General features: G+C 55.0%; 2 protein-coding genes across 2 annotated transcripts; one reads left to right on the top strand and one right to left on the bottom strand.

The window, feature by feature from the left end:
* Positions 1 to 34399: 34399 nt before the first annotated feature.
* On the bottom strand, positions 34400 to 38640 carry SOX8 (SRY-box transcription factor 8). Its single transcript, XM_063100578.1, has 3 exons — positions 38122 to 38640; positions 36606 to 36835; positions 34400 to 35860 (listed from the first exon to the last, which is right to left on the bottom strand). The coding sequence occupies exons 1-3, from the start codon at positions 38541 to 38543 to the stop codon at positions 35130 to 35132; spliced, it is 1383 nt and encodes a 460-aa protein (XP_062956648.1). The 5' UTR covers positions 38544 to 38640; the 3' UTR covers positions 34400 to 35129.
* A 9135-nt stretch (positions 38641 to 47775) lies between these two features.
* Positions 47776 to 67205, top strand: LOC134380969 (lipase maturation factor 1-like). Its single transcript, XM_063101069.1, has 3 exons — positions 47776 to 47947; positions 61836 to 62145; positions 67058 to 67205. Exons 1-3 carry the CDS (start codon positions 47776 to 47778, stop codon positions 67203 to 67205), a joined length of 630 nt encoding a protein of 209 aa, XP_062957139.1.
* Positions 67206 to 69893: the final 2688 nt, after the last annotated feature.

Below are 69893 nucleotides of genomic sequence, written 5' to 3'. Positions count from 1 at the left end.
ATCCAGGCAGCAGATTCAGCAAACCCAGACCCACCTTCCCTGAACTGTCCTGAGGGTGGGCCAGAGTCTTTGGCATTCAGAAATGGCCTGGCCAGAAATCTCCACCTTCCTGGGCTTCCTTGCTCATATGTAAAAAGTACAATAATGGTTAATATTATTATATTTAATAATTACTAACTTCATTATATTTAATACTTAATATAATACTAGCTGCTGAGAGGATAAAATTATTCACTATGAATGACAAAGTCCAAAAGCACCCATGTATGCTCAGGGACAGAGGCCACCATGCTCCTATCTTCACCATCATTATCACCACCATCACCATCACCACCACCATCATCATCCTCTTCATCATTGTCACTGTCATTTGGAACCCTGGCCCGTCCAGAACTCACAGCACCCAGGGAAAAAATAGCAAAGGGAACAACTGAAGCATTGATCTCTGAAATAAATTTGTGTCCATGTTCACTGTAAAGCATTTCAAAGATATAAATGAAAAAGAGAAATTGTAATCTCACCACCATATTTCGTGTGCCCCGGGTTAGCAGCCTGCTTGAGAGACAGGCCCATCACCATGGCAACAGCAGGACCGAAGCCAGGACTGACTCTTTCAGGAGTCCCCTAATGTCTGACTGAGGGCCTGGAGCAGCTCCAGGAACAGGACACCAGTCACAAATCCAAGCCACGTACACAATTTTAAATTTTCTAGTGACCACATTAGAAGAGGAAAAATGAAAGACGTGTGAAAGACATTGTGATATTTATTTAACCCAATTTAGTCAAAATATTACCATTGCAGCTTGTAAGTAATCAATATAAAAATTACTAATGAGATGGCTTAAATTTTTAAAAAGCAATTTACTTGGGATATAATCCACATACCACAGAACTCATCCATTTAACGTGTACACTTCATTCCTTTTTATGGCCACATATTATTCCACTGTGCGGATCGACCACGTTAGGTTCTTTTTCGAGGTTTGAGATTCTGTCGCAATTCAGACCAGCCACAGTTGAAGGACTCACAGCACCGTGTGGGAGTGGCTGGCGATGCTCGAGCCCCGTGTCCTCAAGCACCAGCATTTCAACAGCTGACCACCGGGGACCTGACCAAGACCGTGAGAGAGGAAAAGTAAACAGCTCTGACTTTCCAAAAAGAGAGGACGCCGTTCTCCAAAGACGTTTTCCAATTGGCTACTTTTGTTTGGTTTTCTAAACAGAATAAGCTGGAACGTTTGGGAGAAAGGTGGGAAGGAAGACTTTTCATGTTCTTTTGGGCAGTGCCAATAAACACAGACCCTATTAGCTGCCTTTGTAAAGGAGCCCAGGGCATAGAAACAGGCTGCATCCTGGCCACACTCAGTCCTGCCCCCAAACACGCTACACACCCCCCTGCTCCCCTCTGCCCTCATCTCCTGCTCCGAGGGCACCTATTGTGCCGGGCAGCGGCCATCTCCATGGCAATGACTGGGCAAAGGTGACCTTCTCAGGGGTATCAGGCGACCAGGCCTGGTAGTGGCTTTCAGCCAAGCTCCTGCCCCGATGGGATGGCATGGCTCCCTCTGCTGGGGCCCCACCAGGAAGTGAAGATGGAGCAGCCACTTCACAACCACGGCAGGATCTCCAGAACATGGAGGCCCTGAAGGATGACCGCTGCCCCCTCAATGATGTGCACTGCTGCCAGGGAAACTGAGGCACAGAGGGACAGGCCATTGTCCAGGGTGAGAGGGCAGGGCTGGTTCCTCACTCCTAATCCACAGACATACCTTCCCTACAGACGACCTCCATACCATTCTGGGATAAACGTGGGCAGAGAACATGACTGCGGGCTCCGGCCTGATAACACACACCAGGAATGTCAGCTAAGCCAGTTGAACCGACGGCTAAGGTGGAAATGCGGGGCTGGCTGCACAGGGCCGAGCGCTCCAAACCTGACTCATCTGCAGGGAAGACTGTTGAACCACAAAGCCTTTTTTTGCTAGAAGCTGAGGCGTCTTATGGGCTGTGACCGGGGCCTCCTTGCAGATGAATGACACTGGGGGGTGAGACAAAATCCCTTTTCCCGCCCAGCCCTGGTGCTGTTACCCCCTTTACAGATGGGGAAACTGAGGCTCAGGGGCCTGGTCACTGGTCCAGGGTCTCCCCAGAGTGTCAGGGTGGGGCTTGGACTCAAACTCAAAACTCAAGCCTTCTCTGCCTCCTAACGAATAAAGAAAGCACCTACCACACACAGGCCCTTCCTGCGCCAGGCACGCCCAGTGTCGTATGCCGCTCTCCACAAGGTCAGCAGCAGGTGCTGGTACTGCCCACTTCACAGATGCAGGGACTGAGGCACAGGAGGCCAAGGCCTAACCGCCACCCTGCCCTGCCTCCCTGTCTGGGGGATGGATTCGGCTCAGGGGACTCGCCTGCACTGTGTGGGGAAGGGTCCAACAGGGAGGACCCTGTGGAGGTCAGGAAACAGGCCTGGAGGAGCACAGGGGCGTGGGCTGCTCTCTGTCAATCCCCCACAGCACTGGGGGCTGGCGGTCCCTGCATCTGCTCAAGCTTGGCTCAGGACTCTTGCCCAGCTGGTGGCCTCCCCCCCACAGCTGAGTGAGGACAGGGGCCTCTGAGCTGCCCCTGGGACCCGGACTCCCCACATCTTGGGACTCCAGGGAGGTCCCCAGCTGCACTGCGTCTCCCCAGGAAGCAGGAACCAGCCCGTCTGGCCCTCAGGAGCCCGGGCCCTGGTCCCCAGGAGAAGCAGCTAGCCAGGGGGACTTAGCCTTGAGCTAACCCATCTCCAGCTCTGTGTCCCCACCGGCCTGGCAAAGAGCAGCAGTAAGGCTCCCGGCAAGGGGTGCAGAGAGGGCACCGTGAGTCACTGCAGGGAACTCTGTCTGGCATGTGGAGGGCCGGGCCATGTTTACTCTCTCTAAAAGTGGAAGGAAGGTTTTGCAGAGGTTCCTCGGCCGTGGGCCAAGTGGATCCTAAGGGTGTTTTCCAGGTAAATAAGGAAATGGAATTGGCTCCTTCATCCAGTACCCCCAGGGACCCTCACCTGCTGGCTCCCTGGAGGGAGAGCTAGATGGTGACTGGTGGACCAGTGGTCACACCATCCCCAGGACAGCCTCCCACAATCGGCTCCTCCAAAAAGAGAAACCAAGTTATGCTTCACCTGACGCTGAGCCGGGGACCCTGACAGGCCAGGCTCGGAGCTGGACACACCCTGGGGACGAGGCCCTCACTGTCCCGCTGCAGGTGCTCTAGGGAAGCCGAGGCTGGAGCTCTCGGGTGTGGGAGGGGTTGGATTCCATCAGGGTCCCATGCCTCAGGGTGTGAGACTCCCTGGGGGAAAGTGCAGAGACCCCAATTCCATTAGTGGGAGAGAGGACCAGCAATTAACAAGATTCTGATGACATCAAGGACCATGCTGGGAGGCCTGGATAAAGTGGCCCAGAAGGGTCAGGCCACCAACCAAGATAGAAGGGCTCCGTGGCGGGCCCACTTGCCCTTCTGCCACGCCAGATCCCAGCCAGGAACCCCCACATCCTTCCTATGCCAGAGGATGCACCAGAAGCGGAGGCTCACTCAGACACCTTGAAAACCCCAGCGAGGGTCACTCCGGGGTAGGGGCTGCAGTCCTTTGTTCCCAAGTCCCCAGTAGGCCTTGGGAACGGAAACCATGGGAGGAAATTTGGGGAACCCCAAAGGCCCTGGCTCAGACCTAAGAGCTGGGGGTCTGGACAGCATAGGCAGGTTTTCTTCCTGGTGTGAGGGACTCCAGGTAACCGTGGACAAGGCTGGGGTGGGGGCATCAGTAGGCCCAGGCCAGGCCTCCACATGACCCTGGGTGAGTCTCTTCCCCTCCCCAAAGCCGGTCCCCACCTCCACCTGACTGTAAACACAGTGCTAGCAGCTGTCCCTCACCAACATGGGGGCAGCGACTGCAGGACACCTCTACCCCTTCCCTCGACCCAGCTGCCTGCTGGGCAGGGGCTGCCGGCAATAATCCCTCTGCTCCTGATATGGTCTGGGACCAGGCTGCCCGCGCCCTCACCCCGGCTGGGCTGAGTCTGGCTCCACACAGCAAAGGGACAGATTGATGCTGCAAGGAGCTGATAAGGAACCCCTTCGCAGGAGACCTGAGGCCAGAGTTCAAGCTCATTAGCCCACGCAGGCACATGAAGCTGCCCTGCAGCTGAGAGAAGCCCGGCCCACCCCAGATTCCCCAGCCATGGGGGGGCAGAAGGGAGAGGGGGCAGCGCGTGAGCTCCTCACCAGCTCTGGGGTCGCTGGACATGTGGGAGGGAGTAGGGAAGAGGACAGGGTGCTGCCCCTCACTGCTTGACCTCTGCTTCCCACCCCTAGGTGACCCCATTTCTCTGCTACCCGTCTCCTGCCCTCCACCTCCACCTGTCACTTGTGAAACCCCTGCCCCAATAGCTGGTGCTCTCAGACCCCTTTGTAGTGGGCGGGCCCCTCAGCCTGCCTGGCTCCCCACATGCAACTCACACGTCTCACACACACCCACACATTAAACTTGCTCACATGCCTGCTTTGTGCATGGGGTGAGGGTGGAGCCGCAAATGCCCCAGAATCAGTCCCTGAGCAGAGTTTGCTATCCTGAGGCCCGAGGATGCCCAGAGGTGTGCAAATATCCTGATGGTATAAACTGGGGGGTGGGAAGAGCACGTTTTTCCAGCAGGAGAGTCTGTGGCTTTCAGAGGGTTCTGCCCCAGTTCTGGAGACCTGCGGCAGGGCAGCTCACAGACACTTGGGGTTCATGTACATGAAGAGGACAGAGTCCAACGCCCCCTGTTCCCTAGACTCAGGATGTGTCCGATATGTCCCCTGGGGAGAGGGCCACCTCCCTGCCACCTGCCAGGGCACCTGGAGTAGTGGCCACTGCCTGGCAGGTTTCCAGGAGGGATGTTTTGAGGACAGCTGCTCCACCAGCCCTTGGCCCTGTCTACACTGTGGGCCCCATGAAGCCTGGAAGGTGCAGCTTGCAGAGACGTGGTCTGCTCCACACACATGGACAACAGGTGACCCTTATGGTGTGTGACTTCTGCTGCTCAGGGCCCATCAGGGAGCCCTTAGTCGCATCTGGCCCAACCCCGCTCCTCCAGATGCCATCAAAAAAGCCACATGCGTCTCAGTGGCCCCACAAAGAATAATGGATGGCCAGACATCCCAAAAGCATTTTGAAAGAGAAAATCGATGGGTCGAGGCCTGTGCATGTTTAGCTGCAGCAAAGCACAACTGCAAACATGTGATCCCAGTGCAGCGCAGCCAGCGTCAACCTCAGCCCTCCCAGCCGCCTTCCCCTGTGGACTCAGACAAGTTTGCCATTTATGAGTATGAACGGGGATGGACCGTGGGCTGGGGTGACACCTAGGCAGGGCCGTGGCCACGTCTGATGTCCACTCTGTGTGCGTCCCTCACTCTGGGGCTCATCTGCCCTTCTGAGAGCGTTCCCTGCTCGCTGGTTTGTGGCTGACTTAATCTTGCACTAATTAGATTTCTGCGTTGGTGGTGAAAGGTCTCCTTGCGTGCCAGTGCTGGACCGCCTGGCCTGCTGCTTGTTTTGCATAGAATTTTAATTGTTTCCAAATTAATCCTCAAATCGAATGAGCTCAGCACAGATAAGCCGGTTGCAGGGAGGGCCGTGAGCAGCGTTCCCGTCCTCCCAGCTGGAGCTGACTGTTGGCTCCATGGAGTGGCTTGGGGAGGCTGTCCTCGGACATGACGCGATCGCCGAGAAATGTCCAGCGCCTTTTCCTGCTCTGCCGCCTCCGAGAGCCCAGCCAGGCTGCCCCACTCTCCGGGAGTTTTCCTTCTGTTTGCTCTTGGCTCAACTTTCTTCTTAATCCTATTTTCACCAGTTTCTATCCAATTTGAGGCAGCTTCTGTAAGTCAAAATTAATTACCCTGTGTGCATCCAGCCCTGTGGTCTCACCACTCACCATCCCTGGGCTTAGGGCTGAGCTCAGAAAGGAGGAGCTTGGAGGACAGGTAGGAAGAAGGAAAGACACCCCACAACATGGAGGGGGCTTTGGGGTCTCCACCAAACTGAAGGGGGCAGGATCCTCACCCAGTATCATGAAGGACCAACCTCCTCCACCAAGAAGTCTTCCCTGGTTGCCTCCGCCTCCCTGAGCTCCCCCAGCACCTACAGTCTGTGCCCAACACTGGGCACGCCCTTCCTGCCACACACGTACTTACGCATATCACACCCCACCCTGCTCAAGAAAGATTCTGGCACCTTGCAATATGTGTTCAATACAGTCAGGAAAAAATGAAGAGAAACCAAAAGCACAGGCAACAAAAGGAAAAATAGATCAATTGGACTTCAAGTTAAAACCTTTTGTGCTTCAAAGGACACCATTAAGAAACTGAATCGACAACCAAACCACAGAATGGGAGAAGAAAATTGCAAATCCTTATTCTGATAAGGGATTCATACCCCAAATATCTAAAGAATCCTTACTTACAACTCCACAGTAAAAGGACAGATCAACTAATTAAAAATAGGCAAAGGATTCAAGTAGACATTTCTCCAAAGAAGATGCAAGATGGCCAACAGGCACATGAAAAGAGGGTCAGCATCATTAGCCATCAGGAAAATGCAAATTGAAACCACAATGGGGTACCGACTTAGACCAGGTAGATTGGCTATCAAAAAAAACACACCAAAAACCAGAATGTAGATGTTGGTGAGGATGTGGAGAAACTGGAACCCTTGTACACTGCCAGTAGAAATGTAGAATGGTGTAGCCAATTTGGAAAACAATTTGGTAATTCCTCAAAAGGTTAAACAGAATTACCATATGATCAAGCAATTCCATTCTTAGATATATACCTGATATAACTGAAAACATATGTCCACACAAAACCCTGTGTATACGTGTTCACAGCATGATTCACAATAACCAAAAAAAGGTGGAAACAACCCAAATACCCACCAACAGATGAACAGGTAAACAAGATATGATCTATTCATACAATGGAATATCATCCAGCCATAAAAAAGGAACGAAATTCTGACATTTCCACAACGTGGATGAATCTTAAAAACATTATGTTCAATGAAATAAGCCTGACACAAAAGGTCGCATATTATATGATTTCACTTATTTGAAATGTCCAGAACAGGGGAGCTCATAGAGATACAATTTAGTTTAATGGTTGTCTAGGGTTGGGGGGCAGACATAGAAGGGGGATTAGGGAGTGATGGCTAAGGGTCCAGGGTTTCTTTGAAGAGGTGATAAAATGTTCTGAAATTGGTTGTGATGGTGGTTGCACAACTCCAGTGCACTTACCGAGTGTACTAAAAACCATGGAGCTGGACACTTCAACATGGGGAGTCTTATGCTATGTGAATTGTATCTAAGAAAAGAAAAAGGAAGGCGGGTCTGAAAAAAATTAATAAAGCACGAGCAAGGGAAGGAGAAATGCCAAAAGAAACCAGAAGTCCAGAGAGTGCCCAGGACCGCTAAGGAGGGCCAACAGGGTCAAGGCGGGCCACACTCTGCATGGGGCTTCCCGGTGGGCAAAAAGCAAAGACGGAAACACATGCATGATGATGGTGCTGCTGGTTCCCATCAGCTGAGAGCTTGCTCTGTGCTCCAGACACTTTTCGTGTGTCAACTCAGTTAATCCCCATAAGATCCCGGCAGGACAGGATGCTACTGATGGGGAAACTGAGGCAGGTCAAGGTCACCAGCTGGTCAATGGCAGAACCCAGACTGGAACCCCAGTGGTCAGGATTGGAACCTTTGCTCCCCACCCTGATGAAGCCTCCCCACCCCTGTCTGCCTGTCCCTGTCAAGGTCTTGTTCCGTGGGATGCAGGTGGTCACCACCAGCAGAATGGCCACACCTTGGGGTGGCAACTCAGGCTCCCCTGTAGCTTGCTCATGAGTGTCAGGGGGATGCCCCCGTGGGTGACACCTGCCATGCCAGGTGTCCCCTACAGATCAGGGGCGTGAGCAGGGCCAGCCTTGTGGAGGACATTCAGGGCTCATCACACAGGACACAGGCCAGGGAGGACATTCTGGCAACCACTATGACCAAAGTTTAAAAAATGTCTCAGACCACAAGGATTGTATGCACACAGGGCCCAGGAATGGGTCTGGGAGCTTGTCAGTGCCCTGGATGGGGAAGACCCTTGAACCCGCAGGCTGTGGCCCGGTCCTCCAGGACATCTGCACGAGGCAGCACACACCCGCGGCTCTGAGCTGATACCCACCACCCCCGCTGGACGCTAAAGAATGTTGTGGGGCTTGCAGTCTTGGCTGTGTATCTGTTCTTTGCCACCATTCCCTGGAGTGGAGGGAGGGGGGGGAGTGGGTGCCACATGACCGCAGTTCCCACGGCCAGCCCCATGTGGCTCCAAGAGGAACAGCCGACGAGGGGTGGTCCCTAGCAGAACTCCTGCTCCTGGGGCAGCTGTGCCCCAAATTTCTGGGCTTGAATGCAGTCCCCCTGCAGTCTGCTTCTTGTTTACTTTTTCTGGAACCTTCCACAATGGATTCTACCCCTCAAACACCCGCATCTCGCAGGGCCCATGGACACCGTGCCCACCTGCAGCCTGTCAGCAGGCCTCCTGGACAGACAGACGCTGGATGCCCAAGGGGAATGACATTGCCCCCAGCCAGCCCCCCTCTGCCAATTTTGAACATGAGGACAGTCAAGGACACGTCCAAGGAGGGTCCCCGAGGCCAGGTGGCAGGAGGGGTGCACCCTCCCTCCACAGACCTCTGGCTTTGTTGGGGTGACCAGAGCTTCCAGTGTGTTTCCAGTAGGGCCTGAGCCAGGGGGGCTGCCTGCGGTAATGGGGCTCTCAGGGAATGTGTGGAACCCCAATGGGCTGGGGTCACCCTCCTGTCCTGTCCCAGGCCCTGGAGGCCATGTCCTCCACTGACCCAGGCCTGAGTGGCCAGGCTGCCCAGCTGCCCTGAGGACTTCGCAGGGCAGGGGCGTGGGGGGCAGCATCTGGACACAAAGTGGGGCTGGCCCCGACACATACAGCCATCCCGATGCCACCTCCATCGATGGGACTGGCCGGTCACTCTGTCATCAAACTCGACTGTCCCAAAACTCCATGGCTGCTGTGCCCCGTGCTACGTGACAAGACACATCACCCAGCAGAGGGTGTGCCCTGCTGCCACAAACCCACCTGTACCAGCAGGGTCTTGGATCCTGCTGTCTGGCACCCCATACCTCCTTCTCTGTGAGCCTCTTCTGGAACTTTCCGTTGCCCTGAGCAATGTTGTCCTGAAGGCCAAGATCACATCGCTCCAATGGGCCAGGCCAGCTTGGACAGGACAAGACGATTCCCAGAGCCACCGCCTCTTCTTCAAGAAGAAAGTGTGACAAGGCAGGGCTCGACATGTCACCTGCCTGGGCCGTGGTGGTGCCGCAGACGCAGGCACGCTCTGTCCCAGGAGCCCATCCACCTGCTCATCCAGGGTGATTTCTGCCCTGGGGACCCCCTGCAGCCCCCACTCCCATTCAGCCTGCCTCTCTGGTCCTGGTGGCTGGACCACCCCACAGACTCCCTCGTTCTAGGCTAGGGTGGGCGTGGCCCTGTTTTCCCTCAGCAGAGTGGCCTTTTGTAATCAGGGAAGGCCACCTGTGGCAGGGGCCAGGCCAGCTGGACAGATGGACCTATAGTCAGCACTTGGTGTCGGTCCAGGAGGCCTCTTGCTCAGCATTGGGGACCAAGTCCTTCCCATGCCACAGATGGGGAGGCTGAGGCTCAGGGGGCCACAGTTGCCCACTCAGCAGCCCCGCCCAGAGCCCCGCCTGCCGGCAACACCCACTTCACAGGACCGAACTCAGAATGGGGACACAGGAACCCACCCGGGCTCAGGATGCCCTTGGGAGGAGGTGTCTTGGATCTAACTCCTTCCTGTGTCCCCTCCCTTGAGGCTGCTGACAAGAACCTCAGGGCGGCAGGGAGGGTGGGTCGCCATAGTTGCTGGGGCCGTGAATCAGGGCCTGCAGCAGCAGGCGTCAGGTAGAGGAATCCCAAGCCCCTCAGCCGTTCCCTCCCGAAGGCCACCATGCCCCCTCACAGGAAGCCCAGCCCAGGTGGGGTCTCCTGGGGCTCATCACCCTGTACACGGCTGGTCCAGAGATGCACTTGAGCTCTCCTGGATGGGCCTGGGCCACCCCACAGGCTGGGTGGGGCCCCCAAATCTCACCCATCCCTGGCCTTCCACATTACAGGCGAGGAAACTGAGGCTGGGGAGGGAGAGACACATCCAGGGCCTTGCAGCTCCACGGAGGTAGAGCTTGACCCAGATCCAGGGCCCGGCTCCTGGCACAGCTGCCTTGGAGCCCAGCACACATATGGCCTCACAAAGCACCTGTCAGGTGCAGGTACCCTTCCCAGGCCACTAGAGTGGGCAGAGGGACTCCCGTCAGAGTGGGACAGCCGTTCTAGGCTGGACTCTGCCCCTAGCCTCCAGCCCAGGTTCTCCTGCAACTCATGCCCCAGCACAGCCCAGGGCAGAGCTGGGCCGGCAGAAACTCAGAGCAACCAGGAGGAGCCACTCAGGTGGGCCGGACCTTGAGGGGGCCGAGGAGCATTCCAGGCAGGAAGACCCCAGCACCCTGCTGGTGACCAGCACCTCCTATGCAGGCAGATTAGTGGGAAAGGCAACACATGTGAACCAGGCACTATGGGCCTGCAACCCTCATACAGTGTGCATGCAACACAGGGTGCGTGTGTGTGTGCACATGTGTGCAGTGCAGCGTGTCCCTGCATGTACATGTGTGTGTGTACCTATGTGCATGTGTGTGTGCACGTGTGTGTGGTGCAGTGTGTCTCACACGTGCACACATGCCTTGTATGTGTGTACATGTGTGCACATGTGGGCGGATGTTCCTGCATTTGCACATGTGTGCCTGCATCTCACTTGTGGGAGTCACCTGTGGGTTTTCAGCCCCCTCTCCCCTGTCTGCCCCCCAGGTCCTCCCTGGCCCTCAGTGCCCCTGACAGCCTCTACCTCACCTGAGGCCCACACAGCTCCATGGGCTTCCTACAACCAGCAGCCCCTAACGCTGCCCCCGCCCACCCCCAGGTATCAGGGCCTGGCCCCTGCATCCCTGTGGCTCCAGCTGTCTACCCTTGAGGGTCCCCAGACCTGGGGTGGGGCTGAGGTAGACCCTCAGCTCTCACCAGTTCAGACGACTCCAACCTCTGTGATGGTGGGGAGGGCACGCAGACTAGGGGAACAGCAGGGCAAAGGCAGGGAGGTGGGACCCAGTGTGACACGTCCCCAGGACTGGGATGCCTCGGCCAGGTGCCATGGGGCAGAGCGCGGACCTTCGTCTGCAGGTGACGGGTTCTCAGCCCCTTCCCCGTGCTCTGCAGCTGCCCCAGCCACCTTCCCAGCTCGCCTGGATTCAGGAGCAGCTGTTTGGTATCAAATCACCTCGGGAAAGGCAGGCAGATGCCAGCCGGCAGTGCCGGGTAATCTGCGCCTTCCTGAGGAGACGGTGGCTGCCCAGTTCCTCGGCGCCCCAGGGTCTCCCCTTCCCCCAGACCCTGCCCCGCCATTTGCAGGGCTCCCCTGGGTGTTCCTGAACTGAGGGGACAGAACGCGGGCCCCCAGCACCCTGAAAGAAAAGCCCGTAAGCAACGCAAACCCACGATGGGAAGTCTCCTTTCAAAATAGACTTGAAGCTCTAGAGTTGATTTATTTTGAAGAAAAATACTGAGTCGGCCATGGCACAGGTGTCCCAGTGCCCAGTGAGGCAGGCACTGGCGAGTGCCTGCCCTCAAGAAGGCGCCTCGTCCACCGCAGCTCCGCGTGTTCCTGGCCTAGCCCCGCATGGCAGGCGCATGTTTGCATGAGAGGGAGCTGGGCAGAAGGTCTCTTCTGGCGCCTGCTACTCACCCAGCTCTGCGCTGCAGTGAGGGAGTTCAAGTGGAGAACAAGGTGCCGTCCCTGTTGCCAGGAGCTCGTGACAGCACCGGGAAAGTGGGCCAGTGAGACAGGAAGAGCCCTTCCACTGTGCAGCCCCAGCGGGGAGGAAGGGTGGTCTCTGGACACCTGGCAGGGCATGCCTCAATGCTGTGTCCTCCAGGTTCTCAAACCTCTGTGTCCCCTCTGAGCATCTTTGGGTCACCCAAGAGAGTTGGGGCAGCCCTGACCATGCAGGACAGAGAGTGATGAGGATGTGGTATGTAGACAGGAGGGGAACACCAGGTGATGACAGGGGAGAGGACACCAGGAGCCCCAGCAGCCACAGGACACGAATGCAGATCAGGGCCACGTGACCAAGCACCACCCACGGGGCGTAAAACAATGCAAATGTTTCTTGCACAGCCTGGAGACTGCAAGTCCAAAGTCAAGGCCTGGAAGGCTGCAATCCTCATGTGTGCTCCAGGGAACGGTCCTTCCTGCCTCTTCCAGCTCCTGGGGGCTCCTAGCATTCCTTGGCTTATGGCTGCATCTCTCCAGTCTCTGCCTCCATCTTCATGTAGCTTCTCTGTGTCTTCACATCGTCTCCCTCAGGTGGGACAGCCCTGTGGTGCCTGCTAGACGAGCCCAGCACCCAGTGCTCCAACCTGCTCATGGCCGGCATTCCTGGGACCATCATCTGGGAACTCAGCCCAGGATGCCCTCGGCTCCTGCGTGTCCCCACAGTGCCTAGACACCAGCCAAGCAGAAAGTCTGCTGCAAGACACACAGATCTTCTGGACGTATGCCTCGCCTTTCTGCGTGTGTCTTCTGGGGGTAGGGGTGAGGGTCCTGTTCTGCCACAGACATAGAAGCCCTACTTGCATGGGAACCTGATCAGGGCCTCCAGCCACACAGACACACAGCTGGCCGCCCCTGAGTGGGAACGACCTGGGCCTGGGCTCATCTAACCGGAAACACCAGCGGCCTGTGCAGCCCAAGCACATGTGTGAACGAGCTCCCCACGCCAGGCGTGTCCCCACCAGCCCCTCCTGCTGTTGACAGGCAGCACTATGTAATATGGGGTCACCACCATCTGGCCACCTGGCACCTCCATGTTTACAGGGATGTCCTGTGAGGTCTCTCGTGGCCACTGCTGCCCACGGCTGGTTTCTTTACAACCTCGCATTTGAGAAGCCGTGACACAAGGCTGTGAGGGAGGACTTGCTGTACCTGGCTGCCCGAGAGGCACCCCGTCTCGCCTGGAGGAGCGGGACTCGGGCCCAGCCTAGGTCTCCAACAGCTGCGCTCAAACCAGCTGTTGATCAGGGAACTGGAACCAGGCGGGGCCCAGGGGCGGTCCCAGCTCCCCACCTGTGCAGCCCCCAGTGTCCTCCTCTGCAGCAAGAGGGCAGCGCTTCCTGACGGGCCAGGAGACCGCCTGTTGGATGTTGTCCCTGCCTGTCCCTGAAGGCATCCCCCACAGGCTGGGTGCAGAACTGGTGACACTGGCCCCTCATCATTCCGCCATGGACACAGTGACCTGGGAGTGTTGGGCTTCCCACTCACAGCTGAGGACAGAGGCGCTGACAGTGGCACCCCCTTCCTCGATTAAGATCACAACTCAAAACTGCCTCTCATAACCCCCACCTCTCACTGCCTCCCAGACCCCCGATGGCCCTCTTGGCAGACATCCACCCAGCCCTTTCCCCTTTGACCTGGTCCCACTCCCTGGGTGTCCCCCTCCAACTGGCTCCCTCCCTCCAGTGTCTGAGGGCTCCCTCCAGTCCCCCCACCCCAAGTGGCCCCCACCCTGTGGACCTGGCTGTGCGCTCAGGAGTGGATGGGGGTGTGGGGGGCTCCCCCATCTCTCTTGGCCTCAACTTTCTGAACTACAAATGGGCACTGCAGTGGGCTTAACCTCAGAATGTGACCTTATTTGGAAATAGGGTCATTACTGATGTAATGAGTTACAGCAAGGTCATGTTGGATTAGGGAGAGCCCCAAATCCAATGACTGGTGTCCCTGTAAGAAGAGACACAAAGACACACACGCACACAAGGTAATGTGAAGACAGAGACTGGAGGCCGAGGCCAGAGCGCTAAGGCCACCGAGAGAAGCCCAGAGTCCCCAGAAGCCAGAAGACCCTCCCCCGTGGCCCTGGCAGGGAGTTCAGCCCACACACCTTGATGTTACTTCTGGCCTCCAGAACTGAGGGAATGTACTTCTGCTGCTCCAAGCACCCAGTCTGTGTGATCTGTCACAGCAGCCCTGGGACACTGCAGGCACCATCATGCTGAAGGACCTCACGTGGAGACCTTCAGAGACCACTGCCCCATAGACCCTGCCCAGCGTGGACACTGCTAGGTGGTTACTGGCCACCACCCTGATCTGTCACACCCGTGTGGTCCCTGTGGCTCGGCCCTTCAGGTCCAGCCCAAGGGGACACTCCATGAGCACCCTGGAAGCCTTCCTGGCTTCCCACTGGCCTGATGGAGAGGAAGGAGGCACAGTCTGCTGCCTCTCCCCAACTGCTGTCTGCACCTGGGCCAGAGAGCGTGTCCCTGGGCCGGGCTCCAGTTACCTGGGCCTGGCAGGGCTGCCTGCGGCTCTGGGTACATCCATCCTGTGGGGTGTCCACACCCTCTTCCCTGAGCTGGACACCCAAGAGAGCTATTCCAGGTGCCTGGTGAGATGTGACCTGTCTGGCCAGACTGGGGCCTGGCCACCGCCCACTGGAGCCTCCCTGCCCGCCTTGGTGACTCAAGCCCGCTGTGAGCAGAGGACAGCCCCCTGAGGATCCTGCTCTCCTGACCCCGGACGGCAAGGGGTACCCCTGCTTTGTGCTCGGTGCTCAGCGGAGAGCAGACCAGGAGCCCAGGGTGGAGACATGACTCTTCCAGCCCCCCTTGAGGCTCCCAGGTTCCCTAGTAAATACGTCTGTGCATGCCTGCTTCCCAAGAGGAGTAAGGTTCAGGAAGGCCTGGGAGGGTTAACTCAATGGGCTGGTCACTGGGACCTGTCCTTCTACGCCCCCAGGCGCAAAGGCACGTCCCTGTCTGGAAGAGGGAAACTGGAACTACGTCAACACTCTAACCATGCTTCACATCAGAGACTGATTCAAGGGTCCCCAGGAGCTTTGGGGAGCCCACTGCCTGAGGACTGGAATGTGCGACAACCTTGAATGATGGCTTTTGTGTGGACGGGGCAGCAGGAGTGACTGGTTCCCTCTGGAGCTGCCAGTGTTCCGTCCAGGCTACAGTGGCAGCACCAGTGCCGAGGCTGGACCAGGCAGGTCATGCCACAAGGGACAAGACCCAAGACCTGTCTCAGGCCCTATGTCCCTTCAGGCCAGCGAGTATTCACATCAGTGACTCCAGGAGTGGAGCCTGTGGCAGGCCCCGGTGCTAGGTGGGGGCTCTGCTCTCGACCCCACCTGCCCCTGACATGCCAAGCTTCACCCACCACATGTGCCACCTCCTCTCTATTCCCCACACTGTTTCCCAAAAACTCAACACAGCATCAAGAAAATAAAATTGTCACTGCCCGTCTCAAATTCAAATTCCCTTTCTACCTTCTGATTTACTGGTTACAGGAAAGTGAGTCTTACACATGGCTTTCTGTAACGGGCTGTTTTTTGGCAAGTTTATATAGATGACTTTGTTCATATAAAAGTCTAGAAGCAGCCTTCTGCGAGCTGGGGCCCTCCCTCCCCGTTTACACTTAGGGGAGGTATTTCTGCATGAAATACTTCCCCTGCTGGCAGGCCCTGCTCTGAAGCAGGAACGGAGGCAGTAAATCCTGAGGAGGAGTTTGTTTAACCTGTCACCCTAAGGCATAAGTGCGGTGCTGAGGGCCCTGGCGCACTCCAGTGTATTTTTATAGCACTTGGCAGGGCCGCTTACAGGCTGGGAGAAAATCCGCCAATCACAGGAGCTGCAGGGGTGGGCCGGCTCTCTCCTCTCCAGGCAGAGAAAATCCTGAACCCTCACGGGTCTACACAGCAAATCCATTCATTCATTCATTCCCTCCCTCACTCATTCATTCCCTCGTTGACCGCCCACTTCTCTCTCTGGCCAGGCTGGTTGCTGCTGGACAAGATTGTGAAAGATGCTGCCCCCAGCCCTGTTCCCAGCCCCTGCCCGCACCAACAAGGTGGGGCGGGGCTGAGCAGCGACCCTCGGAGCATGCCCAACTCTGTCACCCCCGGATATTTGGGAGTCAGCTGAAGGAAGAGGGTGGAACCAGAGAAATGTTACCACATTCAAGCCATCCGAGGCCAGAACAGGCCCCTCACCAGCAGTGAGCCTGCCATCACGGGAGGTGAGCAAGAAGCATGGGGAGGCTTTGGTTCAGGATGCCACAGAGAGCAGCTGGGCTGGAGGAACCTGGGGCCTGTCCAGGAGCACCTCATTCCCCCTCAGAGACAGCATGTTCTGGGGGCTGGGGCTGCAGCCATGGGGAGACACAGGTCAGAGACCCAGGCAGCGGGAACGTGGGATAGACGTGCCCACACTGGACACTCGGCCACCACACCACCCCAACATGTTCTCCAAGGCTCAGATTGTTCTCTGTTCCAACTCACAGCTTGGGCCTGGATAACGGTAGCCGGGAGAGATGGTCCCTCCACAGCCATCTGCCTCCAGGGGCTGCTGCAGGAGCAGAGTCTGGGGACCAGCAGGGGCTCACTGGGCAGGGGTGCATCTGAGCAGGGCAGACAGCCAGCAGGAGCCCCACAATCCCACACGGGTGGAGAGTGGGGGCAGGGACACTAGGCACCAAGAGTCCCCTGCCCAAGGGGTGCCCAGTGGTGGATGTAGGCCCAGGGAGCAGAGCCTGGGGTCATGGAGAGGGGCTGGTACCCTGTACATGCCCCCCATAGAGCCCCAGCCTCAACAAGGCAAGGGCGGGAAGGCCTGTTGGTTCTGACTGTTGACCAGAGCTACCCTCCCCTGCCTGGGGCCCAGTCTTAGAGGGCCCTTCCCACCGCCGAGCCCCACACCTCGCCTGTGAAATAGGGAAACCATAACTGCCCCTAATGGGACCACAAAGCTTGGGGACTGACCCACCCCAGATGGCCCTTACCTCCAGACCTCTGCCTGCCAGGGACCTCGACCCACACCTGGAAAGCAGACTTTTAGCAATTCAAAACTAATTGATATAATCTAAAAAAATGCTTCTGCACTAAGTTTTCACAAAGCAAAGGCTCAAAAGGTATTGAGTAGGTGGGCCCAGGATTTGCGGGAATTCTGTGGTAATTGTAATCTCTGTGCCCTGCAACATCCCCACTGGAAGCCCCGTCTCTACCCGCAGCCCTGTCTCTGTCGCAGCCTGAGTGTCTTCGATGAGCCCAGGCTGGGGGCCTCTCTGGTAACCGCCGTGGTGCCCTGGTTGCTCTGTCCGTCCAGGGGTCCCTGCTAGTGCCAACTTTCTCTGAATCAATATTGACCCAGCACTGGGGTGGGGGACCTGGAGTCCACAGAGGCCTGGTGGGGTGGCTCCCACATGCCTGCTACACTGCCAGGCCTCAGAAATGTCTGTAAAGTATTGGAATCCATCCTGGTCTCCTTGGAGCTCCCCTTTACATTTGGGAAAAAAAAACCTTTTTTTTTTTAAACCATGAAACATTCATTAATGGCTTCAGGAGGAATATGAAAATCTGAGTATTAGAAGCCACCAAGAAAGTGAAACTCATCGCTATGTTTGCCCCATGGAAGGTAGGCTCAGAGCCAAAAGTGGAACCCTCTGGGTGGCTTCTCCACTTGGGCTTCTGCTCACTGGGCATGAGCTCAAGACGTCAATGTCAAGATTTGACTTGGAGGAGGACCAGTTGGGAGATCTGCCACCTCTGCGTGTCCACGTCATACTTCATGCAACAGTGGGGTCCACAAAGGCAGAGGACAGTCCATATGGGCCATGTCCCCAGGGGCAGGGAGAGGGGACAGAAGCTTCCAGAAGCCTCTGGAACCCCAAGTGGCCACACACTGTCTTTAGTCACCTGCAGTCCACCTGCAGACTTTAGTGGCTTCTGTATGAGTTCGCTAGGATTTCTGTAACAAATACCGCAGACGCAGTGGCTTCACACAGATTTATTATCACTGTCTGGAGGCTGGAAGTCAAGATCCAGATGTCAGTGGGCTGGTCCCTCTGAAGCCACCCTCCTGGGCTTGCAGACGGCATCTTCTCCCTGTGTCCTCACATGGTTGTCCCCCTCTGCGTGTCTGTGTCCTGATCTCCCCTTCTTATAAGGACACCAATCCTGTTGGATTAGGTCCACCCCAGTGACCTCATTTTACCTTAATCCGCTCTGTCTCCAAATACAGTCACATTCTGGGATGGAGGGGTGAGGACTTCACCATGTGGATCTTAGGGGTCACAATTCAGCCATAGCAGCTCCCACCTCTGGCAATCACCCCAAGTCATGGTGAAAATAAGTCAGCTCTCGGGTATCGGGCCTTTGCAGTCAACAGCACCTCCACATCCATCCCCCTTCCAGCCCTGGGGCAGGGCAGGGGGCACAGCTCACAGATGAGTGGGGGCCCACAGGAGACACATGTGCCCTTCAGGGGTTGCCGGGCTTCCTGCCTGTGGAGGGATAGCAAGGTGGTGGGGACAACTAAAAACTGGATTTTTAACTTGTTCTCCACCCTCTGGAGGTTCTGGTGCAGCACATGGGCCAGGCCCCACGCCTCTCTGACCTCAGCTTTCCCATCTGTAAAGCAGACATAACCGAGTCCCCAGCTCAAGGCCACATGGGCTTTGGGGCCATGTCCAGGGCAGAATGAACTTCCTTCATAGGGAAGCTGTTATCTAAGACCAGTGATATCACAGGTCAGGAAACCACATCTAGGGAGAAAAAGCCAGCTGTTTAGGACGTAAAGCTCCCAGCCTGGGGCAACACCCAGACCAGGCCTGAGTGACCATCACCTCCAACATTTCTCTCACAGCTCCCTCACCTTCACAGACCACCCTGTGTGGGGGAAAAGGTCACCGTGTCCCCCTCCTTGGTGCCTAGCCATGCACACTTGTCAGAGGCACAGCTGGAGCCTGGCCACAGGGAAGCCCACCTGAGAGGCCTCACCCTCCCAGGCAGCACAGGCCTACCCCAGGGCTGACACCTTACTGGGGGACAGAGGGCACCCAGTTCCTTCTAGGGACCCCCTGCCCCTAGCAAGCAGGCTGCCCATTAATGAGGCCTGATAGCCTTTGCATAATGAAGAGAGACATTATGGGGGTGGACTTTCTGAGAGAGGTGTGCCTTGTCCAGCGTACAGGTGCTCCTCTCTGGATGGTGCTGGACGTGGGGATCTACACTTTTCCCAGGAAGGCAACCAGCAGCCACCCAGCCTCTCCTGGGGCCATGTCTGGGCTGCTAGCCCAGTAGGGTGGTATGAGGGCCCCTCCCCGACTCTGGACATGGCAGCACTTTCCACAAAGCCTGGAAAATTCGGCTTATGTGTGGCTGTGGGGGTGCAGTATGCCCTGAAGCCCCAGGACGGTGTGGATGTGTGCAGGAGCAGGCATGTGTGCAGAGCCCACACAGTGTCTCCCGCAGCTCGCAGGCCAGCATGAAGGGGCAGGGTTCTGGGTCCAGCTTCAGGTCCCCACTCTGAGCTGCAGCCCTTGGTCCCCCTGGGCAGGGCCACTCCATCATGGTCCCCAGGATACTCCCCAGGCCACGGTCCCCATGCCTGGGAGGCCACGGACCTCCCTGGGCCCCTGCAGCATCCTCTCCATCCTGCCACCTCTGTAATTTCCCATCTGGCTCTGGGGAAGGGCAGAGGCTTCCCACCCCACACCCTCTGCCTGGCCTGAGCTCCTGGGATCTCACCCAGCTCGGTCCAGCCCTGACAAGGGACTTTCGTTTCTCCAATCTCAAAGCTTCCCTAGCCTGGGAAGGCTGAGCCTGCATCCAGTGCTTGGCAGGCAAAGCGTCTGTGCCTTGGGCCCATGTCCCATCTTGGATGAAAACCTGCCATTGGATGACACTCAGCCAATCTGCCTCCCACCCTCCCTGCCCTTGGGATGTCACTTTGGTCTTTAAGCTTTCTGGGAAAGGTCAGACTTTTCTTTAAGTGTCCATGATGCAAACGGTCTGGATGAGTCACCTCCAAACTTGAGTCATCTTGGCCACTGTGAATGTTTTTATTTTTTTATTGAAGTGACACTCACATAAAATAAAATTAACCAATTTAAAGTGTACAATACAGTGGCTTTTAGTGCATTCACAGTATCATGTGACCTCCACCTCTAGCTAGTCCCAGAACTTTTTCATCACCCCAGGAGGAAACCCCGTCCCTGTTAGCTGTCACTCCCCACCTCCCCTCCCCCAGCTCCAGCAACCGTGAATCTGCTCTATGTCTCTGCAGATCTGCCTGTTCTGGACGTCTCATATGAACAGAATCGCACAATCTGTGGCCTTCTGTGTCTGTCTGCTTTCACTGAGCATGTTTCTGGGGGTCATGCATGTGGTAGTGTGTGTCAGGCTTCAGTCCTTTCTATGGCTGAGTCATGTTCCACTGCATGGATAGCCCGGGCCTTGTCTGTCCACCATCTATTGATGAACATGGGCTATTTCCAGTTTGGGGCCCCTGTAAACGTTCACATACTAGTGTTTGTCTGAGTGCCTGTTTCTGACTCTTATGGTTCCATACCCAGGAGCGGAAGGGCGTGGACCTGTGGCAACTCTGGGTTAACTTTCTGAGCCATCTGGGTCACCCCCATGAATCTGAGTTGGCCTCTCTCCCTCCACGGACACAGCAGAGCCTTGGGGACCCCAAGAGGGGGTGGGGTGGCACCGTGCAGCTGGTGGAGCCTCCTTCCTGGGTCCCCGCCCAGCCACCCCCCATCTCCAGATCTGAGCCACCTGTAAACTGTTCCCAGGTGACAGAGCCCCCAGGGAGACTAGGAGACTCTCAGTCACATCATTCACGACGAAGGGGCTTCTCAGGGCACACATGCCCGCTCAGGCCAAGCAGCAGGGCAGGGTCCAGGAGTGCAGTTTGGACTGAGCCTTCCCAGCAGCAGAAGTTTCCTTGGAGGCCCAGGGGTGCAGCCCACCCCCTGCCCACTCCCAGGGCCCTGAGAGGAAAAATGCTCCTAAAAAAATGAATGAGTGAATTCAGAAGCTCAAGTGTCAGAACAGTGTTGGGGCCTCAGGCTGCCAGGGTCCCATTACTGGCCAGGTCAGTCACTGACCCACAGTGGTCACCTGGGGTCAGCCAGGATGAGGGTCACTCAGGGGCAGGCAGCAAGGCCTGGGACTCCCGCGTCTGTCTCCTCGGGGGGCCGATGGGGGCATTAAGTTAGATGATATCGTGTGTAGTGTGTTGAAGAGTGGCCCCAAGAAAGACGTGTCCACGTCTAACCCCCTGGACCCTGTGACTGTGACCTTGTTTGGAAACAGTCTTTGCAGGTATAATTAAGTGAAAGATCTTGAGGTGGAATCATCCTGGGTTATCTGGGTGGGGCCTAAATCCAATGACAGATGTCCTTACAGGAGAAGGGAGGGGAGAGGAGACAGAGACACAGGGGAGGAGGTCACTGGAGTGATGTGGCTATCAGCCCAGGGACGCCTGGAGCCACCAGACACTGGAAGAGGCAGGAAGTGCGTGGAGAGAGCATGGCCCTGCACACGTGGATTTCAGACTTCTGGCCTCCAGAACTGTGAGAGAATAAATTTGTTTTTTAAACCACCCACTTTGTGGCACTTTGCTCTAGCAGCCACAGGACACAGGACACCGTGGGAGCCAGGTGCTTGACCCCAGACACCAGAGTGCTGAGCAGCCCCACTCTGGTGGACTGCCACAGGGGGTCCAGAGCCTGCCCCAACCCCACTGTCAATGCCAAGTTGGGAGCTGTCCTCGGGCCACCCAGCCCCAGGTCTGGGAGCCACACAGGAAAGAGAGGGGGTCCTCGGCATCCCAGGGGCTACTCTGTGGCTGCTGTGCCCTGAGGGAGCCAAGTGCAGAGCCACACTCCACAGAATTCAAGGGACAGCATCCCTGACTTCAAGGCCGGGGTGGGGCGTCCCAGCCTGGGAAGCTTAGCTAGGGTGACCGCCATCCTGGTTTGCCTGGGACCCTCCCGGTTTTAGCCCTGAAGGTCCCACGTGCTTGGGAAGCCTCCACCTAACTCCTACCTTCCCGGCTCTCGCAAGACAGCATGTGTGAGCCCTTGCACACCCAAGGCTTCGGCTCTCAGCCCACGTCTCCCGCCACCCCACACCCAGTGGGTTTTCCTGGAGACACAGCAGGGAACCCTGGGCACTAGGGCCAAAGACTTTATGGCCCACGATGGTTTGGATTTCCTTTATTTTAAACAGCCCCAGGTGGGGCGTGTCCAGGTCCTTGGGGGCCTTTCCCCGCCACCCCTTGTTCACAGAGGTCATTCCACGTACACCGTCCTTCCTTCCGGGCCAGGAGCAGCCCCCACTGTGCCAGAAGCCGACCGTGTCCCAGGTATGGAGGGCGGCACCTGTGAATCTCACCTGCTCCCCACAGAGCCCGGCCTGCGGGGGAGTAGTGGCAGGCCGGACAGACCGAGGGAGGGGTGGAGGCCGTGTCCCATCAGACCCCACCCAGCCCCACTGCTGTCCATAACGCCACTTCCAGCTGATTTTCCTGAGGCATTCTGGGGACAATCAAACCCTCCCAGGTAGAAACAGCATCTGTCCAAATGAGCTTTCTGAGTCTGAGTTAAAAACACTTTGGGAAGCTCCAACAGAGAAATGTGGTTTTGATTTTCCAGAGCAAGCCAACATCCCCGAATTTAACACACGTGGCCTGCGAGGTAATTCTCACCCAGCCACAGCGCCTTGCTGCGGGAGCCTAGTGGCCACTTGCTACCCACTGAGCCCCACTCCAGGGACGGGGGCTCCCTTCTGGAGGCCGGGGCACTGGGGGCCCCACTGCCTGGTCCCACAGCCAAGGCCACTTCTCCCTCCAGCTCCAGCCTCAGACAGAACCAGCCATCTGGGCTCAGATGGGCCACTTGCCAAGGTCACTAAGAAATTCAGGCAGGGTGAGGAATTCACCCCAAACTCGGGGGCCTCCTGGGGTTGGGGAGGTGCTGTTCTGAGCAAGCAACCCACCAGCACTTACCACCAGATTGGTGACTCAGCATTTGTGTGGAGGTGCGGGGTGCTGCTGCTATGCTGGTCAAGAGCCTCCTCCCCATTGGCCCTGAAATGGCTGGGGGTGGCCTCGGGGTTTCAGTTCTTAAAGGACCTCAGGGAGCAGCTGGGGGTAGGCCTGTGGTCTTACTCACCCATGGAGCTCCAGGGAGATCTTGGCCAGTAGCAGCCCAGGCTTCCCTTTCTGGACCCTCGTCATGGGGCAGGGGGATGTTAGGAGGTCCTGGACTCCCTCCCAGGTGGGACTGCCTGGCAAGGTAGTGAGCTTCCCAGTACAGGAAGGATCAGGGGTATTGGGTGTATAGACGGACGGGGGTGAGGCTGTCCCAGTAGCAGCTCATGAGTCTGGCCTGAGTTGCCAAGGTCCTCAATGACCTTGCAAGGCATACAGTGCGATGGTGGGGGTGACTGGGGCCCCCCACACTCTCACCCATCACATGTTGCCAATAATGACCCAGTTGAGGAGTAAATAATCAGATGGGTTCAGTTTGGGGCAATCCAAGAAGGCTTCTTGGAGGAGGCAGCATGTGAGTGGAGGGTGAGAGGGGCCGGCTGGGGAGGCACATTCGGGGCCAAGGACACCAGGGCCCAGGGCAGTGGACACCACTCTCCCTCCTCCCACCAGGGGAAATGTCACTGTGAGGCCGCAGCTCCTAAGAAGGTCTGGCTGGGGCTCTGACCCCCTCCTGCCCATGCTGGAAGCAAACAGGTCACCCCGTCCCATTCAAATCTGGCCTCATGGGCACTGAGGACACCTACGTTTCTTACTTTACTCCTACCATGGGCCCTGCAAGGCTGACGACGTTGCAAACGAGGAGTCTCACAAGAGGGAAACAGCCAGAGTCATGGATTTGAATCCTGATCTCAAATCACAATGAGGATGGGCCCCTGCCCTGGCCTACCTGCACAGCCCTCCACACCCCGCAAGGTGAGCACCTCCTGCCTCTCCATGACCACGGGCTCCTCATTCACTGTCTGCCTGGCCACCACTTGGTGCCCATTTCCCAGACCGAGTAAACCGAGTCTGAGCATCACCTGGCATGCCTAGCCCAAGCCAGACAGCAGGGGCCGTCAGAAGCTGGCTGCAGCTAGGTCCCTCTGTGCCTCTGACACCGAAACTGGCTCCTTCTCCCACAGCATCTGGGGAGCTTATGCTGTGGGGGACCACCGGGGGTTCAGGACTCAAAATACTGGAGGATTCAGCCAGGATGCTCGGGGCTTCATGCAAATGCACCCCTGCTCAGGCTGTTCTGCAAGCACAAGCTCGTGAACGAGGCAGGGAGCGGCCGTGCCCACGCTCCGGATCCACCGCACCCTCCACCACCCACGGGCCCTGCGGAATTAGCTTGCAAATGGGAGGAACAGGTGACGGGGAGTCCTCACCGAGGGGAGCCAGCCCCTCCGAAATCTCACACCCAGGGGTGTGTGGAGCTGGAGGTAGGGATGGGGGTGGGAGCCACGCGACCCCATCGAAAATTGAAATGTGATTTATCTCCTTTTCAAAGGAAACAGAGCTGGCTCCATCCCTGCTTTGCAAGAATATGACGTTTCTGCCAGATGGGAGCAGGACGCCCACCTCCCCCGTTCCAGCTCCTTCCTTCCTCCTGGTGACGGTGCCCCTAACTCCCCAGACGCCACGTGCATTCCCAGAGTGGTGAAACTCCCCCCTTAGCCGCAGCCTGGGGACGGGCCTGTGACATCCATTCACCCGGGGCGGGGACTGGTATTTAATGAAAGGAAATACTCCAGCCAGCCGCTTCCTGCTCGGGTTGCCCCGGCATCCCTGCAGCTCCTCCAGGCCTGGCGGCTCCAGCGCCTGGACACAGCAGGGGTGGTGGGGCCAGACTCAGCATCCAGAGGCCTCCAGGTGCACCCAGGAGGTCTCGAGGCTGCCTCTGTCACGGGGCGTGCTTTGCAGCACCTGAACCAAGCACCCAAACATGCCTGCACGCCCTCCCCTCAGGCCCAGAGGACAGAGAAGAGCAGAAGCCACTTGAGCCTCAAGATCATCCTCTTCACCACGACTCACCCACGAACGCTTCCTCTGCGGGTGTGTGGGTGCGTTCCCATCACCCAGCGGGCAGTCTTGGGGCCCAGGGGCCAGTGGGACACAGGAGGTGCGGGTCAGGTATGACCAGTGAGGGGAAACAGTCTGGGGGAGTCTGTGCCCAAAAGCCTCCTTCCGTCCAGCTGATGCAGCAAGCCCCTTCCTCTTCCCAGAGAGTGCCAGAGACCCCAAGCAGAGGGCAGAGGTGAGGGCTCCCAGGTGTGCTGCAGACAGCACTATGCAGCAGACACTGGCCCATCCTGTCCCTTCCCTCCTATGCCCAGGCCTCAGTCCCTCATCTATAAACAGGACAAGCCCAGGCGTCTTAGCAGAGAGGGCCCTGGTAGAGCCGAGCACCCTGGACGCTCTCTTTACCACACAGGTCATCACTATGACTCCCTTCTGTCATCATCACCCCCAGCCCAGACTTCAGGGCGCTCAGGGCGCTCTTGCAGAGTGGTGACAACCGGTCCTGATGGGACATGAGCCTCCTGGCCTGTGAGTTTCCTCCTTCTCACAGAATCGCCATGCCTGCAGGATGCGTCCTGTTATTTGGAAGGATCAGAAACTCGCTCTCTGGGAAGCCCCGGCGGCTGGGACTCACTCCTCCCGCCCTCCCCTCTCCCTCAGGTCTTTCACACGGCCAGGAAGTTAACAAAGCTGTCATCCCAGAAGCTCGCCTGGGTCGGTATATTTTCTTTCCATCTTCAAAGTAGAGAAGAACGTTCCAGAATGTGGAGGCTTGGGGACATGGAACCCTGAATTTGGAGAGAAGTTGGCCTGACTTTAGCTGGGGATAGGGTGGGGGGGGTTCACCCATAGCTCAGCAAGAGGAGTCACAGCCATCCTAGAGACCCCCCACATTCCGCACAGTGCATCAGCAAAACTCTGAATTGACTTTAGCAGAAATCCCCCTGAAATGTGCTTCTCACTGCTCTGTCTGAAAAACAAAACAAACCAAAAAAACCCCACACCTGTTTCTTTACATAAATGGCAACACCGGCATGCTCTCTGTGTGGGTCTCACTGTGTTGACTGGTTCCTTCTTATGGCTGAGTCAGATTCTTGTGTGTGAAGAAACCCTAATTTATTCACCCATTCTTGAAGGGTTCCAAAGGGAACATTAGGGTCTACAAAGAACCTTGTATTCTTTTGGTGAACACAAGTGTGTGTTCAGCTGGGTGAACATCTGGGAGCAGAATTTCCGGGTCCCAGGGCACCTGTGTGTCAACTTTGGGGAGGACACAAACCATGTTTGGAGGTGGTTGTGCAGTGCAAACTCCTCCCTGGGGATGAGGCCCCCCTTGTCCACATCCTACCAGCACTGGATGTTTTCCCTCTTCTCAGCTTGAGCCATCCTGGTGGAGGCTGTGCCTTTTAGAGAAGAGAGAGAACACACTTCTACCATTTCTTGATAACTCAAGGTCACCATCATCAACATTAAACACTGTACTAAATTAAACAGTTCAGCAATACAGGGTTGAGCAGGCGCCACTTTCCCTGCCATGAAGCATACTCAGGCCCCATTTCACAATGAGGACACCTGCACAGACCCCACTCCAGCCACCAGGTGACAGATGGCAGCTGCCTGGGGCTCCTGAGATCACTCCTATACTTCCTTCCCTGCCAGGGGGTCTCCTGTACAAGTTGTTCTCGCCATCTGAGCAATTTAAAAAGAGCACTTTTGGCCCTGAGCCTCCTGTACTGCTGCTGCTGCCCTGCTTGTTCCTGTTAGCCCTGGGCCTTCACTGGGCCCAGTGCTCCGAAAGATCTCAGAGACTCCACTCTGGCCTGCCTGGAGTGCGTGTGCCTGGCTGCACTGTCATTCATTTACCAATTCGCTCCTTGAGCATCTAATCTGTGTCAGGATTGTCTAGGTCATGGGTGAATGTCACGGACAGCCATGGCCCCAACATTGCTGAGCTCATAAGGCCACCCAGGGGCACACTGCTTGTGTGATGGTGGGGCTGCTCTCCACCCCCACTCCACCCACTTCACAAAGTGTGTATTTCTCCACAGATGGTTATGGGCAGTGTGAAATCTTCCATAACTGTTCACTAGGGGGTCACCCATCCAGGACACAGGAATTTCAGGGCTAGAACTGGAAACATCCAGGGAAACCAAGATGAGTTGGGCACCCTACTGCTCAGTGAAACCCAGGGCCTAGAGCTGTGAGAGAGCTGCCCTTGGATATGGGACCATGGCTCTGCCTGCCACAGGCATGGCTCAGACATACACCACATATCTCCTAAGTACTACCACTCACTCAGCTCCAGCAAGAGAAGAGCAGGCTGGAGCAGTCCAGGTAGACTTCCTATGGCTGAGTGAAGGAGTGAAGATAATGCTATCTATCTGGATCAACACAGGGTGAGGGATGAGCTCACAGACCCCTGCTCGGAGACAAGACTTGGTGAAAACATCTCAGGGAGCTGCCACTTACTCAGGAAGCTTCCCCTGACCACAGAGCAGGATGGATCCCTGCACTGGTTCTTATGGTCCCCTGCACTTGTCCTGTGTGACCTTCCCTGCTGGACTGAGGGAAGGCAGAGACAGGTCTATCTCCTTCTCCTTTAAAGCCCAGCACCTGGTACATCATGGTCACTGAATGAATGGATAGATGAATTGATAAATGGTTGGATGGATGGATGGGTGGGTGGATAGATGAGTGGGTGGGTAGACAGGTGAGTGGGTGGGTGGATGTGTGAGGGGGAGTGGGTGGGTGGGTGGATGAATGGTCATATAGGTGTGTGGGCAGGTGGATGATGGGTGGGTGGATAGATGGAAGTATAGGTGGGTGGGAAGGTGGGTGGGTGGATGGATGGATGTACAGGTGGGTGGGCAGGTGGGTGGGTGGGTGGGCAGGTGGGTGGGTGGGTGGGTGGTGCAGGTGAGTCCTGTGTCTATGGCTCAAAGACAACTGTAGGCAATGAGCACTGAGTGGTCATTCCTAATGAAGTCCTGCACAGAGCACCTGGCCCACATACATCTTCCGTGCTCCTGAGCACCACTCCTGGGAGGTGGGCATCATTCTCTCCATTTTACAGAGGGGCTACTGAGACCAGAGAGGCTGTATACACTGGGGGGATCTCTGGAGGAGCCAGGTGTCTCACTCCTGTCTCTGTCCAAGCCCCCAGACACCAGGCACTGTGCTTGAGGGTGAACTTTGACCCCATCTTGACACCCCGTTCCTATTAGGGCAAAGATAGAAGACTCGGGAGCCAGAGCCAGCCAGGCCCTCTGCCCACCCACGTGCATCCCTCCTCTAGCAAACAAGTTCCCTGTATGACCTGAGTGACACCAAGAATCTTTGGAGGTGATGCGGAGGGTGTCCAGGCCTGCCTTAGTCTCATGCACGTGTCTGAGTTGCCCCACACAGGCACCATCAGATGACGAATCACAACAGCAGTGACAATGCTTCCAAGTGGCGTCTGGATGCCCGGCCACATCCACGGGACACTCGTCACCCGGAAACAGGTCTGGCCTCTGCTGTGTGTGGAGCCGACCCAGGACATCCCTCCCAGCTCCGCTCCACCAGAGTCACCCAGCACCTGCCCCGCCCGCATGCAGGAGCTGTCCTCTGGGCAGAGCAGCCCTTCCCGTGAAGGTCTTGCTGGCCGGGGACCATCGTCCAGCAGCACAGTATACCACCCTGCGGCCAGCAGGGCTCAAGTCCTTGCACAGGGACACAACCCAGGCAAGCTACACTTCCATCACCTGCACATCGGGCTGCTGGCACCTCCCTCTGAGATCTTCAGTGGATTTAAAGCGAGGAGCTGTCACAGCCCCCAAGGAATGCCACCATGTCAGGTGCTGGGCCTCGCAGAGCCCACAACGGTGGTGTCCCATGAATGTCCCCTGCCCCTTCACATCCAATGCGGGAAGGGTGTTGACTGGCTGGCTGACACTCTGCACGGTCCAGTCGGTCTGGGGTTTCATCCCCTCCCTTCCAGCTCTGAAGCAGAGGTCCCTTCCAACAGGACACCAGGGAGCTCCAGGGCAGGTTCCAAATCCAGCCCTTGGGGCCACTGGGTCACAGAGACAGGACAGACTGAGCCCCCGCCTACCAGAGGCCATAGGCAGCAGGACCCAACGATGGGATCCTAATGCACCAGCCTCTCTGCACTTACCCTCTCTGGGGAGGACCCAGCAGCCCTGGCCTGGGCTTCCCTCTCTGGACGCTTCGTGGGCACGTGAGGGGCACAGGCCTGTGAGGAGCTCAGTGCTTCAGAGCGGGAGTGCCAGGTCTGTGGGTAGCACTTTTTTCCTGGTGACATCTAAATAACCGTGGCAGCCACAGCACAGGCTGGGTGCAGCCTGGCTCCAGAAGTTTCTTTCTGCGTCCATCAAGTCCCCCTCATCTCCTCACCTCTCCCCGCCTTCTCCTCCCCCAACCCCTACCTTCTGCTTCTTGCGGTGTGGGGAGAACCTCACTACAGCCCCGCTGCCTGTATCTGCCCCACAGCTGGGAAGTAACGTCCGGGGGCAGAACAAACACCTCAAGTCCCCTCCATGTCTAAACATTTACCACCAGGTCTGGACACTGAAAAAAACATGCGGGTGTTGCCCCACGGATTCTCGCTCCCTGCTCTGCCCAAGCAATAGTGCCCGCGGAGGCCTGCTGGCCGTGCATACAAAGCACCCGGCTGGCCATTATCATTCCGGAGCCGGAATCCGCCCCGGCTTGCCTCTCACCATCATTCAGCAGCCGTAATGACTTGTCAGTCCCTTGCCCTGCCATTTTCTGTCTAATTAATTCTTTTATTGTGCACCGGATAAAGAAAGACAAAGACTCCCCAGCAATACTTATTCATTAAAATGCAGCGCCTTCATCCACGATCCTGGCCCCTCACCAGCCAGGCTGCTCCGCCCCACTGTGGGCACGGCCGCCCGCACCCCTTAACCCTTTGTGGGGTCCCTGGGGCCAGGTGCCCAGCCCTTGCCACGGACTTGGGGGATCAGTACTTGTGGGACTGCCAGGCTGTGCTGGAAGAATCCAGCTTCTGGGGAGGGGTCCCCTAAGCACCTCACGCTTTCCCACAGTGGATCTCAGTGAATCCCGAAGGTCCCCCAGCCAGGCTGGCCCACCCAGGACCCGGTGTTCCTGGAACAAATTGGCTTGAGATTTGACCAGCAGGATGGCAGGAAGGTGCCAGCCACATGGATCAGCGTGCTGGGCACAGCCACACCAGGCCTGTCTCAGTTACTCCTCAGGGCACCTCAGTGATTACAGGGGAAACTGAGGCACAGGGAGGTCAACTGCCAAGTAGCAGAGCTTCTAACTACTGGCCATTCCTACCTTCACATGGGGAAGCTGCTCAATGCTCAGGGTGCCCCCGGAGGAGGCTGCAGGTGGGGGCCAGCAGAAGTGCCCACTGAATCTCAGTCTCAGGGATGGGAGGGTGGGGAGGAGGCCAGGCCCCCCACCAGCCAGGCCCCAGCCTTCGGGTGCACATCCTTTGCATGCTCCACTTTTACCTAATTTCCTTACTGGCACACCTGCCTTATTTTGCAGATGAGCAAAAAGAATTATCATGGGCAGGTCCAGATCCCACTAAGTCCCTGCAACACCCTATCTTACAAGTGGGGAAACCGAGGCTCCCAGAGGAGGCCACATGCCCCAAAGCCAATAAGAAGCAGCAGAAGACACGGCCTCTCTAGAGGCAGGACACCCAGTCATGGGGCATGGGGTGGGCAGGACCCAGCGCTCGAGCCCACAATAGCCCCACACCAGCCCCAGGACAGTCCTCGTGTGACAGGCAGACCCAAAGTCACAAGCACATCCCCCACTTCTCTCTCCCTGGGGCTCCTGCAGCCTCCAAGAGCCCTAGAACCCCCACAGCCCCACCGTGGAGACACGTCATTTGCAGACCTGCTCCTGGAGGACACAGGGGACCCCAGCAGTGGGAAGGTCAGCCCTGAATGAGATGGGAAAGCAAGAGGAGCTAGGAGATGCCACCTCCAACACAAAAGTGGGGAGATGAGAGGGTGGCCGCTCCCCCACGCCCCTCCCCGGTGACTCTTGGGAATGTCAGGTCTCCCTCAGGATGGGGCTAGCATAGCCAGGCTGCAGGGAGCAGAGCCAGGGGACTTCTGGTCTCAACAGGGGGAAGCAGATATCTTTGGGGGCAGGGCTGGAGCAGAGAGCGATCTAAGCTGGGCTCTGGCTTCTGTCACCTGCTGGATATGTCCACTCATCCTACAGGAAGGCCCCAGAGAGCCGACATTGGGGCACAGCGTTCAGCTGTGAGCCTCCTTCCCTAGGAAATAATTCTTTGCCTGAGTGGCTGGCACTCTGAGACTGGGTCCTGGCTAGCGCAAGCTTGCCATGAAGCCTGGCAGAATGTGCCCCAGCCGGCCGTCCACCCAGGGTGTGCAGGGACCACCCAGAAGCGTGTCCCCCAAGCCCGATATCATAGACAGCAGCCCCAGCAAATCTGATGCAGCCAGAGACAGTAAACAGGGGTGACCTGTCCTGGCAGGGCAGGTGGCCCTGTGTGTCTGGAGAGACACTGGGGAGGGAATATTGGGGCCCAGACACCAGGCCAGGACCCCAACTTATGACAGCCCCATCTTGGGTTTAACGCTGCTGCAGGCCAAGCAGGCCCCAAATCTGACTCCCTGGGAGAGGCCTGGTGAGTGGGCCATGGGCCTTTCCCGGGTGGCTGCTGGGAGGACACAGGCCCTCTTGGGAGCTGAGACCCAAACAAAACCCTCTCCTGAAGGTGACACTGCGGGAGAGCGGAGGGGCTTCTCCAGCCTATCAGAAGCCAGGGTGGGCACTGGCCCCATTCCCCCTTCTGTCCAAACAGGGCATTCTGCTCAGCCGACCGCGTCAGAGGCGGCGCTCTCTGCTCTGGGTGAGGATCTTCTCCTACTGACCTGTCCTGGGAAGGGCTGATGGACGTTCTCACTGAGAATCGGGCTCAGGAGAGGCACAGGCTGGGGCCAGGTGGGGCCGAGGCTGGCCTTGGAAATAATGTCGTCAGCAGGGGCTCTCGACGATGCATCCCCTCCTGCAAAACCCACACCCCGGGAGGAGCAGGGCAGCCATCCACCCTGGCTGCCTCCTCACTGAGGCACTAGGGGACCCGGCCTTTGAAGATCCCCAGGACCACTGGCCTTGGGCAGGAGGAGGGAAGCCACCAGCCCGGGCAGGCCAGGAGCCCAGGAGATGGGAGTGGCAGGGACAAAGTGCAGGGGCTCCTGCAACAAGGGGAGGGGGTGTCCTTGTGCCCTCAGCCCAGACATGGGTGTGGACTCACCACAGCAATGGTGGTCATCCTTTTTTACAAAACTCAGACACAGGAAAACCCACAGAGGCACACCGGGGACCAGGGCTATGGGGGTGTTTTGTCCCCAGGACAGGGCTGTGTGACAGAAGGGCCTGGGCCCCCAGGAGTAAACACTCAGGAGCCCTGCCAAGTCCAAACAAAACTGGCAGGACTGTCCAGCCTTTGGGAACCTGGCAAGCCCCAAAGTGATCCCGCTGCAGCCAGGAGTCTCGGTTCTTTGTCACCTAGTGGCACATGGGGATTTCCTTGGTTTGGGGTGTCACTGCCTGAGCCTTGAGGGCCATACGGACCTGGACAGCCCTTGGCTGGACACGGGACGGGCTGGGCGGGCTCCACACAGACAGCAGGCTTGAAGGCCGTACACGTCTGTGAACTTGGCTTTCGGCAGCCCCCTCTCCAGGATCATCCTCACCCAGGGGCCTTGACACACCTCAGGTCTCAAGCACCCTTGTAAATCCAGGCAGCTCTTTCCAAAGGCTGTTCTTGGTGGGCCCTGGACTTGGGCTGCTCAGAGCAGGGCATGGGATGTGGGTGGCTGGGCAGGCGAGGGGACGGGGCGGGTGCCCCCTACCCAGACCCCCCATTAACACTACAGATGCAGCTGCGTCGTGTCAGGGTTCTCATAAGAAGCATAATCCTCTTCCCACCCCCAGATCAAAATGCCTGGAGAAGCTGGGTCTGTGCAGCCAGAAGTGGCCGGTCCCCAGCCCTGGCAAGGGGACCAGGCTGTCCCCTGCCTGCCATCACTCCCCACAACCATTTTCTCCCTAGAAACTTTCCTCCAACCAGACAATTCTGCCCAGTTCCCGCAGGGCGGCTTTCATCCTGCTCCCAGTCTGGCTGCGTGCCAGGCCCTGAAAAATGCCGTCAGCCTCCTGGCGCTGCACAGCCACCCAGAAACCAGTCCTGGGACTCTCCTGGGAGCAAAAACACAGCCCCCAGTTTGGCCCATCTGGACCTGTTTTGCCGATAGAGGAGGCTCCCCAAGAAGGAAGATCCGTTGCCCACTTCCCAGAGGCTTCAGATATGGGATCAGCTACGGCCTGTTTAAATTCAGACTCAGCGCCTGCGGGGGACGGTGATCCAGCCGCCTCCCGGGGACGAGGAGCTGCCCTTGCCCCCGGGGGGATCCAGGTGGGCTCCCAGGCCACAGCCTCACGTCCAGCACAGGGCGGCTGGGACTAACCCGCAGCTGAGGGAAACAGGGACAGAGCTCTAACCTCGCCTTTGCCAGTCCCCCTGGCCCCGCTCACAGAAAGCAACACACGAAACCCACCACGTAGATAAAATGCACTTTTTAATTTTACCAAATCAATCTGTACAAAAGTTAGCGTTGCTTGGTCAGAATGTAGCAAGACACAGAAGGCATGTCAACAGGTCTTTCCAAACTCGACAGAAAAACGGTTGCAGAAAGCAGGCCTGCGGCAGCTCCCCACCCCCACCCCAGAAGAGACACGCAAAAAAAAGGGTTCTTTTGTTAGAAAAAGGTAGGAAAAATAGAAAAAGTAAAAAGAAGCCACTTCTCAGATGTATTTAAATTTACAAAGTTTTAAAGGCACAAGTTTCCATGAAGTAGGCGGTTAACATATGCTCAGCATAGAGCGGAAGCAGAACAGGTAAATCAGATATTATGCGTCTAAAACTAAGAATCTACAGATGTTTAGTGGAGAAGGTTTAGTTTCACAGCTTGGTAGGTGGCGCCTGGTACCTAAGAGCCAAGATTATCATGTTTCTGTGGCTACCACTTCCCAGAAAAGTCCCGTCTTCTACCACTTGGCACAGTTGTGGGCAAGGACAAAATTCCTGCCTTCCGGACCCCAACCTCATACCAGGTGCCTAGGGCATCCCAACCTGATCAGAGACAGCACAAGGCAAAACCCTCTCCTCCCTCCCATTTCTGGCTGCCCGGCGTGAGGTGTGAGTGGCCAAGGCCTCCGGGGAACTGCGGAGCTCAGGGGCCCTCTGAGGCCACTACCCAAAAGCCGAGTGGCGCCATGCCGGGCAACCTCCCCTCCTACCCCCTCCAGCAGCTTTTCATTCCCCAGCTTTTACTTTCTCTTAAATTCTACTCTCTGCACAAATTACTTCATTAGTTAATGATAAAATAATACAGAACATAAATACATCTTTAACAGCTTTCAAAACACGTTTAAGCTTCAAAAATAAAAATTACCAAAAAAATAAAAGAGAAGTGTTAATCACAGCCAAACCTTTCTCGGAAGAATCTCACTACAAGGAACACCTCGGATCTAACAGATGCGCGGGTGGGCATGGACGCATGCCCGTCTGCAGACATGCGGTCGTCGCAGGCTCATCCTCCGTCAGCACTGGGGGTTCTAAAAGCAATGCTGGCCAGGACCACAGAATGCCCGGGCCTGGAGACCTCACGCCTATACCCCCCGTCTGTCCTTTGTGCTGTGGCTGTCATTTCTCATTTGCTGAGATGCAGAATCAAGGTCCTCACAGAAGAGGGACCAAACAGTCATCCTTCATTTCAAAATCACTAATCGCCTCAAAGAGAGAGAGGAGGAAAAGGGAGTTCTGTCTGCTGGCAAAAGTCTGCAGGCCTGGAGGCAGAGGGACGTGGTGACAAAGCCTGGATTCACACAGACTTCAGCAGGCACTTGACAGAGCGCGGCCGGGCGGGCACCCCCTCGCCGGCACACACCTTCCAGGAGACCCGACGCCTGGTCTTTGTTGAGAAAAGGTTGTCCTCTGCCATGTGAGTCCCTTCCCTGTGGGCACAGCGCCCTCAGGGCCGGGTCAGGGTGGTGTACACAGGCTGGTCCCAGTTACTGGGGGGGCTGTGGGCGGGTGGCAGGGACAGGCTGTTGATCAGGGGTGAGGCGTAGGGCCGGCGGGATGAGTGGAAGTAGGGGTACTGGTACAGGCTGGACGGGTAGCTGGGATACGGGCTGTAGTAGTTAGAGGCCTGCAGGTCGGTATAGTCGCACTGAGAGCTGGCAAAGGAGCTGGCAGCCCCAGCAGGGCCAGCTGGGGTGACGCTGGCCTGGGCGCTGTAGGAGCCATAATCGGAGCGGCCAGGCGAGCCGTGTGGCTGGTCGCCATAGTGGCTGGGGCTCAGCTGCTCCGTTTTGATGTGTGGCCGCGGGGGACCCGCCTCGGTGGGCGAAGCTGAGGCTGAAGGAGCAGCCTTGTGGGCCCACACGGGGGACGCCCCATTGTGTGAGTAGGAGGTGCCCCCATAGGAGACGGTGGCAGCCTGGCCAGGCTCTGCAGGCATGGCCGAGTGGCCGTTGAGGGGCAGGTACTGGTCGAACTCGTGGACATCGAAGGTGTCCATGTTACTGATGACCTCGCTGCTGAGCTCCGAGATGTCCACGTTGCTGAAGTCGATGTTCTGGCGGCCGCTGTCCACCAGGCGGCGCCCTTCCAGCTTCAGCTCAGGCTTGCCCCCACCGCCAGCGTGGTGCAGGTCCGTCTTGGGGGTGGTGGGCGGGGTGGGCGGCCCGTGGGTCTGCCCTGAGGACGAGAGCACATTTCAGGGATGAATGCCCCTTCTGTGGGGGCAGAGGGGTGCTGGCAGGGAGGAACGGGAGGTAACTGCCACAGGTAGGAATCAACAGCTTTTTGTTCCTTTACATTTCCCAGAAATTCCAGCAGAGTCAAGCCCCACCTCACTCCTTGGCTGAGGAAACTCTGTGAAGCGCTGTTCTCCGGGAAGACCCGAGGCCCCTCCCTGAAGGCCAAGGCTGGGGGAAAAAGGCGGCAGGCCTGGCTCAACCAGAGCTAGCATTTGGCCCTGTGCACCCGACCACAGGGAATCCACACAAAACCCTTCTTCCCCAGCACAGCCAAGCAAACCAGGCTCATGGCTTATGCCAATTTGACCAAGCCCGCTTGGCCAGATTGGCCAGACTCCACCCCGGTCAGTCTGATCCTTAAGCTGGGGCTGCAGACCACCGTGCCAGCAGCATCTCATTGGAAACTGGCAGGTGTGTGTGGGTGAGTTCTGCTGAAAACACCCCCCACTGGACACAGGACCAAGCAGAGTTATTGAATTCTCAGTGCTTGGAGGTGCCTAAGCAGGGCCCACTTGTGTATCAGAATTGGCTGCAACTGGAGGTTTGGGGGCTTTCTCAGGGTACCCTGGGAATGAGCCCTGCTCTCCGCTGCCACTATCACTCATCTTAGCCATGGCCTGAATGCCCACTGCTGCCTTCTCCCACCAGGGACTCTCAGCTGCTACGGGGGCCCTGGAGCCCACCTGTGTGATCGCCGTGATGGTGTGTGTCACTGAGGCCCACGTCAGCTTTGTACATGGCACTGCTGGGGTGGTGGCCCAGCTCAGCGCCTGAGTCAGAGTCGCTCTGGCCCGTCTTCACACTCTTCCTTCGGCGCGGCTGATACTTGTAGTCCGGGTGGTCCTTCTTGTGCTGGACGCGGAGCCTCTCCGCCTCCTCCACGAAGGGGCGTTTCTCGCTCTCACTCAGCAAACTGCAGAGCACAGACAGAGGCAGGGATGGCCACGGCGCCTGGTGCTGCCCAAGGTCCAGCGAGCACCCAAGTGTATGCCACCCTGGGAGCCGGCATCAGATGTTCGAGGTGCTGGGAGAGGCCAGGACACCCCCAACCAGGGAAACCTGCTGTGCCTTCCCTGAGCCCCCTGGGCACCAGGCAGGTGCTTCCCGTCTGTGAGAACAGGAAGGCTGCAGCCTCGCTGCCAAAGGCCGAGGCAACAAGATCCAAACTCTCCGTCTTCCTCCTTTTACTTCTCCCCTTTCTAAGTCTGCCTGTCCTCCCTTCGGGGCTTCCTAAGGGAGGCAGGAGGCGGGCCGGGCCAAATGAGAATTACACTGCGGACAAAAGCGAGGCTTCCCGGGAACCATGCCGGACTCCAGCGGGCAGCTGGCTTGCTGTCCCTCTACTCCCAGACTTCCACAAACACTGGCAAAACCCAGCCGTTTGTCCTCACTGAGCCTCAGAACACACACGCCCCTCAGACTCCTCCAAAAGCTCCCCTCTAACTGCCTGTGGGGCAGGGCTCGGGGTGCGGGGCCTTCCAGTCCACAACGCCCAGTGGCTGTGCCCCAGATCCAGACAGGAGGCAGGAACGACACATACACAAGCTCCAAGTTCACCAGGTGAGGAGCAGGGAACGGGGAACCAGAGCCCCAAACCTAAAGCCGTCCATTATAAACCCAAGTGGAGGACGTTTGGAGGGATTGGGCTGTCCTGAGCTACAAGTTCTTCATTGCTGCTGTCCTACTTTCTGCAAAAATGACCGGCTTTGCCAAGCCGAAGCGTGCACAGAGAGTGACTGCAGGACACCCTCTTCTCCCGCACTGCTTCCGTGCTGCGGGGCAGAAGCAGCCGAGGAGAGGCTGAGGGAAGATGCCAGAGGGCAGACCTACACCCTTCCATCTGCCTTTCCGACTCTCTACCCAAGGGCAGTCAGCAGAGTTGGAGGAAGGACGAGGCACTTCCAGAGAGCAACATGCCGCCTGCTCCTGCGCCCTGCAGGCCTCCACCCAGCGCTGGGGTACCCCGCTGTGCCAGCCACCGTCCTCGGCAGGGTGTCCCCGCATGGGGGACTGTGCTCCAGGGTGCACACTCCATGGCACTGGTCCCGGCTAGCCAGAGGGTGTTTTTCCACTCCGACAACAGCCCTGGGAACCGTCCTGGGAGCAGAGCCCGAGGCCGGCGCGCGGCCACCACCTCCTGCAGCCCTGCGTCCCCGGCCAGGGCCCCCGCGGCCCGCCCTCCCCCGACAGCGCACTCACCGCCACAGCTTGCCCAGAGTCTTGCTGAGCTCGGCGTTATGCAGGTGGGGGTACTGGTCGGCCAGCTTGCGGCGCGCCGCCTGCGCCCACACCATGAAGGCGTTCATGGGCCGTTTCACGTGTGGCTTGGCCTTGAGCGCGCCGCCGCCGCCGCCGCGCACCGGCATGGGCACCAGGCTCCAGTCGTAGCCCTTCAGCACCTGCGACACGGCGTCGCGGATGCAGGCCGGGAAGCGCTCGTCCGCCGCCTCGGCCGCGTCGCCCCGGCCACCACCCCCCGCGCCCGCCGCGCGGCCCAGGCCCTCGGAGCCGGCGGGGGACGGCGGTGCGTCCGAGTCCGAGTCCTCCACGTGCGACATGGAGCTGGCGGTGCCGGACGGACTGCAGGGCGGCTGGGCACGGGCCTCGCTCATGTCCAGCATCGGGGCCGCGCGCGGAGGGGCGCGCACCGAGGACGCACACCGGGGCTGCGCTGCGGCCGCCGCGGGACCAGAGCCCGCCGCGCGATGGCCCGAACTACGCGCCCACCGCCACCGCCGCCCTCGCTCCGGTCCTCCCACTGCCGCAGCCGCCGAAGCTCCTTCCCGACTCCAGGACACGCGACAAGTTTCTTTAAGCGGCGGCGGAAAGACCCCGCCCCCCGCGCGGCTCCGCATTGGTCGGCGTGCGCCTCGTCCCCCAGGGCGGTGCTTGGCCGCCCCCGCCCTTAAAGAAAGCCCCGCGGTCTCCGCGGTCCCCGCCAGCCCCGCCAGCCCCGCCCAGCCTCGCCCAGCCTCGCACCGCGTGGGGCCCTCGGCCCCGCGTCCGAGGACCCGAGCTCTGGCCGAGGGCACCGCTTGCCACCCCACGCCGCAGCCTCTCCATCCTGGAGGACCGGGAAGGAAAGAGGGGACAGGGAGGGCGGGCACGGTGCTCTTCGCCAGCGCGTCGAGGTTCCTGTGCGCCCGCCCCCGGTCCCGGAGCCCCGCAAAGAAGCGAGTCCTCAAGGACCCCCCCCCCCCGTCCCCAACACACACACGCGCAGCCAGTCTTGAGCCCCGACGTCTCGCCCGCAGCCCGGAGGTGCCGGGCGGACTACTGCCGGTCCGTGGCCCCAGGGAAGGTCGGCTCGGCGGCGGCGCGCGGAAGCCCGGGCTCCACGCCCACAGGGCCGGCGCGACGCGCGACAGCAGCCAGCTCGTCCCGAGTCCGCGGGCGCGGCGAGGAACTGGGTGATCCCAGGTCGCCCGCCCCGTCCGGTGCGAGCTTGGACAGAGCTGGCGGGGGCGCGGTCCCGGGGGCGGGGCCTGGGCTGACCCCAGCTGCTGAGTCCCTGGGGCCGCCCGGCGGATGGCGTGGCCGGACGCGGGGGCCCAGGGCCTTCCGGGCGTGACCTGGGTGGTTGGGAGGTTGGGGCGCAGAGGCCCTCTGGCGGGGCGGCCCTGGGTGGTCCAGCGGGGGCGGGGGCCGCTCTGGGACTCTGCACCTTGGGCGCCTGGAGAGGAGGAGGGAAGGGGCGGCGGGGTCGAAAATGGGACATTTCTCCCGAGGCTAGCGCCGAGCCACGGCTCCGAGACCCCGCCCGACACCGCCCCCAGAGTTGGCCTCGGGCCCAGCAGTCCCCGAGAGCGGCTCGGATTCTTTCGCCAAATGCGCGACAGAACCTCCACCCCGAGCTTCGCCATGTCTCCCTCAGGAGGCGGACGCGGAACATGCGCATCTCCCAGCTTGTGGCCCGCGAGATCCGGGTGGCCCTAAGCAAGGGCGCCAGGTCCCCTAACTGGGCACGTTCACCCAAGTCATTGGCGCCTGGGGCAGTGGCCGCCGCAGCCCCAGAGTGACGCCATCTCTCCAACTCGCAGCAAAAGGGGGCTGGTCTGTTACCAGAAAAGTCCAAAGGGAAAGCCAGCGAGTTCCGAAGGAGGGTGTCGCCCGCGCACCTTACCATCCCTGGGGGCCACAAGGCAGGACGCGCCTCCTGCCCCGATGCAGCAGGCCAGGAGATGGTGTCCTCAGCGACAACCACCCGCCCCTCACCCTGGCCTTGGAGCCGGGTCCCGCCCGAGTAGCCTGGTCGGGGGAGGAGGTCTTTTCCCCGTTGGCTCCGAGCTGCCCCTGGACGCTGCCTTGCGTTTGGAACCGCCAGCGCCGTGGGGTGCCACAGCCTTTGGGGGACGCCCTGGGCCTTGGGGCTGGAGAGGGGGAACCTGGAGCCTGGGCTGACTCCACCTGCAGGGGCGACAGGAAGGCACTCTGGTCTTTGCACTGGGCTGACTCTCGTGGCCAAGGTCAGAGGAAATCACTTTTGGGAGCTTCACCCTTTCAAGGGAACTGTGTGCCCAGAGACTCCATCTGACCGCAGGTGGAGAGCTGGGTGCCTGAGTGACCTGCCTTCTCCTCCCCTCCTCCCACCACCCTCCTTTTGCTCTGTCCCTTGCCAAGGAAGACCCCGCCCCACCAGTCTGCCCTGGCTCTCCTTCCCCTTGGAGGTCCAGCTCTCCACTGAGGGTCCCGACTCCACCCCCGGTGAGTCTGCAAAGCATCACCCACAGGTGAGGATGCTGAAGGAGGGACTAGGTGGGGGCTGCTGCTTGGGGTGCCCACAGAACCTGAGCTACAGTGACCAGTCAGGGGACTGGCTGGGAGGCACTGGTGGGCAGCCCCCACATACATATGCAGACCACCACGGAATGAGAGGGGAGGGCTGCCAGGGTTGTCCCAGGCCAACCGAGAGTGTGTGTATGCACTTTCCTGGAGGGCCCAGCCCCTGCTGAGCCAGCTCAGGCCTGAAGCCCCCTTGCCAGACAACTTCTGGTCCACCTTGAAGTCCTCAGGAAAATGCCAGTGTGCCATCCAGCCCTCGTCTCCCATTAGTGTGACCTCGGCTCGTGTCCTCAGCCCTAGGCAGGCCCCGAGTGGACCCTGAGATGTGGCTCACAGCGAGGGAGATGTGTAGGGCTGGTTCATGTGTTCCCAAGTATTAAAAAAGCACCTGCTTTATGCCAGGGACTTTTCTAGGCAATTCAGTACAGCGCCACGCTGTCCCTGCCCTGAAGATGCTGGTGTTGAGGAGAGGAGCGCAGACAGCACATAAGTGAACCAGCACACATTCTGGGAGGGCTCAGGTACTCCCCCTAGGGGAGGGAAGGAGCATTAGGAAGGGTGGTCCAGGAAGGCTTCTTTATAAAGTGGTGACAATTAAGCTGAGACCTGAAGCTTCCAACCTCCTGAAGAGAGAGGAAAGGGCAACCCTGGGGGGAGCAGCATGTGCAAATGTCCTGAGGCAGCAAGGAGCACAGGGTTTTTGAGAACAGAGAGAGGCCGCAGTGACAAAACTTGAGGAGCAGCTCTTCAGCCACCACTCAGTCCACCTCAGGGTCTGCAAGTCCTTGTACAGGTGTTGACCTGCTCCACCCTTCTCTTAGCTCTTCCTTCCTGCTCCCAACCTTGTCTGCAGGTGCTGGCTTCACCCCAGTCCATATGACCTTCCCTGATCTAGTGGCCTTTGCAGTTTCAGGGAGAAGAACTGATTGGCTGAACTTGGACCAGGTACCAATCCCTGGACCATTGGCCCCAGGGCATGGGAAAACTGATATAAACAAGGTTTCTAGACCCACAGTCTCTAGGCGCAAGGGGGACAGGGGCACCTGTGTGCCTGTGAGATGGGGTCAGTTCAGGCCTGGAGGGCTCTTCCAGGCACACAGATGCCCCACGTCCTCACTCCTCGGCTTCTAGGGATGGCGACTCAGGAAGCCCATGTGTGTGCACTATGTGCTGGGGCTGGAGGAGCTGAGTAGGAAGGAGGGGCTACTGAGAGCTAAATGCCATCATGAGGACCAGGCTGTCCCTCCCTGCACCATCCCCTGACCATCTCCCTGTTGGCCAGCCTGCCTGGCCCTCATCCCAAAGTTGGGGAAGGCCATGTTTGCATTTCGTACAATCTCTAAGAGAACAGCATTGAGGCAGGGCCAAGTGGGCCCATGAGGCCCTGGGCTGGTGTGTCCCTGTGTGTCCACAGCCCTGGCCTGGGCCTCCCTCGTCTGCTGTGGTCAGAGAGGCAGTTGGCACTGCATCCCAGGGTGACCTCCGAGATTAATTGGTGCTTTTAATTACTGGCTGGTCTGGCATAAACAAAACGTCAGGAGCAGAGATGGCAGAACTGCTCTGAGCAGAGATGGATCTGCGGAGAGGGAGGCAGGGGCTCCCAGGCAGCTCTAGACACCTCCTTCAGGAGTCCAGCCTCCTGGTGACAGATGCTCAGGACTCTGGGCTAAGCTTTTGCCACCGCCCCTCCTTAATTTAGCTGTCTCAGGGATGCCGACAGGGCCAGCTGGGGCAGAAGTTCTGGTTTGGGTCAAAGCTGGCCCCTTGGTCATGCTGATGTCCCCTTGGGAGCTGGCTGTATCTGTTCTCCACCAGTCCACATACACAGATGACAGTGGAACACCACCCACACTCCTCCCTCTCACCCCTGCAGGAGCAGCATTTTCTGGCCATCGTGGGTGGGAGCTGTCCTCTCTGCAGCTCACACCTGCACCAGCTCAGCACCGCGGCCCCGTGTCCTCAGGACGCCCTCTGGCCCCAGGAGGGGATGAACATGCTCCCACCTGTCCCTCCCACCTTCACCTCTTGCTCTCCTTGGTATCCTGATAAATAAATGCACACTGCCTGGAAGTGACCAAAAACAGTGCTAGGGGTCCCCCTGCTGTGGCTGTTCTTGCTTTTGAAAGGATTCTGGAGAGAGGGCAGTGCTTAACCCAAGGAGTGGGACCCAAGGTTCATTTCCTCCCCAGTGACAGGTGCATGTGCGGATCACAAATATGGGAAACAACTGTGGCTTCTTCCACTCGGTGTCCACCAGCCCATGCTGGTGGCAAGTCCCTGAGCATCCAGCTGTGGCTGTGAGTGGCAGATCCCTTAGCATCTCTCCTTTCATTCGGGGGCTTACGGTGGAGCTGACCCCAACGGCACCCCTTAGTTCCTGGCACGTCTCATTTAACAGTGGACGGAGGGTGCTTCTGCAGCCAAAACATGCAGGGTCCCAGGGGTCTCCACAAGCAGCCTCCCCTGGGTAGAGGGGAGCACCCAGGAGATCCTAGCCAGGCACCCACAGCATCTTCGACGGAGGGAAGCCGAGTCTGTGGGTGGTGTTCGACACTCAGGGTCAGCCGTACCTTCCTCTGGACTTTTCCATTCCATAGGCCAATAAGTCCCATCCTTGTTCATGCAGGGTAGTGCTGGATTTCTGCTTGCACCAGAGGGTTCTAATACCAGACACTGGAGCCCCAGCCCTAGCCCATTTCCTGGCCCTCACTCCCCTGGAACCTTGTATCATTCCAGGTCCCAGTTCCCCTGCAGCACAGCCCCCCAGGACTTCCGCCCTTCACCATCACCCAGCCCCATGTGCCAGGCTCCTCTTCTGGGCACTGAGCTCGTGGAGAAGTGAAAAAAGGGCCTGGGAGAAGCTTTCTCAGCCCGTGTGCAGGAGGGGACCAGGACCGTGACAGGGACTCTCAGTTCAGAAAATCAGCCTTCTGAGCCCGAATAGGTTGCTGAAAGACCTGTGTTGTTCTTCCAAGCTTGACTTATTTAATGAGGCTTCTTGCCCAAGATGTCTAAGTTTGAAACTCTCAAAGCAGAGCCCTTGAGTCTTGTTTCAAGTATAACCGGGAAGGTAAAAGGTGCCTTCAAATAAACATGTCATAAAGAAAAATCCCCTTTCAGCAAGAGGGGGCTGCTCAGCCCTGACCTCCTCTGCCACAAAGCTCAGCTCAAGAGCCATTAGTGCCAATGGCAAATTAAAACATGTCCTGTGAAAAGATCTCTGCTGTCTCCCAAGTATTTATTTTTCTGAACATGGCAAAATGGGGTTTAATTAAATTGTCCTCAGGCGGGTGTGTGGGACAGGTGGCAGGAAACAAGGTGGCTCAGCAGCACAAGGCAGGTGATGCTGTTATGAAGGGGCTGCTCTCTGGATAGCCAGGGTGGAGGTCTCAGCAAAATTTTGCTTCTGAAGGCTGGAGGGAAGGGACAGAAGTCACAGGAACTCCTGCGACTGCCCTTATCTGCTCAGGGCCCAGCATGGTCTAGCCCTGCTCACAATCAGGATGGCCCATGGTCCCAGGGCTATTTGTTACACAGCACTGCTGTGGGGTTCATAACCCATACACTGACCCACACAGCTGTGTGGACAGAGTGCAGCTGCAGGCCTCCTGCTTGGGACCTCTGGGTTAGGCTGATTCTGAGACTTCCTCCAGGTCGGAAGATGATTTCAAGATTAAAAGAAAATGACACATTCTTTTTCTTCCATAGGGCTCCACACTCAGAGAATGAGAGTACGTCAGGCTGCTTTAATTTCCACTCTGCCTAGAAGCACGGCCTGCCAGTTTGCAGGCCACATGGGGCCACGGCTCCTTCTGGGGTGCAGGGCTGGGCGCTCATGGCCTAGAGCCGAGGGTGCAGGAGGAGGAGACAGAGATCCAGCAGAACAGCCGCCTGTGAGTCACGGTCCCAGAACAACCAGCAAATGGCAACACCTGCTCACTCACCCCCACCGCACCTGCCAGCTTCACTGGGGGGTTTTGGCTCCTGAGCAGTCAGGGCGGGATTGGCCTAAACTGACCAACCACCCCTCTGGCAGAAGGCGACAGATGTTGGCAGCAATGGGGCCAACCCCCCTTCCATAAACAGATTTCAAGACATGAAAAATTGGGGTAAATGAAGGGTGCACGATTAGATTTGGGCCCAAGCTGGGTTCTTGTGGGTGCCAGAGACAGCTGCGCCTGCATATCAGGGACAATGGCCCTGATGCGGCGGGGGCTGCCTGGCTGGGGTGCCCTGGGGACAGCTGGATGAGGTGCTGACAGGGGGCTCATTCCTCTGTGAAGCTGCTCCGCAGCTGCTGGGAGAGCCGCCAGCCCGCCGGCCTGTGTGTGCCATGGTCTGGGGGCTGCGCTGGAGGGGGCTGTGGACAGCAGGGGATAGGGTCCCACCTAGGGTGGGCTTGTGTGTGGGTCTTCATGGACACCAGCCCCAGTCTTGAGCTGGCGGGTCCTCCCAGGGGAGCCCCTCAGTCTTTCTCTGCTCTCCTGCAGCCCCGGGGTGGCCCTGGGGTGGGGAAGCCGCATCTCAGCTCCCTCCTGGGTCAGCTTGACTTTTTCTCAGTTTTTTGCTTGAAAGTGTAAGCTCAGGAGCCTCGTCCTGCTTTGTGTTGGTGAAAGACATGCCCAAATCTAAATGTTATTTTTAAACTGCAAGATACTCCTTAATATAGACAGAGGTTTGGTGTGAGTGACATCACTTATTCCGACAGGTAAAAGCAACGCCTTCCAGGTGATTCTGAAACATCGGTGCAGGTTGTCCTTGGTTGTTTTGTTTCCAATTTATTCTTTTTAAAAATTGAGGTGAAATTTGCACAGCACAAAATTAACCATTTTAAAGTGAACCATACAGTGGCATACACTATTCACAATGTTGTGCAGCCATTGCCTCTGTCAAGTTCCAGAATGTTCTCACCACCCCAGAAGGAAACCCTGTATCCATGAAGTACTCACCCCATCTCCCTCTCCCCCAACCCTGGCAACCATGGATCTTTCGGTCTCCTTGGATTTGCCTGCTCTGGACATTTCATATAAATGCAATCACACAGCATGTGACCCTTTGTGTCTGTCTTGTCTTGCTTAGCTAGATGTTTTTGATGTTCATCCATGTTGTAGCATATAGTGAAGCTAGCATATGTTAGAACTTCATTCCTTTCGATGGCCCCGTGCACTTTGATTAAATTCAGGCTGAAATGAGCAAGAACTAAGCCACCCGCCAGCCTCTCCTCGGCGCAAGCCCTGCCCTGCATGACTTGTTCTCCAGCCAGTTTTAGACCAATGGATGAGACCTCTGTGGTCAGCGTAGCAGGAGGGCAGACCCCACAGGAAACGCGAGCTCAGACGGAATGCGAGATCCCAGCAGACCCTTCCGCTGGCCTGGCCCACCCTGGGCAAACCCAGAGAGGGAGCCTGGAGCTCAAGCCCAGAGCCTGGAAAGCTGGATGCTGGAACAAGGGGCCCTTTTCTGCTCTGCACAATGCCCCATTGTGCCCTTCCCAGGGGAGAACAATGCAGCCCCAGCGAGGGGAAGCTGGGAACAAAGGGGCCCTTTGTGAGCACTGTCCCCACCTGAAAAGCAGCACCCAGGGTCACACCTGGTGGCAGAGCTGTCCTTCCCTGCCTTCCATCCCCGAGCAGCTCTAGCATCCAATCAGGGACCCAGGGAAGTTTTGCAGGCTTGGGCTGAGGCTGCTGTGTTCTCCCGGTTCTCCCCAAAGAGCGGTGGCGGCCCATCCCAAGCCTGGCACCAGGACAACGAGAAGGAGAGGTGCCGGTCCTGCGTTCCTGTGGAGGCACCAGGATACAGGGCACCAGCCAGGGCTGGCGGTTCCTCCTTTTGCACCACCCATTGCAACGTGTTTCCAGGTCCCACTTCACGGCTGGGTTTTTCATGAAGTGGGGGGGGGGGGTGTTCATAAAGAACAGAAAACTCTGAAAAAAACCACACTGTAAGATACACATATATGCTATCACTCCAACCATGGGGGGAAAGCTAGAGGCTGGGAGGGGCTCCAGCAGTTGCTGGTCTGGCCTAGATATGGGGGTTCCCATGTCCACAGCCAGATCCTGCCCTCATGAAACTCACACTACAGGTGGTGAAGTTATAATTGAACAGGTGATTAAATACACAATAAAGCAAATCACTTGACCATGCAGATATCAATAATTTGTATGTCAAATCACCCAGAACAAAACTGATGGGCTGAGGAAAAGGTAAAAATGAAAGCAAAACCAGGACAAACATTTACACTCAAAACAGCAGGATATTTAATATGCAAAGAGCTCTGACAAATGAACAAGGAAAACCCCACATCTCAATGATGTCCTTACAAGTGCCCCATAGTGGCAGCGATGACCCCTAGGGCTATAACACCTACCCTGTACTGCATGCCCCTTTCCTCTAAGGGACACCTGCCATTCCACCCTCTTCCAGTGCCACTTCTGAGTAGAGTCGGAGCCCCCTAACGCCAGAATGGAGAGTTGCCAGTGTCCTCGGCGATCTGCTCGGGTCACTGGTCAGTAAGTCCCCCTTGCTTCTCTCCCCCAGCTGACAGGAGCTCTGCCTGTCTGATGGGGGCTGCAGGCTTGGGGGTGGGGTGCAAGCTGGAGGCTCTGCGCTCTTCAAGCCCAGTCCCGCCTCCTCAGTCCCCCTCCAACTGTGACTGTTGCCCCAGCAGCGCGCTCGGCGGCCCCACACAACGCAGAAGCAGGCGGTGGGGGCGCGCCAACCGCAGGCTTTCCAAGGATCCCCTCCCGCGCCATCCGCCCCAGGAGCGAGGTCGAGAAGGCAGGCCCTGCGTTGGAGGTACCGGGCCTCTGCAACACGCACCGAGGGGTGGACGAAGGACTGGACGCGTAAGCCCGGGCCGGCGGCACGCCTCCTCCCAGGACCCAGCCTCCTGCCTTCGGTGGGCAGCGCCGGTAGACCTGCAGGGCGCGTTCCCCGCACGTGGGCGGCCGGCCGGAGAGGGCGGGGCCTCTGGGGGGGGGTCAGGGAGGGCGGGGCGTGGCCTCGGGGCGAGGGCAGGGCTGCCGCGCGCGGCCCTCTCCGCGCATGCGCCATAGAGGCTCGGCAATGGCTGCGCCAGAGGAGTCGCTGAGGAAGCGGAAAACCGGGGACTTGGACCCCGGGCCCGGGTCGCTGCCCGCGCCGGAGCGCGATCCCGTGGGCTGCCCGGCCCGCCTCTGCGTGGGCACCTTCTGGCTGACCAGGATCGTGCTCCTGAAGGCCCTAGCTTTTATTTACTGTGAGTGTGCGACGGGCCAGGGGCTCCTGCCTGTCACTGCCGCCGCAAGACCCCCCGCCCCGCCACTGCGCGCGCCCGCGACTCCGCCCCTCCCCCCTCCGCGCGCGCCCTGGACCCCGTCCCGCCCCTCTGTGTGCGTGCCCTGGGCCCGCCACGCCCCTCCGTGCGCACACCCTGGACCCTGTCCTGCCACTCCGTGCGCCCCCGAGTTCCTGTTCCTCCCCAGGGCCCGCTTCGTGCCGGTACATATCCCAGGCGCTCCCCCGACCCTCCTTCCGCGCGCGCCCTTCTCCCTGACGTGGGTTCGGGTGAGATCAGGTGGCAGGTAGGGAGGTGGGGGGGAGGGGAGGACGAGGGCAGGTGACTTCGCACACGGCCCCCCTTTACCTCTGTCACCAGAGCCGGAGCATCCCCCACCCCAGTCCTCGCCTGCCGGCCATTGGCTCAGCCTGCCTCGGGCTCCCCAAAGTTGCCACCGTCGCGCCCCAGCCCGGAGCAGCTCTGGGCGATGAGGTGGGGGCAGCCCCAGGGTCCCTGTCTCAGGACCTTGGGGGGTCCGGCTAGGGTCAGCTACAAAATCACCCAGTTCATTATTAGCAGGTGGGGGCGGTTTGCATCCTTGCTGCTGCCCTCCCGGCACAGGGGCGCCCAACCGTGAAAGGCAGGAAAGGTTCCCACTCCGTCCCAGGCTTTCCAGTTCCACTGCTGCATCCCCGGCCCACGTGTGGCCCCTTCTGAAATCTGGGAGACACGGAACCTCCTTCACGTCCCCGAAGGCTGAGCTGGGGTGACTGGCTGGTGGCTGGCCAGAGTTTCTTATCCAGTGTTCTCAAGGGAGGAGGCACAGAAGTGGCTTCTCATGCCGTGGGGGCGAGGGACAGCTTTGAGGACTTCCTCAGCAGGTGAAACAGCCCTTCAGCCCCCAGCTATGCAGGACCTGCCTGCTGACCCGTCCTCAGAAAAGTCACTTCATGCTCAAAACCTCGGGACATCCAGCCTGGGAAGAAGGGGATGCAGCTGCCGCCAACCCCCTCCTGCCCTACTCCCTAAAACCCAGCAGTCTGGCTTGGAAGGGAGCAGTCCTGTGAGCACGTGGGCATTCGTGAAGTTCACATTTCATGTGCCCAACCTGATGGTAGTAACGAAGACCGACTCCCAGATTCTCAAATGAGCCTGGGTGTGACGAGAGAGTACCAGGCTGAGATGGCACTTGCCCGGGGCGGGGAGGGGGTGACGGTCACCTTTCTAGAGGGCTGCGGAGAGGCCGGACCCCGGCTCCACCCAGGCGGGTTGCACACTGTGGTCACGGGACATCCCAGCTTAGGTCTTCACCCCCTTCCCTTGGGAATGGAGGGGAAGAGCAGAGCTGAGACAGCTCTGGGACAGCGTCCACCCCACAAACACGTTAGAAGTTTGATGGCGCTCCTGTGCAAGAGCGAGGCTCGGTTTTAAGGTTTTATGTGATAACTGAGCCACCTCCTAGTGCAAAGCAGCGACGCAGTCATTACTGTAAGGTCACTGTGGGATTGCCAATATAGGCTTCAGCTCAGACTCTTTCTCTCTTTTTAAAGCTATTATATATATTAAAAGAAATAGTTCTTTCCAGTGTTGCTTTATCCTCCACAGTATTTAGTCACTCCAGAAGTTTGTGCTGTCACTTAGCAAGAGATGAAGTCAAGATAAAGTGAATCTGTGAGTCTTTAATAGACCTTTAAAAGGGGAGCCTAAGATACGGTGGGAAAAACCCAGCAGCTTTGCTTGCCGAGAGCAGGGCTTGATGAAACCAGGGCTCAAAGGGCTCTTTCAGAAGAGCGGAGGAGGCAGCCTTTGATCTCTGCGGGGATCCTCTGCTCAATTCAGAAGGAAGTGATTGAAGCCACTGGGTCAAGCAGATATTTTGAGCCTGGTGCAGAACATAGAACGATTTGCTTTGACATAAGCATTTCCCCGGGCTTGTAAGTATATTTGGGGTTGAATCAGTGTTTCCAGGAACTAATTTCCCATCTTCCAGAGCTGTGGTTTTCTGGCTGAAAAGACCTGGGACAAGTGGGCAGTCATCCTGCATGTATCTCCTTCTGGAAGGTCCTGGATCTTACTGGGACTATGACCTACACCTTGTCCCTTAGAATCCCAGGGTTTTTCCAAGGTGCCATAGGGGCTCTCCAGATATTTCACTTAATGTTGAATTTTACAATTCAAGACTTGTCATTAAACACACAGCCAAATGTATTCTGTAGAAACTCCCCTTGATAAAAGACATTGAACTTAGGCATGCTTAACCTTACGCATATTGTGTCAAGGGGTGTATAATAAAGATGTAGAGAGGAAAACATGTTGCATCAGAAATGCAGAACGGTCTGGGCTGTCAGTGAAGCCTGGAAGCCAGACCCAGAGGGGCTGGCCACTGCAGCAGGCTTCTGCACTCAGCCTGATGTGTCTGCCCTGGGGCCGGTTCCTTCCGCGGCAGGCCTGGACGTTTCTGTGCAATGCGTCCAAGGTGTATAGGTGCTGGGGGTGAGCTCGCTGTATGCAAGTCAGGGCATGCACGATCCAGGGTTCCTGGGGCATCTGTAGTAGCAGTGCGGTGGGAGCTGACACATGCTCTTCTGCCGGCAAGCAGTGTTTTAACGGGCTCTGCCAAACAATTGGCATAAAGGTTCTCCTGTCATCCAGACGTGTAGACTCCATTTCCGAGAATGTTTAGTGTGTTAAACAAATGTTGAAGTAACACCTGCCCCGTGCATGGGTGCTTCACGAGTACATGTTCACCTCCTGGTAGCAAGGTCCTCACTCCTGGCAGAGAGCAAGGACACAGGTTAAGCCACTGGCCAGGCGTGCAGGGAGCAGTGATGGGCCCCCAGAGTCCGGGCCCCTGGCTCCTGTGCTGTGTTTTATTCACCCCCATGATGCGCTCAATTATCCTGAATACTAGGTTCACGCCTGGGTGCCGCATTCAGGCCCTGAGGCGCACCTGGAGGGACTGAGGCTGCCGGAGGTGGTGGACACCAAACACTGGTGTCCACCCGGCACGGGATGCTGCTCACAGGAATGGCTGAATTCTGGATGAGTAAGAGTTCATGTGACAGGAACTCCTGGCCTGAGCTGTAGCATCTGGGTGCTGTGTTCGTGGAGGGGGCAGGGGGTGCCATGTTCAGTCAGGCCTGTTGCTGTCCCTGTGTATGACAAGGAAGCAACCTGAGTGTAAGGACCATGCTCAGGGTCACCATGGGATGGAGCAGTGGAGCAGCCTGGCAGGGAAGTTCTTGCTGCCCATGACACGGCCCTCTCCCAATGGCCGTTGTGTTGATAGGCATGACCTCATGTTCCCTAAGGAATAATGAGGGCAACAGGAACCCTGGAGAGCTGCAGCAGGCAGCCAGGGGCCAGACATGCTGCCACCCATCTTGTTCTAGAAATTAAACCTGAAGTGCTGAACCCCTCCTTCAGTGGCTCTAAGTGGTTAAAGCTGGATTGAGGACATGGCAGCAATGTTCTAACCTTGCAGCGAGGGGCATGTCGGTTAAATGACTGGTCTGAAGCCTCTTCTGCCAGGCCAGACCCTCGGTTGATGGAAATGCCCCTCCCACAGGGCCAGGAAGGGCCATGGGTCCAGCAGCTGCGGGGCGGCTGGGGCAGACCTCGTGGAGTCTCTGGCATGTGTGTTGAAGCCACTGGTCACTAAAGCTGGGTTTGCCAATGAGGCAGAAGAGAAGCGATAGCCTTGTAGGTGCTGTTAAAGAAGTCCTACAGAGTAAGACTTGTCCAGCCTCTGTTCATGCCAGCTTTTCCTGGACTGGACTCCAGTTGGCTTATTATGGATGAGAATTTGATAGAGTATGTGGGCACTGTGTTTAAACCATGTAGAACTGAGAAATGATCTAAAATAATGTAATGGCAGCTGGTCGGAATTTGGTTGATCACTACTGCTTCACTGGACAGAACCTTCCGGAAGCTTGTGATAGGTGGAAGTACTGAGGCTGAGAGTTGGTCCACTCACCTGAGCTGTGTGACCTCGGCCAAGCCGCTCATGGCGATCATCTCATCGCTGACCCTCATCAGTGGGGTTGTCCCAGGGCTGAGCCAGATTCCCTATGCTTCACCATGGCCACTGAGTACACTTGAAGTAGGAAAAGGACATTTCCTTTGGAGAGCACTCTTGAGACATTTTCCAGTTAGAAAGATGTTTGTATACAAAATTGCTAACAGTTGGTCACATGAAGACAAGCTAGGTGGTGTTGGCATCTGCAGGTGGACCTTGCCAACTGACGTTGTCTGCGGCTGCTGCATCTGAACTCGCTCACATCCTCTTGTCGGGCTGAGCCCTGAATGGGCCCGATGGAATAGCTGAGTGTGTGCTTAGTGACACAGGCTGGGGGCTTCAGGGAATGCCTTCCTGGCTTCCTCTGGAGGTTGACATCTGCCTGTGCTGCTTGGAGAAAGAAGATTCAGCCCAAGGGGAGGAGCCAAGATAGGAGGAAGCTGAGCAAATATGGCTGAGGACCAGGCCCCCGTGACACCAGCCAGAGTGCATGTAGAGATGACGTGGAGTGTGGGCTGCTTGTGCAGAGAGAGCAGTCCCACCGATGGGCCACTTGGTATGAGTCCAGGTTACTTCTGCTGGGGGCAGCTGGCCACCGAGCGTCTGCTCCAGCTGCAGCCACTACCCCTGGGGCTGCTTCCTGAGCCTGGCTGTTGCTGCTGGGTCCCCTCCAGTGGGGCATCCCCCTCCCTGACTGTGGTCCTGAGACCTGCTGGCCTCTGCTCTACCTGGCTCGAATGCCCTTTTTCTCTGTCTTGCCTTTAGACTTAGCTCTTGGCTGTTCTTGTGGACTCCTAACCTGGCCACGGGGCTATGTAATCAGCACTGCCCCCAGCTGCTGTCTGCCTCTGCACAGTCAACACCATCCCCGTCTGCCTGTCCACCTCGTTCTGGCTATACCTCTATCCTCACTCAGTATGGCGTCCCAACTTGTTGCATATGGTCGGTCACTATTAGTGCTTTGCATCCAACTGTGTCCCCCTTCCCTCCCCCTCCCCACCCCTAGCCCATGGGCGTGGCCCACTCAGGACACAGACAGCCCACCCAAAAGGCCCCTGGTTCCCTCCTGGGTTGAATTCGTAATCTCTCCGATCTCATGGTTTCCTGTGTGCTGGTTTGTTCTCTCTTTTTGCTGGAGTGTATCCCTAACAGCTTTTCAAGAAAGGATGTGGAGAAGGTGAACTTTTTCTGTGCTTCCATGCCTGCCTGTGGGATACCGATCTGCCTGGGTCCACGCCTCTCTGTCAAAACAGTTTGCCCTCTGAACTCTGCAGAACTGATGGTGTCTCTGAGCAGTTGGCCGCACGTCCTTTTGTCAGTGGCCTAACTGCTCTCCCCAGAAGCTCTCTGAGTTCTCAGTTGCCCTGCCATTCTGCCATCCAGCCCTGATCTCAGTCCCATGACGCATCTGTGTGAGAGTCCCGTTCTCACTGTTCCTCAGGGTCCTCCATGAGCTTGCTCACTCTTGAAACTCAGGTCTTTAGTTCTGGGTCAGGTTCTTCTGGTCCCACAAAATCTGCACCAGACCCCCAGCTGGGTCCTGCAACCAGGCCGGCTGGGGACCACTCATGTTACCAGCCCCTTAATGAAAATCCTCCTGGACCTAGGAGTTGCGCTCGCAATGGAACCCACTGCTTGGTTGTGATCCTCTGAGCAATGGAGACCACACGGTAGGGACCGGCCAGGGCTCCAAAAGTAACTCCTGACACTGGCGAGAGAATTAGGGGCTGCTTAACGCTTATTGCTCCAGCTCCAGATTGTTGCCTGGAAGTCCTGGGATAAGATTTCTTTTAAAAATCTGACTTTTAAAGGGTCTCACAGGTAGTTTTGGCCCAAACTCTGCAGCTCCTGGTTTTGCTGCCTCAGAATATGCTGCACTGGCGATATGCTCGCCTTGTCTGTCCTGCTCACTGCTCGGTGCCTGTCCTTGCTGTTATGGTTTGAGGTGAACTTAAGGCACTTGGGGAGCACTAGCTCATCCATGAGGGTAAGTCAAGCCTCACCTGGGCTCCTGTTGCTCGGCCTTCCTTCTCGGACAACACCTGAGGGCAGTACTGGAGCACCAAGTAGCACTGCTGCACTGTGTTTGCCAAACTCTAAGCTGTTTTTGGAAGTTTGAGGAAAAAATGAAACAAAAAGAATACTTGAAGCCTGCTTTACTTGCTTTTGTCCTGAGTGCAGTGGCTGTAAGAGTTCATAGGAGGTGGGCTCTTTTTCTTCTGTTTGGGCCACTCAATTCCAGTGAAACTCTGTAAAATGCTTACAATTTCTTTAAAAGGCAAACAACACTGCCCTGCCTCTGTGCTCTCTACAGCACACGCCTTTACAGAAAAAAATATCTGAGCTCATTGTGCCAAGGCCTAGAACTTAACCATAGTTAATAAAAACCACCCGACAGAGAACTACATTTCTAGGAAGATTGTTTTAATTTTATAGCAATTTATCTGAAAGGGAGAGAAAAAAGAGAAAACTATTTTTTCTTTTTGGTTTTAAATAAATTATTTGCAGATCATCCTTGACGATGCCTATTCAGGTGGCGTGGTGCTTCCTGGTCATTCCTCCTAGGTCAGCCTCAGGGTCCCCTGGTGAAAGACTAAGAAAGTCTCCGAGGGTTGGCCCCATTGCCTGCCTTCATGGGGGTGGGGTGGCTGGGCCTTTCTAAGGTTGGTTAATCAGTTTAGCTCTGAGATCCTGTGATGCTCTGACTTGTTTCTTTTGTCTGCTTGGCTATTTTTATAACACGGGTGGAAATTGAAATAGGTTTTTTCCCTCTGAAATCTAAGTACACTCTGTCTTCATTTTTTCCTGATAAATAGGAAGTTTCCTATGCTTCTTGCCTTAGAATTACTTTTTTAAACTATTAAATCAGTGAGACCAAGTCTTGTTTTTCTTCAGTGGCATTGGAGTTTGAATTGTGGTAGCGGATGGAGGACATCCAGCTGTTCAGCCACTGCTGATTAGGCCCTTGTGTAGCCGGGTCCGGCAGGGACAAGGACTGGGCTCTGTGGCGTGTAGTGGCTGGCTGGTCACCATCCACGCTTCCCCCACCTGCAGACAGACTTGAGTGTACGCACATGCAATGCACACATGTACCCACACAGACACATACATATGTACACACATACACATGCACACGTGTGCACACACATGCATAGGCACATGCACATACACATACACACACTTGGTCTGGGCTCTGGCGGGAGCAGCCAGCACTGTTCCTCCAGTTGTGGCTGTGGGGCTGGGTGGGCCCCACTGCAGGGTATCCTCTACGTTGCAGGTCGGTGGCATGTGGACTCTTCTGCCCAATGGTGAGGCCAGGCAGGGTGTGGGGAGCAGGGAGCCTCTGTGCTGCAGCCCTGTGCTCTGCCGTCTCCACCTTCTTTCTTCTTTCTTGGTGCTGCCCCTCCTTCCCCAGTGCCTTTAGGGGACACCAGTCTTTTTCAGCCCGAGGGGCCCCTCTGCCTCCACTGCCCAGGAGGGAGGGCAGGTCTCAGCTCTCTTCTTGCAGGGCACCGAGTGGCACATTGTGGGCTTTCGAGACATTTGCACCTTTTTTTTTTTTTTTTTACTGTTGGCCAAACTACAGACTCTGGATTTTTCTCCAATGCCCAGGACCCAGTCCACAGATGACACTGCATTAGTCCTCAGTCTCCTTCATCCCCTCTGGTCTGTGACAGTCCCTCAGACCTCCCTGCTGTATTACGACAGTGACAGTTTTGAGCATCCCAGTCATATATTTTGTGGAATGTCCCTAAAATTTGGTTAGTCTGACGCTTCCTCACGATTCGACTGGGGTGATGAGCTTTGGGAAGACTCCCAAGAGGGGTCTTCTTGCCACACCATTCAAGAACCTGACATCGCACATCCTACTGGCCACCTGGTGAAGGTGTGTCTGCCAGGTGCATCCCCATATTACCCCCACCCCTACCCCCCGGTCAAGTCACGATTTTCCTGCCCAGTCTCTGATCTCTGGAAGCCAGTCATGGGTCCAGCCCACCCTCGGGGGAGGAGAGGCCTAGCACCGCCTCCTGGAAGGCTGTCTGCAGATATTATTTGGAATTCCTCTGTGAGGAAGATCTGCATCCTCTCCCTTACTTATTAGCCATTTGTGTGCGTCACTATGGGTTCACACACATTTGGTTTGCACTTTGTGCGATGATCTGGTCGCATTGTTCTCAGTTTGTGTCTCAAGTTCTGCCAGGCTCGGCCACTGGGATCTCTTTCATGCTGTCTCCCGTGTCCCTGCTGCATGCCCCCCTCTTACATGAGCACTGCCTGACTTTCTGGCACTGCAGGATGCTGTGGGCTCGTCTTATATTTCCCAGCCCAGCCCTAGATCAGCTGCTTCTCCACAGAGCCCTGGTTTCTCCTCCTGGAGAAGAGTGTTAGAAACCCCAATCTGGGTGCTGGGAGTGCCTACTGCTAGCAGGTGTCTCTGCCTCCCGCCCTCTGGGTGGGCAGAGCTAGGTTATTTGTAGCTGACACATTCACACACACACGGGATTTCTTCTCTGTTTGTCCATCTGCACTCACACCAAGCTACATGTGAGTCCGCACTATGTCTCCAGCTCTAGCCCAGTGCACGGGTATGTCCAGCCTTCCCTCCTGCCAGTGAGAATGTAGCTCCCACCACCCCCATACCCCCCAGTGCACATGCAGAGCAGGCTCAGCCTTGTTCACCCTTACCCCAGGAGGAAAAGCCAGCAGAGTACAGTGTCTACACGCAGTTCCTTTTGTCCCTGTCCTTACAGCTTCCACTTGGAACATTTTCCAGAGTCACTCAGGCCAGCTCCTCCCCTCCCCCATGCATCCAACGAGGTCATGTTGCGCATTTGTAGCAGAGTTAGGTCTGCTTGCCACAGTCTGCACCCATCCTGGAACCCCTGGCCCTGGGTTGGGTGTTCTGAGTCTATATACTTGAGCCTACATTCTGTAGGTTTTGACAACACACAGCCATCTGTCACCCGGCACAGTACGGAGCAGTCCTGTCCCCCCAGAACTTCCCATGTGTGTGTGGCGACCACCCCCTTCACCCCGGCACACTCTGATCTGTTTTCTTTGTCTGCGGTCTCGCCCTCTCCAGCATGACATGTGAATGGAACCATGCAGCATGCAGCCTTGGGGTCTGGATTCTTTCACTTAGCAAAATGCATTTAAGGTTCAGCCAGTCGTTGCGTGAATCAGGGCCACTGCCTTTCATCTCTGAACATTACTCCCGTGTGTGAGTGCTCCACCGTGTGCTCTTCCATTTCCACGCTGAAGGGCATCTTCCTCGTCTCCAGTTTTTGGTTATTACAAACACGGCTGCTATGAACATTTGTGTGAAGGTTTTTGTGTGAGCATAAGTTTCCAGTGCACGTAAGTGGGTACCTGCATAGACAGTGGGGTCGGTGGTGGGCCTTGGTTTGGCAAAACACCGCCAAACTGCCATCTGCGGAGGCCGCTTCATTTTGCATTCCCAACAGCTGTGAGCAGGAGTTCCCATTGATCTGAATCCTCTGGCATATTTGGTGTTGTCAGATTTTTATTTATTTTTATTTTGGCCATTACAATAGGTGTGTGCTGACATCTCACTGCAGTTTAAATTGGCATTTCCCCAGTGACAGGTGACATTGAGCATCAGCCTCTCACATGTTCATTTACCATCTGTGTGTCTTCTTGGTGTGAAACAGGCAATTCAGTGTCAGTTCAGGTCTTTTGCCCTTTTACTCCTTCCCACTTTTTAAATCAGGGTGGTTGTTTTCTTACTGCTGGGTATTAAGAGTTCTTTAAATAGTCTAGTTACAAATCTTTTACCAGATGTGTGATTTGCAAATGTTCTCTCCCAATCTGTGACTCATCTTTTCATTCTCTTAAAAGTGTCTTTTGCAGATCAGAAGTTTTTCATTTCAGTAAAGCCCAATTTGCTAGTTTCTTCTTTCATGGATTGTGCTTTTGGTGTTGTATCTAAAACTCATTTTCAAACCCAAGTCACAAGATTTCCTTCTATATTTTTTCTAGAAGTTTTATACATTCATGTTTTACATTGAGGTCTGTGGTCCTTTCTGAGTTAATTTTTGTATAAGGTGTGAGGGATGAGTTGAGGTCCATCTTTCTGCATGTGGACATCCAATTGTTCCAGCATTGCTTGTGGAAGACACTGCTCTTTCTCCATTGAGTCGTCTGGGCACCTTTGTCAGGGTCAGTCATTATGTTTGCGAAGATCTCTTTCTGGGCCCTCTATTCTGTTCCACTGATTTACATGGCTATCCTTTTACCAATACCAGGCTGTCTTGATTACTTTAGCTTTACAGAAGTCTTGAAATTGGGTAACGTGAGTCCTCCAGCATTGTTCTTTTTCAGTGCTATTTTGCCTATTCTCGTTCCTTTTCCTGTCCATGTACATTTTAGAATCAGCTTGTCAATATCTACAGAAAACCTTTGATTCAGATTGTGTTGAATCTGTGGATCAAATTGGGGAGAACTGACACCTTCATAATTTTGACACTTCCAGTCCATGAACATGGTATATCTCTCCATATATTTAGGTCTTCTTCGATTTCTTTCATCAGTGTTTTGTAGTTTTCTATGTATATATTCTGTTTATATATTGTTAGATTTATATCTATGTACTTTTGGGGGTTTGCTATTGTAATTTTTTAAAAATTTTAGATTATAGTTGTTTATTGCTGATATATATGAAAATAGTTGACTTTTGTATATTGACTTTGTATCCTGTGACCTTGATAAACTCATTTAGTCAAAGAGTTGTGGGGTTTTGTTTTTTTTGTAGATTCTTTGGGATTTTCTACAAAGACAGTCATGTCATCTGTTAATAAAGACAGTTTTATTTCTTCCTTTCCAATCTATATGCCTTTTATTTCTTTTTCTCGCCTTATTGTGCTAGCTAGGATTTCCCATACAACATTGAATAGTGAGAAAGACATCCTTGCTTGTTCCAAATCTTAGGGGAAGGTATTCAGTCTTTCATTTCTAAATATGATCTTTGCTGTAGGCTTTTTATAGATCATCTTCATATGTTAACGAAGTTCTCTTCTTTTCCTAGTTTTCTGAAAGATTTAAAAATCATGAATAGATGTTGAATTTTGTCATGTGCTTTTTGTGTGTGTCTGTTGATATTATCATTTTTTTTCTTACTTAGTCTGTTAATATGGTGAATTATTTTGACTGATTTTTAAATATTGAACCAGCCTTGCATTTCTGAGAGTCAGTTGGTTGTGATATATTATCTCTTCTTTTGTGAGTTTTGGTAGTTTGTATCTTTCAAGTATTTGGTCCATTTCATCTAAGTTGTCTTATTTTTTATCTTAGAGAGATTTGTAATATTCCTTTATTATCTTTTTAATGTCTGTGTGATCAGTAGCAGTGTTTCCTTTCTTATTCCTGTTATTGGTGTCTTCTTTTTTTTCTTTGTTAGTCTAGCTAGAGGTCTATCAGTTATTTTGATCTTTTCAAAGAACGAGGTTTTGGTTTCATTGATATTTTTTTGCCTGTTCTCAATTTCATTGATTTTTGATCTTATCTTTTTAAAATTTCTTTTTTGCTGCTTGTTTTGAGTGTAATTTGCTCTTTTTTTCCTGCTTTCTTAAGGTAGAAGTTTGGATTTGAGACCTTTTATCATTTCTAACCTGAGCATTTTACTGTAGATTTCCCTTTAAACACTGCTGCAACAGCATCCCACAATTCTTGATATGGTGTGTTTTTATTTCCATTCCATTTAAAAATATTAAAATACATTAATATATTTTATTATATTTTAATATAATACAAAAGTATTAAATATAATACAAAAATATTTTGTAGTTTCTCTTGAGCCTCCCCCCCTTAAAGCCATGGGTTATTTAGAAGTATATGGTTTAATTTCCAAATATTTGGGTATATTTCCAGATAACTTTCTGTTATTGATTTCTTGTTTAATTCTATGTGGTTAGGGAACATATGTTTAGATTTTAATTCTTTTCTATATGTTGATATTTGTTTCATGTCTCACAAAGTGGCATGTCTTGGCGAATGTTCCATAGGTACTTGAAAATAATACATATTTTGCTGTTGGATGGAGTGTTCTATAAATGTCATACAGTGGTGGCTTACTGTTCAATGCTAGCTGAGAATCTATAAATGTCAGTTAGGTCAAGTTTGTTATTAGTGTTGTTCAGATCTGTAGCCCTGTTGATTTCCTGTCTACTTAATTTGTTGAAAACAGAGAGGAATGTTGAAACTTCCAGCTATAAATGTTGACTGGTCTATTGCTTCTATCAGCTTTTATCACTTTTTGCTTCCTATGTGTATGTGTGTATCTTTATTGTTAGGTTCATACACATTTAATATTTTGATGTTCTCTTGTTGAGCCCTCATCAGTATGCAATGTCCTCTTTTATCCCTGGTGTTATTCTTTGTTTTTAAGTTTACTTTTTTATGATATTAGATATAGCTACTCCAGCTTCCTTTGGATTAGTGTTTGCATGGTGTATCTTTTTTACTTTTAACGTATATCTTTATATTTAAAGTGGATATCTTGTAGATGGCATAGATTTTGACCCTGCCTTTTTAAAAAATCTAATCTACGATTTCTGTCTTTACTGGTGTGTTTAGAGCATTCCCACTTAAAGTGATGGATTAAAATCTACCGTCTTTCCAGTTATTTTCTACTGGTTCCTTCTTTTCTCTTTCTTTTTTCCTCTTTTTCTGTTTTCTCTTTGGCTAATTGAGCAATGTTTTAAAGATTCTGTTTTACCTTCTGAATTGATTTATTATTTAAAACTGTTTAAAGTTTTTATTGCTTTCCCCCAGGATTTACAATATACACTTTAAGTTAATTTGAATCTACCTTCATGCAATAGTATAACACTCTGTGTATAGTGTGAGGTCCTTTTAGTAGCATGTTCCCGATTTCTCCCTCTGTCTTTTGTGCTATTTTCTCATGCATTTTTCTTTACATATACACAAACACACAATTCATTGTTACTCTTCTTGCTTTAGACCAGGGGTTGCACACTTTTCTTAAAGGGCCAGACAGTGGATGTTTTATACTTGGAGTGGAGATGAAGTGAAACCCCATTTTCCTGCCTCCATCTCAGCCCCACCCAGTGATACATTTTTATTTACTGTAGAAATGCATGGTATTGTTTTGCTTTTTACAAAGTGCAGATCATGTCACACAGCTCTTCAGCATGAGTTTTTTCCACCTGGGGGTCTTGGTGGTCCCTGAGAGTCTATATGGAAGCTTCCATTGGGCCTTTCCTATCCTGGTGGATGCAGCGTTTCTCTGTTCTTCAGGTTTACAGACAGGCGTGTGGTTCTCTCCCTAGCAGCCTCTCTGTGTAAACACGTCCCTGTAAACACTGACATGTAGAGGATGTGAAAGTGCTCTTGAGGGGTGGGAGTGGTCAGAAATGAACTCGGAAGCTTGGGCTTTGCAGGAGGGAATCATGATTTCCATGTAAGCAGTTGGCGCCGCACCCGTGGCATGTTCTGGGAGTAGCGCTGTCTGCAGAGATGTGGGTTCTCCCAATGGGTTTCACAGCAGAGAGTACTGAGTGCAGCCCAAGATGGTCAACTGAACATTTGTATGTAACAGGAGTGTTTTATACTAATGTGTGTCTACTTTACTTACACATACACCTGTAAGTAGGTAAGACATGGGTATTGTATACATATACATGTACATCGAGTCTTCTCCAGGTTGGATTTCCCAATAATCGCATCCCCCCACACACTCAGTCTGTACTTTGCATTCCAAACCATTACTCTGACCCTGCCTCCTCTTATCACCCAGCCAAGCCCCCCTGCTGGTGTCCACAGAAGGTTTGCTCCCACTCACATCCCTCTGTCCTCTCTCTTCTCTTCCAGTCGTGGCATTCTTGGTGGCCTTCCATCAGAACAAGCAGCTGATTGGAGACACAGGGCTGCTGCCTTGCAGAGCGTACCTGAGGAGCATCCAGAAGTACTTTCAGGGGAGGGTGGGCTGGGATGCCCTGGCCTATGCCCCGACTGTCATCTGGCTGATGGACTGGTCAGACATGAACTCCAACCTGGACTTCCTTGCTCTGCTTGGACTGGGCATCTCATCCTTCATCCTGATAACTGGCTGTGCCAACATGGTCCTCATGGCTGCTCTCTGGGTCCTCTACATGTCCCTGGTCAACGTCGGACAGGTCTGGTGAGTAGAAAGAGTGGGGTGATCGTCACTCGGCGTTCTGTGATGGTTCACGCTGCAGACACATACAGGTCTCCTGGCAACTGGAGGGACTGGGCAGCTCTCTTCTCAGATTAATTCAGAGGAGCATCATCGTTTTACTTAGGCCATGGTGGAGGCTGCTAGCTGCCAATCAACCAAAACACAGTGGCCTTTCTTCTTTGAAAATAAAATCCATATCTGTGTGGTGTGGCATGTCCCCACCAAGAAGACCCCATTGCCAGCCTGCGTGAGCCATGGGGATTGGAGAGGTGGGACAGGAGCCCCCAAGTGGGGGCAGCACTCTGAGGGTGCCTGATGTTGTGGCATGCCCCTTCTGCCCTCACCCCTCCTCATGTGCTGGGGCCAAGACCAGACTCGCCGCTGGCAGGAGGAGTGGGCTCCAAGCTGCGGAGGTGAAGATGTATGCCAGGGATGCCACGAGGGGTGAAGGAGCTCTGTGAGGACACAAAGGGCATATCAGGGCAGCCTGCAGATGGAACACCTATGTGAGAGTCGAGGAGGGGCCAGGAAGAACGGGTTACTCTTACAGGCAGGAGGAAGGGATGCACTCTTATTTAAAGTTCTACATTCCAGAAAAGGGAGGGCACCTACCAGGGGAAGCACAGAAGACTCTGTGAGAGAAGGTTAAGTTCTGAGAGAGAGCTCTGGGGTGGGGTGGTTGACTGTGTAGACATGCAGGAAGTGGACGTGGGGTGGGCATCCATGTAGAGCTGCAGAAAGTGGACGTGGGGGGGGGTGTTCGTGTAGACCTGCAGGAAATAGATGTGGAGTGGGAGTCTCTGTTGACATGTAGGAAGTGGAGGTAGGGACGCTGGCTCTGTAGACCTGTGGGGAGTGGACCTGGTGGTTGCTGTCTGTGTGGACGTGTAGCAAATTGCAGTTCCCTGGGCTCCTGTGGGAGGCTCCATGCAGGAGGCATCTGTCCTCTGGTAAATGCTCCCATTGGGTGGCTTGAAGGCTTATGCAGAGCTGGTAGAGGATGTGGGGTCTCCTGGGGTTGTGGAGTGGGGCAATGTCACTTCCTGGAGATTGGACCTTAAACCCAGACAGGCGGAGGCTTGGGTCTTCGATGAGACCTTCAGTTTAACCTTGCTGATCTGTTCCGTGGTCTATAGGGCTATGAAGTGTTGGGGGCCACCTCCCTGCAGCACATCCTGTCCTCACCTGCACCCTCTCCTCACTAGAGAGATGCTGGGTTGCTGTGAGATGGGGTGGGGGCACAGGGTCAGGGAGGCCGAGCATGAGAGACACCCTGCAGAGAAGGGGAAGAGGCATTGCCCGGGTGCTGTCTGCAGAGCGACTCCACCTCTCGGCCACCCGACCCCCCACTCCTGCCCGTGTACCTCGGCAGACAAACTATGCCATTCAGGACTCCGTCCCTGGCAAAGGACCCGGGAACACTTGAGCAGAACTCTATACAGGTGGGGGTGTGCTGAAGTGGAAAGTAGGCTGAGTCATTGAGGACACACCAGAGGCTGCTGCAGTTGATGGCTCAGCCGTGAGCACATCTTTCGCTGGATGCATGCATGGGTCCCCGAGCAGCCAGAGACACATTCTATGTGCATACACTGTGACATCCAGGTCCACACGGAAGCCATGCTGGTTTCCTGGAGAGGGGTTATTTCATTCACTGCATGTTCTTCTTGAATGGCAAGGGTGGAAACGGGCGTTGTTTCATGGCGACTGTGGCTGGTGCACCATTAGGTGGGCAGTCTCTGGTGGCCCTCACACGTCCACTCCTGTGAGGGGAGCATGCCTCCTCCTGCTCTCTGTTGCCAGGACTGCCTTCCTGCTGTCCTGATGCACTCATCTCACTCAGTGCTGCAGGCAGGAGTCCAGTGCATCCACGTGGTGATGGCGGGGGCCATGGATGCCTCCAAGGCAGGGAAGTGGCTCGAGCCACACAGTCACTGCCTCACACAATGATCGGCGCATCCTCGGCACCTCACATGGAGGGTGTGCACTTTCACAGGTGTCCAGGAAGACTGATTTCATCTCCTCCCCTGCATGGCCGGGCATCTTTGTGCATGTGCATTTTGCTTTGCTTCAAGCAGATGCCAAGGTTGGGCACAACTGTCCTGATAGCACACACCCTGTTGTTGCTTGGCCACCTTGGCTGTTTTTTAATTTAGTACGCTTAGTCTCTCAGAGCAGCTGCAGACCACAGCATTGCTTTAAGAATGGTAGAGTGCCGTGTGCCCCATGCCCATTTCCTGTCATCAGCATCTGGCAGCAGCGGGGCATTTGCCACTCTGCTCACTAACTGAGTCCACACTTCACTCACATTCCCCAGTTCTCCCACCTCCCCTTTCCTTCCTGGGACCCCACCCAGGACCCCCGGGATCTCCATTGTGTCTCCTTGGGCTCCTCTGGGCTGTGGCAGCTCCGCACGTGCTGTAGGGGTGCTGGAGAGCTGTGGGGGTACTCAGGGGTTTCGCAGGCAGCTCTCCCATGGGGAGCGTCTGAAGTTTTCCCTATGGTTCGACTGGGCTGTGGGTGTGGGAGGAAGAGCGAGAAGGAGAGCTCCTCATTCAGCGGGCCAGGCTCACAGTCAGCACACTGTCCCCGCCGGTGTTGCCCTGAGCGCCTGACGCAGCACGCATGTGGGTTTCTGTGCCATGAAGCAACCCTTCCCCCTTCCCCTCTGCTCTCTTGGCAGAGGTCGCTATGTGCAGTCCATAGAGAGGCATGGGGGTCTCTGCCCACCCTCTCAGGAGCAGAGGATCTGCATGGTGATGAAGAGTTCTTCAGCACAGGGGCTTTGTCTCTGGTCCCCTTTTATCTGTTTATTCTGTTCTTTGTTGTGTCAGTATGGACTTGTGCATATTTATCTTGGTACTTTGAGTGTCTGTCCTCTTGGTCTAGGAATTTAAACATCTTGGGCTCAAAAACATTTGAGACAGAGAGAGCCAAGGCTTGACAACTGTCATTGCATACAATTTTAAATAACATTCAGGAAGAATCTAACTCTGCTTAGAATGGGCCTTTCTAAAACAACAGAAGTTCACGGAATGTTGGAAACCCTGATTATAGGTTCTGCTCCAGTTTCCTCAGTTAGCATCAACTTTTCCAAAAACTTGGATTTCTGACTCTTTTATCTGTGCTTTACTTTGGCAATAATCCTGAAGGGTTTCTTTGTTGCTATTCAGGATGATGCACAATCAATCTTTTCTCCATCTTCCCAACCCCCAGAAGGAAGAAAAGATTATCTCTAGAAACTTGGACCAAAGTCGGGGCATCTCAGGGGTCCTCCTTCCTGCAAGGAGCTGCCTTTGGCACTTCCTTCCCAGATGGAAGGGACAGCGGATCCACTTCAAAGAGTGCCCGGGGCAGAGGCCAGCAGCCGCAGGAGATATCAAGGGGCCAGTCCAGGTGACATTGTACTCAGCTGCTCCATTTTTAACTAACAGTGGTGAAAAACTTATTTTGGCTCCAGGACTTAAACATAAGCTTAAACGTAACAGTGTCCCACAAACACCCACAGAACCGTCTCCCCCACCTGCCTCACCCTGGTCTGTAGCCCCAGTCCCGAGTGGGTGCGGGGGCTGTGCCCCTCTCTCCTGCCTGGGCTGCTGTCTGTTTGTTAGTTCATGTGAAGGGATTTGACAGGCGTAGACGTATTTGATGCATAATGAATGAATTCCTATTTTAGTTTTACAAGGTTCAAGGACCCAGGGGTGCGAGGGGTGGTAGTCACCCCCACAGAGCTGGGTGCTCAGGGGTGCCCATCGTGGACATCTTCATGATCATTTCATGCTTCTAAACTACCTGGGAAAACTGGACCTGCCGCAGTTCGTCAGAGTTTGTCTCAGACATCTAACTCTTCCCTCGAGCTTACTTCCTGCTTGTGAAAAGACCTCAGCTTTATGGGTAGCGCAGAGCACTGCGTGTTCAAAGTCCTGCAGGTGAGCGTGCTGCGGTGTGGGAGCTGACGGCCGGGGGCCTCTCTGGATGTCTGATAGCAGATGGTCGCAACTTAAGTCACAAATGCACCTGTGTGTAGGGCCCTACAGTGCATAGCTCACCCCAAGTGGAGGGCTGTGATCTCAGGCTGGCCAGGGGGACTCAAGACAGGGCTCCTTGTGCTGGGGTGCCTGCTAACATCCTCTGTTCAGCAGCTTCCAGAGCAATGTCAGCACTAGAAGTGGATGAGCACAGAGGCGGTCCCAGCAGGCACTCACTGTGCAGCTCAGGGTCAGGTGACTTTCCTCTGGCCTCTCTGGTCTACTCTGAACATCTACCATGGGGTTGAAAGTAATGTCCGAGACTGTTCAGGCCTCACATTGTAGGTGATTTTTTGGCCTCGGGTCAGTTGCCTTAGAAGACTCCCCACAGTTGGCAGTTGCTGCCCTGGCCCTAGACGGGAAGACACCACTGTGTTCTTGGCCTGCCAGGGGCTCTGTCCCACCTTGTCCAGCATCTCTGCCCCACCAAGACCTGCCAGGAGATATGCTTCCTTCTAGCTCAAACGTTGGACCCCCCTCATGGTGGTTGTAATTACAGAGTTTGGTGTCCAATGTTGTAGAGAGTTGCCCACAATAAAGTGAATGTGGGAAGCAAAGGAGGGATTTGTCCCCCAGCATCCAGCCTGTTTCCCTCCCATCGTGGCTGGGGTAGTGTGTGGAAGTTCTGCAGCCATGGCATGCTCCCATGTGGTCCTATGTGCGTTGAGCGACCTCATAGGATAAAGGACTAGTTGTGTGCAGAGAACTGCGGAGAAATCAGTTTCCAGCCCTCTGCATTTGCTTCTGTGTGAATTCCATTTTTCACCAGTAGCTTGTTTTTAGATACATATGAATCAGCTGTTTCCAGAACGGTTTTCTATAATTAATATTACAAATGTTTTCTTAAATTTTGTCGTTTTTCTTAATAGGACAAAAGATATATATTCCTTTGACACCAGAGAGCACAGCCCATTGTCATCAGGGGATTCCAGAGGAGCAACAGCTAAAACTGAAGGTGCGAGGACAAGGGAGCATGGAGCATGGCTGGGCCTGGAGCCCGGCTGTGAGCAGCTGTGAGCCACCAAGCCAGCCAGACAGGGAGTTTAAGAAGATGTTTCATATTTAAAACAGTCTTTTAAAATAAAAGACCAGCATTTATGACTTTCGCCTCTGTCCGTGACAGAGTTACAGGCATGGAACCAGCCTTACTACCATAAAACAGTAAAACCAAGTGAAATATGAGACAGCACGTTTTGGACACTGGACAGCAGGCAGCACAGGACCACAGGGCTTTCTGCCTGAGGCACACGCTGTACGGCAGCCGGGGAGGGCCCAGCAGGGCACTGAGGCCTTGCTGAACTGCAGAAGCAGAGGCTTAAGTTCAGGGCAGCTTGAGCTTGTACGACTGGGTACCAAAGTGAGAGGAGCTACACAGAGACTGGCCACAGAAACCAACACAGGGTCCCTATCATCTGTGGGTAAGCAGTAAGCCAAGAATGTGGAGGGTGGGATTCTTTGAGGCTCAGTAGAAAACAGCAGCTAGGGATCTGGGGGCTCATTGGTGATTCTGGAGGTCACATAGTGCAGGGTGACATGAACATTCCACCCAGTGTCTGGAGGGACCTTGCTTAAGACCCCAAGCACTTAGTTGCCCCAGAAGGGCCACACCTTAGAGCAGGGCTCCTCTAGCCCTAGAATTAGGGTTATTCGAGACCAAGTTTTACAGAACTTGAAAACAAACCTTGAAAAGATCAAGTTTATTCGGTAAATTAACTGCTTGCCAGAACAGATTCATACACTCTTCATAGGAAGCAAATACAATCAACCTTTCAACAATCTTTTTATTTTTTATAATGTCAACTATAGAATAAAAAATTACTAGACATTTAAAGAAGCAGGAAGTATGTTTCCTAACCAGGGAGGAAAAAGAACAGTCAGTAGAGATTAACCCTGAGATTACCCAGATGTTAGAATTAGAAGCTTTATAAATACTTTCAAGGACTTAAAGGAAGTTGTGGTTGTAATGAATGAACAGATGGAAAATTTAGCAGAGAAGTAGAATCTTTAAAAGGAGCCAGTTGTAAATTTTAGAATTTAGAAATACAGTAGCTATACTGGAAAACCCATTGCATGGGCTTGACAGCAGGTGGAAACGGAAGAGGAAGGCTCCGTGAACTTTCTGAGAAATGAATGGAAACTGTCCACATAAAAGAACAAGCAGAGGAAAGATCAAAATGAATGAACAGAGCTTCAGTGACTTGTGGGATAGCAGCAGGTAGCCTAACATACATGTAAATAGAGCCCAACAAAGAGGACACAGAGGATGGGGCATAAAAAGTACTTGAAGAAGTAACAGCCGAAACATAAAAACTTAGAGATCGAGAAGCTCAGCAAACCCTAAGTAGCAGAAATGAAAGAAACCTACATGTGGGCACGTCACAGCCACACTACTGAACAGTCTTTAAAGCATCTGGAAAAAAAGACACTACATTCAGGAGAATGGAGATTCAAATGATATCAGGCTTCCTATAACCACTGGAGGCAGAGGCAGTCAGAAGGCATCTTTACAGCGCTGGAGGAAAAACAATCGACAACCCAGAGATATACCCAGTGACAATATCCTTCAAAATGAAAGCATGGTTAAGACATTTTCAGATAAATGAGAATTGAGAGGTCTTTGCCAGCAGACGTGCTGTAAAAAAGGTTAAAAGAATATTCAGGCTAAAGGGATTGTTGCTAGACAGAAACTCACATCTACAGAAAGGAGTAAAAAGCACTGGAAATGGTAGCTGTGGGTAAATATGAAATGATCTGTATTTCTTTTTTCTTAATTTCTTTAGTATACATGAGACTATTTAAGGCAAAAAATTATAGTACTGTAATGTGGAGTTTACAGTGTAGTAGTATACGTGACACCATTATCACAAGGAAAGGTGGGGACCTCACTGAACCTGTAAGGTTTCTAAATTGTGCGTGAAGCCGTAAAATACTAGCCGTAGGCCTCCTGTGAGTGGTGGAGGATACATGTTGTTAGCCATAGGGCAATTATTTTAAAAAATGCATACATGTACAGCTGAAGAACCAACAGATTAATTAAAATGGAGTGTTTAATGCGTTTGCTTAAGCTAAAAGGCAGGAAGGAAGAACAGGATTAAAAAAACAGATGGGACAGTGAAAAATAACCAAATGGTAGAGCTAATTCAGCCATATCAATAATTATATTAAATGCTAGTGGACTAAAATCCTAATTAAATAACAGAGATTTAGAAAATATTTTTAAAAGCAATATCCAAGTCATGCAGTTTTAAAGAGATTTACTTTCATATAAAGGCACAAATAGGTTGGAAAGGACAAAAAGGATATACCACATAAACATGTCGGAATGCTAGGGTGGCCGCATTAACTTCAGACAAAGTAGAGTTCAGGACATGGAATATCACCAGCGACACAGAGATTTCATGATGACAGAAGGGTTGATTGATCAGGAAGACACGATGATCATAAAGGCACGTGTGCCACATCACAGAACCTCACGATTTGATAAGCAAAAATGGACAGAACCATGGGAAAAAGGTACAAACTCACAATTTATGATTGGAGAGTTTAACATCACTTTCAGTAATTGAAAGGAGAACTAAGCAAAGAAATCTGTGAGGATGTGGATGGTCAGAACAGCACTTTCCGCCATTGTGACGTAATTGATGGGCCCCAGCATCCCTGAACACTTCAGGGTGTGTGTCCTGATAACAGCATTCTGTGACATTC

This window comes from Cynocephalus volans, chromosome 6 (assembly GCF_027409185.1).
Source record: "Cynocephalus volans isolate mCynVol1 chromosome 6, mCynVol1.pri, whole genome shotgun sequence".
In the NCBI taxonomy this organism is placed as follows: domain Eukaryota; kingdom Metazoa; phylum Chordata; class Mammalia; order Dermoptera; family Cynocephalidae; genus Cynocephalus; species Cynocephalus volans.
The sequence above is the reverse complement of the archived record's forward strand: the minus strand, read 5'-3'. Positions and strand labels throughout refer to the sequence as shown.

Excerpts from the sequence above, each read along its gene's own strand:
- SOX8 (XM_063100578.1), bottom strand. The coding sequence starts at position 38,543 with ATGCTGGACATGAGCGAGGCCCGTGCCCAGCCGCCCTGCAGTCCGTCC. Across the intron at positions 36,836-38,121 it reads ACTCTGGGCAAGCTGTGGCG|TTTGCTGAGTGAGAGCGAGA; the intron begins GTGAGTGCGCTG and ends TGTGCTCTGCAG. Across the intron at positions 35,861-36,605 it reads CCATCACGGCGATCACACAG|GGCAGACCCACGGGCCGCCC; the intron begins GTGGGCTCCAGG and ends TCTCGTCCTCAG.
- LOC134380969 (XM_063101069.1), top strand. The coding sequence starts at position 47,776 with ATGGCTGCGCCAGAGGAGTCGCTGAGGAAGCGGAAAACCGGGGACTTG. Across the intron at positions 47,948-61,835 it reads GGCCCTAGCTTTTATTTACT|TCGTGGCATTCTTGGTGGCC; the intron begins GTGAGTGTGCGA and ends CTTCTCTTCCAG. Across the intron at positions 62,146-67,057 it reads GTCAACGTCGGACAGGTCTG|GACAAAAGATATATATTCCT; the intron begins GTGAGTAGAAAG and ends TTTTCTTAATAG.